Genomic DNA, 71523 nt, shown 5'->3' with positions numbered 1-71523 from the left:
GGTGCTGTCATGGCTCACTACAGCCTCAACCTCCCAGGCTCAAGCCATCCTCCCACCTCAGCCTCCCAAGTAGCTGAGACTACAGGCGTGCACCACCACGCCTGCCTAATTTTTGTATTTTGTGTAGAGATGGGGTTTTGCCATGTTTCCCAGGCTGATCTTAAACTCCTGGCCTCAAGCAATCCTCCTGCCTTGGCCTCCCAAAGTGCTGGGATTACAGGTGTGAGCCACCACACCTGGCCTGGAAACTCTTAAATGTTAAGTTTGTGCTGAAAATGAGATACTGTATGATTCTGAATGGAGAGTTCGAGGGAAGAGAAGGTGTGTGGCGATCTTGCTTGGATGCAGAGAAAAACTCATAGAAAATTTAAACCTGGGAGCCGCATGGCTTGCAGCAGGAGGGCAGAGCCCCAGGTGGTGGCAGAGTGGGAGCAAATGTGGCCTCCCACGTAGCCATAGCTTCCCTTTGGCTTCTTCTTTTGACTGGTCCTCCTTTTGGTGACGCTTCTCAGATCTTTTTCACATATATTTGCCTTGAAATAATGTTTTGCCAGTTTCAGTCTTTCAGGGAGAGTCATGCTGCAGGCATAAGGCTGTCCTTAAAAGGGTCCCCACATTTCTAAACCTGTCATTCCTATTTCTCCCCAGAGAGAGGCAGGAAGACCATTCATTGCAAAGAACTGCTGATTTGCTCACTGGCATTAGAGTGTGCTGCTGTGACTGGTCTTGGCTGAGAAGAGCAGTGAATTTTGTGAAGTGACAACCTACGGTTTGTAAGTCTAGAGCCAGGGAACACGAGTCTTAAAACAAAGAGGGAGGTGCGGGTGCAGACTGGGTTCTAAACCCCAGAGTTCATATTCTGCTTCTCTTCTCTTCATTTCCTAACTGCTCTGGGCACAATTTTAAACACTCCCGACACCTAATGTCTCTGCCTATAAAACAGTAGCAACATCAATGCCTACTCCAGAGAAAATTCCCAGCATGGTGTCTGGCATGGAGGGTTCAATAAAAGTGCATTGAATCTGAATCTAAGTCTTCCCTTCACAAGACTTTTTTTTTTTTTCCATCCATTAAAGAACTGGTCTCCAATGCTAAAAGAAAATACCTTCCAAGCTCCACTGGAAGCTGCTGGAATGTGAAGGACGCAGAGGTCATTCCCAGTTCTCAGTGAGGTCAAGCCCACCAGCCTGCAAGGGAGCAGCTGTGGCCATGTCCTCTGGAGCAATTGACCGGAGGTGAACATGAGCGGTGGTTTCCCCACTGTTGTGGGCTGTGGTGAGCTCTTAGCACATCCCTGTGCTGTGGGTGACTGCAGGCCACGCCTGCGAAACTTGGCTGATGCAGGGAGAGAGCTTGTATTAGTCCGTTTTCACACTGCTATAAAGATACTACCAATGGCCAGGTGCGGTGGCTCACGTCTGTAATCCCAGCACTTTGGGAGGCCAAGGCAGGCAGATCACTTGAGGTCAGGAGTTCAAGAACAGCCTGGCCAACATGGTGAATCCCTGCCTCTACTAAAAATACAAAAATTAGCCAGGTGTGGTGGCTAATGCTTGCAATCCCAGCTACTCAGGAGGCTGAGGCACGAGAATCTCTTGAACCTGGGAATCGGAGGTTGTAGTGAGAAGAGATTGCACTGCTGCACTCCAGCCTGGGTGACAGAGTGAGCCTCCATCTCAAAAAAAAAAAAAAAGAAAAAAAAAGATACTACCCGAGACCAGGTAATTTGTGAAAGAAAAAAGTTTAATTGATTCACAGTTCTGCATGGCTGGGGAGGCCTCAGGAAACTTACAATCATGGTGGAAGGTGAAGGGGAAGCAAGGACCTTCTTCACATGGTGGCAGGAGAGAGAGAGTGCAGGGGAAGCTGCCACTTAGAAACTATCAGCTCTCTCATGAGAACTCACTCACTATTACAAGAACAGCATGGGGGAAATCGTCCCCATGATCCAGTCACCTCCCACCGGATCCCTCCCTCGACATGTGGGGATTACGATTCGAGATGAGATTTGGGTGGGGACACAGCCAAACCATATCAGAGGTCACCTGGCAGCTGCCCCCAGGACACCTCCCAAGCTGCTGGGCCCACTCAGAAAGCCTAGCTAATGATCATGGAAGGTGTCGTGGTTAATACTGAGTGTCAACTTGATTGGATTGAAGGATGCAAACTATTGATCCTGGGTGTGTCTGTGAGGATGTTGCCAAAGGAGATTAATGTTTGAGTCAGTGGGCTGGGAAAGGCAGACCCACCCTCAATCTGGGAGGGCACCATCTAATAAGCTACCAGCACAGCTAGTATAAAAGCTGGCAGAAGAACGTGAAAAGAGTAGACTGGACTAGCCTCCTGGGCTACATCTTTCTCCCATGCTGGATGCTTCCTGCCCTTGAACATCAGACTTCAAGTTCTTGAGTTTGGGGACTTGGAATGGCTTCCTTGCTCCTCAGCTTGCAGACGGCCTATTGTGAGACCTTGTGATCATGTGAGTTAATACTACCTAATAAGCTCCTATATATATATATGTATATATGTATATGTGTGTGTGTGTATATATATACATATATATATAATAGTATACATATATATACTATTAGTCCTGTCCCGCTAGAGAACCCTGACTAATACAGAAGGAGAGCCTCCGGTTGGCAGATGAGCAAAGACAATTAAAATCAGGGCAAATGGCCAGTGCACCAGGCCTGTCTCCAGTGGGACCTGTGAGCCAGGCTGGTGACTCAGGAACCATGGGTACCACCCCTCTTTGGAGAGTAGAAGTTTCTACCCTTTCCTGGCTTTTGAGGGCTCCTTGTAGGGTGTGCTGTGGGACTGACTGAATGGCACCAAGTAAATCACAAAGAGGTTTGACATCAGACATCTCTGGTTTTGGCAGAAGTAGGAATAATTCTAGAAGGTACTGCATGTTGGACAAAAATACATACAGAAGATCATGAATTTCCAACTGAGACACTGATTCTTATATCAAGCCAAAATACCTGTGTTTTCAGAAAGACAAATACTTCATAATTCCACTTGCATGAGGTATCTAAAATTGTCAGATTCATAGAATCAAAATGTGCAGGGGTGTTTTCCAGGCCTGAGGGGAGGGAGAAACAGGCAGTCACTAATCAACAGGCACAGAGTTGTTTGTTTGAGACAGAGTCTCACTCTGTCTCCCAGGCTGGAGTGCAGTGGCGCAATCATAGCTCCCTGCAGCCTCCAACTCCTGGGCTCAAGAGATCCTCCTGCCTCAGCCTCCCAAGTAACTGGGACTACATGTGCATGCAATCACACCCAGCTAATTATTTTATTTAATTTTTTTGTAGAGACGTGGTCTTGCTATCTTACCGAGGCTGGTCTCGAACTCCTGGCCTCAGGCGATCCTCCTGCCTCAGCCTCCCAAAATGCTGGGATTACAGGCATGAGCAGCGCAAAGTTTTAGTTAAGCAAGATGAATAAGCTCTAGAGCTCTGTAGTAAAAAATCCTGTATTGTCCACTTAAAAAATGTGTTAAGAGGGTAGATCTCATGTTGAGTGTTCTTACCACAATAAAATAACATTAAAAATGCATCTGTTTTAAAGGATAGTTTCCCTGGAAAGGTGGTTCAAAGAGCGTAGGCAAATCTCATCTTACCAAGGAGCTGGTTACGCATGAGAGCAAATAAGAACTGCACATGAAACATGAGAATTAAAATTAGGTGGGTCTTTTTTTTCCCCAACCATCTTACTTTTTATAGTTATTTCGGAGAAATCTGCATTTTTCACTTGGAATGTGCCGTGCCTTTGTCGGCCAGCGATGTATACCAGTCTGCCTGGCTGTTTCCGCTGGCTTGTCAGGCTCACTAATTAGAGAGCTGCAGCGTGATTCACCTTGTTAATTAGAGGGACTTGCACACGGAGCCCTTCGGGCAGTGTATGAGAAAGCCTCGCACCAGTGCCCCGAGAACGATGCAGTCTGTGAAGTCATTCTTCTCATCTACCTTCTATTTTTCATTTGAAATGAATAAATCATCGAGATTTTCCTTGTGGAGTGAGAATGCAAGAATTCACATCTTTGTAAGATGTAAATTACATGTGATCAATAGGAAGCGATGACGCGCGCATTGTACTTACATGATTTCCTAATTTACTCCTTGTCAGTGTCTGAAAAAATGGCCTGAAATATTTGTCTCCTTTCCATGAATCAGTGCCCTTCATCTGGTAAAAGAGGGTGTTGAGTGAGAAACACAGCTGTTTTATTTTAGCTGCTGGAGCCTGGTCCAGTGGTGTGTTGTTTGCTTGCATGGAGAGAGGGGGAAGCTTCTGGAAGCCAGGCCTCTGGAACAATCTCCTTCTCCCCAGCTTCCCCCAGGGGCCTGTCTGCTCGAGAAGAGACAGGGCATAGCAGGTAACTTTGATTGAGGTATTCTTTTGTAATAGAGATCCCCACTTTTTGGAATGGAGGCTTTAGATGTTTTGTGTCTTTTTTAAAAAACATCTTAATTTTAAATAATAATATTTTGGCTGTATTAGACTACGGACCCAGTCACAGAAACAGCAGTGCCTCTGAACAGCATGTTACCTTCTTTCCTATCTGTATAGGATACTCTGGAAATAGTTTCATTGGCTTTCTCCCCAACTACTTGATTAAAATTAAGTGTTGCATTTGAATAAGTTTCAGCAGCTTTCTCTCCAAGTACTTGATTAAAATAAAGTGTTTTAGTGAAACAAGACTAGGAAGAGGCTCAAGATTTCTCATTGGTGAAAAGAAGGATGGTCCTTAAACGTGTGGTTTTCCCATTTAAAAAAAAAAAAAAAAAGCTGAGGGGCTCAGCCCGGTGGTCTGAGGGTCTCTGCTGAGGAGTCTGATTCAATAACCCTGTTATCAGACAGGGGAGTGAAAATTAACCTTTTTGCTCATTCATTGCAGTTTGCAGCAATTGTACATGCTCACTCACAGAGATTTTGGCAAAAGATTTGCAAATATTTCTTTAGAGAAAGGAAAAGATTTTATATCAATATCTTCTTTTCCTGGGAAGGGTGTGGATGGACCAGAGTAGCTGTTTTCTAGAATGTTCTTTCCACCATTCTGAGCATCTGATTTGGTGCCCACGAGCACAAATTGAGCGCAGGCTGCATGCAGAACACCACCCCAGCCTGGAGGGAAACCCAGGACACAGAGACCATTCCTGTCCTCAGGGCCTCATGGGCCCCGTGCAATGGAGAAGCAGCAAATCACTAGCATACGGTGGTGAGTGCTCCAAAGCCCTTAAGTCAGCAGAGGGGAGGCGAGTCAGGACAGAAGTCACAGAGGGAGGGACACTTGTGAGGGCTCCTGGGGAATGGGCAGAGCTTGCCAGGTGCAGAAGGCCTTGCAGGATGGGGGTACAGTCGGTGGGAATGCATGGTCCATTCGGGAGTGTGAGTAGCTTGGGAAGGCCAGAGAATGGGTGAGTGAGAGAAGAGATGGCTGCAAAGGCAGGGAGATAGGGTCAAGTCCCAAAGGGCTGCCATTCCAGCCTCCAAATGTGACCTGGTCGTGCTTCTGGGTGCAGAAGTACTTAGCATGTGCACTGTTGAGCTCTGGCTGGATGGGCAGAGGGGTCAACGTGTGGGCACCCCAGATGGACTTTTTGGCTCAGCAGGAACCCAGGCAGGTCTGTGGGACACCTTAGGAGGATGCAGGAGTGTGTGGGATTTCTTTGACACATTTGCCCTCTGCACAGTTCCAGCTCTGAGTGCAGGAACCAGCAGATATAGGGAGTAAAGAAGGGAGGCCACCAGGCACAGTGGTTTATACCTGTAATCCCAGCACTTTGGGAGGCTGAGGCAGGCGGATCACCTGAGGTCAGGAGTTGGAGACCAGCCTGGCCAATAAAAACCCCGTCTTTACTAAAAATACAAATATTAGCTGGCTGTGGTGGTGCATGCCTGTAGTCCCAGCTACTTGGGAGGCTGAGGTGGGAGGATCGCTTCAACCCTGGAGGCAGTAGTTGCAGTGAGCTGAGATTGCGCCACTGCACTACAGCCTGGGCGACAGAGCAAGACTTTGTCTAAAAAAAAAAAAAAAAAAAAACAGGAGGGTGATGATGGATAGATACTGACCCGCCAGGAATCTCACAGACAAAAGCAGCCACCTCTGTTAGAGCCTCAACCTGTCTGACCTCGAGAATTTTACCGAAGATCCAGGTTGTAAGCACAGACCCTCATGCAGCACTTCCAAACACCTAGTTCAGCTCCTCCGACATGATCTGGCACCTGCTCTTTGCTAGAGTTGGTGCAAATAACCAGGGATACAAAGGTGAAAAAGACACCATCTCCTGCCTGTAAGAAGCTTGCAAGAGCCAGGCAGAAGCAATGCATATTTGCAAAGGTAGATAACTCATTGTTAAGTGTGAAAGCGGCAGCCAGGAGCAGGGGGCATCGTGGAGAAACGTGGCACTGGCACTGAGTTTTACAGAATGAATAGGGGCTTATTAGACCAGAATGGAGGGCAAGGGTTCTCTGGACGAAGAGCAGCAAGTTCAAGAGCAAGGCCAGGTGAATGTGCATGGTGTGTTCAGGGACTCACTAAGGTTCTGACCCAGAGAATGAGCCTGGAGGGTGTGCGTTAGGGCCCAGGGCAATGAGGACTGCAGCATTTAGGGCCAAGTATAAACAGGTTTGGATTTGCATTTATAAAAGAGACTTCTGCTGACTGCAGCTGTACAACGCTAGGGGCGCTTTTCACATTATTTTCTAAGGCTTTGTGCAATGCCATGGTAGAGGCTATTTTACCAACCAGGCAAGATCTCACCAGGGCCTGAACCAGCACAGCCTGAGGGAAGATTCTGAGGTCTCTGAGTGGTGAGAGGTGAGGGCTATCCACGAGGAAGCTTCCAGCTCAGGAGACAGCATAATAGTGAATTAATACCCTTCTATTCTAGAGTCTAGCAGTTGCATCTTGTAGCTATGTGAGACTTCCTGCTTCACAGCTTACTGGTTTACAGCCATGGAAATGGAAAATCCAGCCACATTCCCACCCACTGTCCAAGTGGTGCTGAATACGATGATGAATTCATTACCACCAGAACACACTGCTTCTTCTAAAGTGGTTGTGAAATGGCAGTTGCAAACTGTGGCATCCCCATCAATTTCATATGGTGTGTCTCCCACCTTTTTTTTTTTCTTTTTTTAAAGCAAGTCCCTCTTTGTTATGGTGACTGGTCCAGCTTGTACCAGGCATGAGGGAGAGGCTGCCAGGGACACAGAGCCAGGCCCCTTTCTAACTCAGGGACCCCTGGGGCACCTCCATGGGAGTGAAACCACCTTCTCCTTTTCAGACAAGTCCTGTCTGTGGAGGGAGCTTTCCAGATCACACAGAGAGGCTCAATATGATGTCTAAATATTGACTTAGTGGATGCCAGCAGCCCTCAAATAATCTGCTTAGTCTCTTCTCCCTGGGAAAGGTCGAGAGAGGTCAAGGCTCTACTCTGTCTCCATGGTGGTCACAACCAGCATTAAGCTTTGCTGTTTTCAGTTAGAGAAGAAGCTTGGATATAATCTGTTGTCTTAGTCTGTTTATGTTGCTATAAACAAATATCTGAGTTTGGGTCATTTTTAAAGAAAAGAGAGCTGGGTGTGGTGGCTCACGCCTATAATCCCAGCACTTTTCCAGGCCAAGTCAGGAGGATCGCTTGAGGCCAGGAATTCCAGACCAGCCTGGGCAACATAGCAGGACCCCCATCTCTACAAAAGTAAAAACAAAATTAGCTGGGCATGGTGGTGCACACCCGTAGGCTCAGCTAGTTGGGAGGCTGAGGCAGGAGGATTGCTTGAGCCCAGGAGGTGGAAGCTACAATGAGCTATGATCCCGCTACTGTACTCTAGCTGGGGCAAAAGAGCAAGACACTGTCTCTTAAAAAAAAAAAAAAAAAAAAAAGAGGTTTATTTGACTCACGGTTCTGCAGCTTGTATAAGAAGCATGGTGCCAGCATTTGCTTCTGGTGAGGCCTTTAAGAAGCTTCCACCCATGGTGGAAGGGAAAGAGGAGCTGGTGTGCAGAGATCATAGGGCAAGAGAAGAAGGGAGAGAGAGGGGAAAGATGTTAGTATTTTTTGTTTGTTTGTTTGTTTTGAGGTTTCTTTGGGGGGATGGAGTCTCGCTCTGTTGCCCAGGCTGAAGTGCAGTGGTGTGATCTCGGCTCACTGCAATCTCTGCCTCCTGCGTTCAAGTGATTCTCCTGCCTTAGTCTCCCAAGTAGCTGGGATTACAGGCGCCTGCCACCATGCCCAGCTAATTTTTGTATTTTTAGTAGGCCGGGCTGGTCTTGAACTCCTGACCTCAAATGATCCCAGCTCTCTCAGGAACTAAGAAGAGTGAGAACTCGCTCACCACTCTGGGAGCGCATTCATCTATCCATGAGGGGTCTGCCCCCATGACCCAAACACCTCCCTCCAGGCCCCACCTCCAGCATTGGGGATCACATTTCAACATGAGGTTTGGAAGGTCAAATACCCAAAATGTAGCATCTCTAATCCTTCAAGATTCATTCAGCCATCACCTATGTATGCCAGGCAGCATGCCGGGCACTGACACGATCACTCACAGCCCCAGGGCACCTCAGAGAAGCACCTCCAGAAGGGTCATGTGGCTGGGGCCTCTTCCAGGGGATTGGTACTCAGCCTAAAACCTGTGTCTCGCTGCATTTAAAGAATGCCTCGATGCTAGGCTGTGTTTCTTTAGCAAGTAATTTGCTTCAGTAGCATGAGTTACAAGAAAGTGAAGAGGTGAAATGAAAAAAAAAAAAACCACAGTGAAATAAAAGCGGTATTAAAATAGCAGCTGATGGCTGGGCGCGGTGCCTCACGCCTATAATCCCAGCACTTTGGGAGGCCAAGGTGGGCGGATATCTTGAGCTCGGGAGTTCGAGACCGCCCTGGGCAACATGACAAAACCCTGTCTCTGCTAAAAATACAAAAATTAGCCAGGTGTGGTGGCGGGTGCCTGTAATCCCAGCTCTTCGGGAGGCTAAAGCACGAGAGTCGCTTCAATGTGGGAGGCTGAGGTTGCAGTGAGTTGAGATCGTGCCACTGCACACCAGCCTGGTCAACAGAGCGAGACTCTGTCTCAAAATAAATAAATAAATAAATAAATAAATAAATAAATAAATAAAGCAAGCAAGCAACTGAAAGCCTCTCAAGATTTACTCCTAGAAATGAGGCCCTCTCCGACACCCCCACCCCCATATCCGTCTCTGGACCTGGAGCTGTGCTTATGGCCCCGCCCCAGACGGTCCTCACACCACCAGCTGCCTCTGGGGTGGGAGGTATCTAAGCACCACACATTGGTGCTTTTGCCTCCCAAGTCCGCGCTGTGCCCCCTGCAGGGCAAAGGCTCGCCCCATCCCTCTGCTGCTCCCGGAGTCCAGCAGCTCCGTGGGCTGTTGGGAGGCTTCTGCTAACTGAATAACTGTTTCTCCAGACACTTAAATATTTCACCATTTGCTTGATTATAAAGGTACTGCATGTTAATGGCAGACAATGTGGAAAGTGCAAAGTTGTCAGACTCTTTCCAAAGCAACTGTTCCCGCTTGTTTTGGTCAAATTTGTGCCTCCAAATTCACCTATACCAGGCTCTGCTTCTATGCTAATTGATTTTATACTTTAATTGCTGGACTTCTGCTTCAGTCCTTTGTGATGGTTATTGTAAAATTAACTCTTTCAATGGAAGTTTTGGGGGATGGGGAGTCAGGAAGCATTCTAAATTTGATGGTATTCCTTTGCAGTCATAATGAATACCAGTGTTGTAAACTTCTAGCTGCTTGCTTCTCCTAAGGTGGTGATGTTCACCTCCTCTGCAATAGGTGGGTTGGGATGCCATGATGCCAGGTAGGTTCAAGGTATTGCACACAAGGCAGATAAGTGTCATTTACACTCATAAGAATGGTTAATGTTGGCTACCATGGTGTTGATAGACTTGGATAAGAGTTGGCTGGGTGCAGTGGCTCATGCCTGTAATCCCAGCACTTTGGGAGGCCAAGATAGGTGCATCACTTGAGGTCAGGAGTTTGAGACCAGCTGGCCAACATGGTGAAACCCTGCCTGTACTAAAAATACAAAAATTAGCCGGGCGTGCTGGTGCATGCCTGTAGTCCCAGCTACTCGGGGGAGCTGAGCCGGGAGAATCACTTGAACCTGGGATGCGGAGGTTGCAGTGAGCCGAGATTGTGCCACTGCACTCCAACCTGGGCAATAGAGCCGGACTCCATCTACAAAAAAAAAAAAGACTTGGATAAGAGTCTGTCAACCCAAGAGCCCAAGAGCAGTGGTGCTGCTGGACTCTATTCTTCATGGGGCTGTACAGCGGAGTGCAAACGGATGCAGATATCCAAACTACGGAAGGCTTGGTGGGCCTTCCAAGTGCTGGCAGCAAATCCTGACAGTCAGTGAATAGCGACTCTGCCCAAAAAGTGCAGGCAGACTCTCATCTTTCCTATTGGTCTTTTGCAAGAGTAGCCAACAGTTCTTAAGTCTAAGTTTAAGAATTCATTTTGGAAGAACTTTAACTCATGTTTTTGCTTCCAAATTTGGTAACTTTGTGGCTACACCCTGAAAATAAAATGTTTGGTGTTTTCCTAAGGGAGAGAACTATATTCATAATTCTGCAAATATCTGTACCAGGCTGTGGGGGCATAGATCCTTGCCCTGCAGGTGCTCCCGGTCTTGTGGGAGACAGAGACCCTGGGTAGGTGTCATCTCTTCGGGGTGATGTGAGCCAGGATGGGAGTCAGCCCATGAGAATACCTTGGTCAGTCTTCAGGAAGATGGCATCCACGCAGAGGACAAGGGAGAGTTAGGGCTCATTAGGCAAGGGGCATATTAGGGGGTAGAGGACAGGGCCAGGGGGTGTTTCTAGCAAGGGGTGAGAGCAGGCAGAGGCTGAGTGACGGAAGGGAGCCACACGCTCCTGCAGAGGTTGCAAAGGGGCAGATGGAAGACTGCTTTGTGTGGCCTGTGCTATGTCACATTTTCTTCTTTAGATGTCAGAATATAAATACAGACAGTTTTCACACTAAAACTAAAAGCAAACCAAACCTGGATTTCTGGGTTCTCTTAAAACTCCTGCATCTGCATTCCCACTTGATTGCAGTCAGCTGGAGCTGTGCCCCCCACCTTGCACATGCACGGGGCAGCAGAGCCTTCCTGGTCCCTCGAGGCACTGGGAGCTGTGGTGGGAGAGGCTGGTGCAGAGAGGGAGTGGGGCCTGGCTAGGCCGTGGGCTCCATGTCCTGCAGGCAGCAGAAAGCCAGACGAGGGCTTTGAGTGTGGAGCTACTGGAGCAGATTTGCCTTCAGAAAGATGTCTCTGATTATAGCTGGGATTTGATGGGGCCAAACAGGAGGTCGTTCATGATAGTTGGGGGCAGGGGAGTGACGGTGGGACATGTGGCGGCCGAATAATGCTTCCCAAAGATATCAGGTCCTAATCCTTGGAATCTATGAAGGTTACCTTATATAGAAAAAAAAAAGGAGGGCCAGGTGCAGTGGCTCATGCCTGTAATTCCAGCACTTTGGGAGGCCAAGGCAGGTAGATCACTTGAGGTCAGGAGTTCGAGACCAGCCTGGCCAACATGATGAAACCCCCTCTCTACTAAAAATACAAAAATTAGCTGGGTGTGGTGGTGCATGCCTGTAATCCCAGTTACTCAGGAGACTGAGGCAGAAGAATCGCTTGAACCCGGGAGACAGAAGTTACAGTGAGCCAAGATAGCACCACTGCACTCCAGCCTGGGTGACGGAGTGAGACTATTTCAAAAAATAAAAAAAAAAATTAAAAAAAAAGCCAGGTGCGGTGGCTCACGCCTGTAATCCCAGCACTTTGGGAGGCCAAAGTGGGCGGATCACGAGGTCAGGAGATCGAGACCAACCTGGCTAACACAGTGAAACCCCGTCTCTACTAAAAATACAAAAAAAATTAGCCGGGCGTGGTGGCGGGTGCCTGTAGTCCCAGCTATTCGGGAGGCTGAGGCAGGAGAATGGCATGAACCCGGGAGGCGGAGCTTGCAGTGAGCCGAGATCACACCACTGCACTCCAGCCTGGGCGAAAAAAAAAAAAAAAAGGGACTTTGTAGATGTGATGAAGTTGAGGCTCTTGAGATGAGGAGCATCTCCTGGATCATGCAGATGAGTGCTAAATGCAATCACCCATGTCCTTCTAAGGAGGCAGAGGGAGATTTGATGCGGACAGAAGAGGAGAAGGCGCTGTGACCATGAAAGCAAAGACAGGAGTGATGTGGCCACCAGCCAAGGAATATAGAACTGGAAAAGGCACGGAACAGATTCTCCTCCAGAGCCTGCCAACGTGTTGATTCCAGCCCACAGATACTGAATTTTTGGCCTCCAGAACTGTGAGAGAGTCCATTTCTGCTGTCTTAAGCCATTGAGTTGGTGGTAATTAGTTACAGCAGACACAGAAAATGAATTCAGACAGTGTCAGAAAGACTTAGGGGTGGAATCCACCAGACTGGGGACCAACTGGTTGTGCCTGGTGAAAGGAAGCATCCAGGGGGACATCACAGTGGGTGCCCTGGAAAGTGAGTCGGAGACTCAACTGCGGGTGTTGGAGGGGAGCCCAGAGAGAGAACACAGAGAGAGCAAGGCAGGGAAGAGACCCCTGTAAAGGTGGGCAATTGCGCTGGAGCCTGCAGCCCTGCAGGGGACTCCATGTGAAACACGCCTCCAAATTGTCTCTCGAAAGGACAAGAAGCGGGGGACACAAAATGCATCTGAGACCAGGCACGGTGACTCATGCCTGTCATCCCAGCATTTTGGGAGGTTGGGGCAGGAGGGTTGCTTGAGCTCAAGAGTTTGAGAACAGCCTGGGCAACATAGGGAGACCCCATCTCTATAAAAGCAAAAATTATCCAGGTGTGGTGGCATGTGCCTGTGGTCCCAGCTACTTGGGAGGCCAAGGTGGGAGGACTGCTTGGGCTTGGAAGGTTGAGGCTGCAGTGAGCTGTGATTGCACCACTACACTCCAGCCTGGGTGACAGAGCGAGACCCTGTCTCAAAGAAAAAGAAAAAAAAATTGCACCTGCTTCAGGCTCCTGAGTTTCTGGCTTGGGCAAGTACTTGGGGGAGAAACCCAGTGACAAGAGCAGGGGCCCAAGAGACAATGCTGAGTCAGCAATGGGTTGTATTTGCATCCCCTGGGGGGTCCGGGCAGGTTGACCCAGGACACAGCAGAAGCTTTGGGAGCCTTCAGAACGGGTAAGACAATAAGTGACATGGTTTGAATGTTTTGTCCTCTCTGAATCTCATGTTGAGACGTAATCCGCAATGTTGGAGGTGGGGCCTGGTGGAAGATGTTTGGGCCATGGCCATGGATCTGTCATGAATGGCTTGGTAATGAGTGAGTTCTCACTCTATTAGTTACCACGAAATCTGATGGTTAAAAAGACCCTAGCACCTTCTCTCTCTTGTGTTCCTTCTCTCACCAGTTGACACACAGCTCCCCTTCCCCTTCTGCCATGATTGGAAGCACCCTGAGGCCCCACTGGTAGCAGATGTCAGCACCATGCTTCTCGTACAGTCTGCAGAAGTGTGAGCCAGATAAACCTCTTTTCTTTAGAAATTACCCAGTCTCAGGTGTTCCTTTATAGCAACACAAAATGGACTAAGATAGTGAGGACAACTCCTTTGAGCAGAAGGATGGGGCAGAGGCCAAGGGGAGCCTTGGATAAAATGTGGACTTAAAAAAACCCCGACTAGGCTGGGTGGAGTGGCTCACGCCTGTAATCCCAGCACTTTGGGAGGCCGAGGCGGGAGGATCACAAGGTCAGGAGATCGAGACCATCCTGGCTAACACAGTGAAACCCGTCTCTACTAAAAATACAAAAAATTAGTTGGGTGTGGTGGCAGGTGCCTGTAGTCCCAGCTACTTGGGGGGCTGAGGCAGGAGAAGGGCGTGAACCTGGGAGGTGGAGCTTGCAGTGAGCCAAGATCGTGCCACTGCACTCCAGCCTGGGTGACAGAGCAAGACTCCGTCTCAAAAAAAAAAAACAACAACAAAAAAACAACTATTCCATCAGTCAGTCAACAAACATTGTTGAGCACCTAATCTGTCATAGTCCCTGAAGATACAGAGGTTATCAAAGGACAAAGCTGGCTGAGCGCAGTGGCTCACATCTGTAATCCCAGCGCTTTGGGAGGCTTTTGTGAGGGGGATAGTTTTCAAAGGGGGCAAGGGGAAAGGCAGGGAGGCTGGTGAAGAGACTCCCGCGGCTGTCCAAGCTGGGGATGCTGGGAGAGATTGGAGCAAAGGCAAGCATCACAGTATCACAGGGACCACCTGTCTGGATTTTTGGCTTAATCACTACAGGACTAAAATGATATGCAAGGCTAGGCATGGTGATGTGCACCTGTAGTCCTGGCATTTTGGGAGGCTGAGGCAGGAGGATCGCTTGAGGCTGGGAGTTCAAGCCCAGCCTGGGCAACACAGTGAGATCCCCATCTCTACAAAAGTAAAAACAAAATTAGCAAGGCCTACTGGCGAGCGCCTGTAGTCCAGCTACTTGGGAGGTTTAGCTGGGAGGATCACTTGAGCCCAGGAATTCAAGGCTGCAGTGAGCTGTGATTGCACTGCTGCACACCACTCTGGGCAACACAGCGAGACTCTGTCTCTAAAATAATAATAATAATAAAAGAGAGAAAGAGACACCTGAGAGAGAAAGAGGAAATGATCATTTCTAAGGTATATGTGCCTCAGTAGTAATGTAATGTGTTGTGGAAATAGAGTGGAAAATTGATAATTGCTTACCTCACAGGTAATGTGAGGTGAGCATTGTTAGCAGGTATTATACTTGTTTAAGGGGACTCTACCCATTACTGAACTGTTCTGATTCGGTTGTGGAGAAGGTATCTTTACTAGGGATACAATTTTCACAAAGTCCCCCATTGCTATGATAGAGTGTTCAGAGTGGGGGTGCTTCCCAGGGTGGGTGGAAACAGCCAGGACTGGGAGAAGGCCTGTTTCTGGGGACAGTGAGCCCCTGGGGCCCAGCGTCACCAGGTCCCTTTGGAGGACTGGTTTGAAGGAAGATTCAAGGTGGCTCCTGACGGGGGCTGCACAGAAGCTGTTCTGCTTGCTATGGCGGCTGGCTGGGACCCTTGGGTGAGTGTGCACAGCACTTTGGTAACCTTGGGTGAAGGTGGCTGTCGAGGGGCCCCAGGGCTGCAGCCCAGCCCTCCCCATGTACAGGAGGTCAGCCATCTGGGTCTGACACCTTCGAGGGGCCTCGAGATGCTGCTGAGAGAGGGAAGAACATGGGGAGGGCAGTGGGCCAATGTGAGGGCAAGGACGTCTGCCCGCGTCTGCCTCCCTGAGGGTGGGAAGCAGGATTGAGTGGGCAGGGTGTCAGAGCCGGGCTCTGGGAAGGAACCAGCTGGGGCCCAGCTGCCCAGAAAAGCTGGGAGTCTTGCCCAAGACCTTTGTGACCTCAGGAAAGCTTTAGGGCGAATGGACTGTTTATTCTCAGGAGTCGGGGTGGAGGGACGTGCAAACACTCAGCTCGGCACAGGTGACACGACTGGAGAGGCCACACCCACCACGGCTCCTTCCTCGCCTAACTCTGGAACGTGCTCAGCAGGTCTCCGCGGCTGCAGCAAGAGATGGACTCAGGGTCAAACTGAGAACAAGTCCTGGCTCAACCTTCGTGAGCCTCAGTTTCTCCCACTGTTAAGTGGGAACAGCCCTGCCCGTCCTGAATTTAATGAGAATTAAATGGAGGTAGGGACGGGGTGGGACAAATCTTGGAGACACCATGCTATGTGCAAGAGCCAGACACAGAAGGACAAAGACTGTGTGATTCCATTTGTAGGAGGTGCGGGACTGGGCAAATCACAGGGACAGGAGGCAGAATGGGGGTGCCTGGGGCTGGGGAGGGGGAACAGAGCATTATTGTTTAACTAGCACAGAGTTTCTGGTTAAGGAGATGAAGTTTTGAAGATAGATAGTGGTGATGGTTGCATAACATTGCGAATATACTTAGTGCCACCGGATTTTACACTTAAAAATGGTTGAAAGGGTAAATTTTGTCACAATTTTTTTAAAAAAGACCAGCTCCTTCTGGTAAACCCAAATTTGGGGTTCCTGAGTTGCTGTTGGCATGGATGACCCAGGATGGCAGGCCAGGATCCCAGCCACCACTCCAAGGCCACAAGATTTGGGAAGAGAAGGATGGTAGCTAATTGTAGACAATTTTTAAAAATTTATTTTTATGTTTTATTTATTTTATTTCCATAGGTTTTGGGGGAACAGGTGGTGTTTGGCTACATGAGTAAGTTCTTCAGTGGTGATTTGTGAGATATTGGTGCACCCATCACCTGAGCAGTATACACTGAACTTTATTTGTAGTGTTTTATCCCTCACCGCCTTCCCACTCTTTCCCCCTGAGTCCCTAAAGTCTATTGTGTTATTCTTATACATTTGCATCCTCATAGTTTAGCTCCCACTTAGAACATATGTTTGGTTTTCCATTCCTGAATTACTTCACTTAGAATAATAGCCTCTAATCCCATCCAGGTTGCTGTGAATGCCATTAATTCATTCCTTTTTATGACTGAGTAGTATTCCATTGTATATTTATACCACAGTTTATTTATCCACTCATTAATTGATGGGCATTTGGGTTCGTTCCACGTTTTTGCAATTGCGAATTGTGCTGCTATAAACATGTATGTGCAAATATCTTTTTTGTATGATCCTTCTTTTCCTCTGGGTAGATACCCAGTAGTAGGATTGCTGGATCAAACGGTAGTTCTACTTTTAGTTCTTTAAGGAATCTCCACGCTGTCTTCCACAGTGGTTGTACTAGTTGACATTCCCACCAGCAGTGCAGACGTGTTCCCTGTTCACCACATCCATGCCAACATCTATTGTTTTTTAATTTTTTTTTATTATGGCCATTCTTGCAGGAGTAAAGTGGTATTGCATTGTGGTTTCGATTTGAACTTCAGACAATTTTGAAAAGAACCAAAAAATAGGAAAGTGGAACCTCATCACTAGTAATCTTCATAGTTATCCATTCACTCATCCTCCACAAGGTTCCATATAATTTTATTCCTTTTTTTTGTTGTTGCGGTAGTTGTTTAGCCTTCTTTCATAAACATTTCTCGCAGCACTAGAAACTCTATATAAAGCCTTGCAATGGTGGTGTAATATCTACACAATTCGTAGGCCTTACTTCATCCAACCAGTCCCCAGTGGTGAATACTTACATTCTTTGCCATTGTTGAATGACATTGGGATCAACATCTCCATGCATACATCTCTGTCTACACCCTGTTTCCCTGGGATAGATTTGTAGAAGTAGAATTACTTCAGTATGAGCAGTTGCTGTGGTTCACGTCTGTAATCCCAGCACTTTGGGAGGCCAAGGCGGGTGGATTACTTGAGCCCAGGAGTTCAAGACCAGCCTGGGCAACACAGGAAGACCCCATCTCAATTATTTTTAAAAAATAAGAAAAAATTTAAAAAGAATGACATGAGTATATTACGCTCCTTTAGATGCTAGTTCCGTGGTGGCAGGTGATTCCCAGGTGGGCTGTCCTCTTTGTCACCCTTGCCTGGCTGGGGATTGCCTGGCCCAGCTCACGGTCTGGCACTGCTGGCTGGTGTTGGCTGGTTCCGTGTAGAGAAAAGGGGACCTTGATTTAATTGGCATCATTCCTGAGAGTGCTCTGTTGATCCCACTGGAGGCCATCATGGGGCTTCTGGGATGTCAAGGTGCTGGAAGCACCAGCTCAGAAGGTGGGGTGACCCCATGGAGTCAGGGTCAGAGATCCTCCCCACACAGAACCAGGGCCAGCCCTCTGGACTATGGCAGGCTCAGGAAGTAGACTCAGAAGGCTCGCCAGCCCCCGTGGGGAACATTTGCCATCCAGCAAGCATTGTTTTTGCCTAGAGCCTTGAAGGTTCCTAAGGATTCGAAGGGAGAGATTCTTCAGGGGCATGGAAGAGAGGCAGAGGCAGAGGTGGAGAGTGGGCACCCCTGCCTTCGCCTCTTCTAAAAGCACTGGACTGGCGTGGCCCTGCCTGGAACAAGGTGGGACCTCCAGGTCCCCTGGTCCCCACCTCCAGGTGGCTCTGGGCTTAGCTCTGCCACATGCCTCCAGGTGATCTTGGGCACACTTCTGAATCTTGCTGTTCCTCAGTTTCCCCATCAGTAATAGGGGGTTGGTAATACTCATTCCCGGGGGTGTGGTTAAGGTTAAGGTTATGAATGTCAAGTACCAGGGCCAGCCCCATGGGACTAAGCAGCAGAGGATGTGCCGGCCACTTGATCTTCTGCCACTCACAGAATGAGCAGATCCTCCTCTTCCCAGACTGATTTCCCCAGCAGGGTGGACATCGAGATGGTATTTGCAGTGCCTACACAGGGCTGATGCTCTCAAGAACTCTGGAAACCTATCCCTTAGCAAGAGGCTCCAAAAGAGCCACCCCAAGGCTCTTCCCTTATGCTCGTGGCCCCTGGAGCCCACCCAGCCCCAAATGCCAGCTCTCCAGAGTCCCCACCAAATTTGAGGCCTTTGCTTTCTTGAAGATCATTTTCAGCCAGCAGATCCTCCTCATAATATATTCGGCAGACATCTGATAATTGTGATAACCCCGATGAGTGGCGAGAGAAGCAAATTAGCTAAAAGATGATTGATTTTTTTATGCGCAATTTTGTCTTCAACCTTTCCTAGCAACGTACCATGCCAGAGTAATAATTTCTTCTTCCAGATATTTTCCAGTACTGAGATTGCACATCTATTTATGGTTGCCTGGAAGCCTCATAATTACAATACAGTCCAAGTGCCCATTTTCTTTCCCTGACTACAAATAGGGATCAATCGAATTTTAAATGACTGCTCCGCGGCTCGCTCTGGATCATGACCTTTGTAAATGATTAGAGCTCACCATCGTTGCTGTCTGCCCCGAAAAGTCGGGTGGGCAGAGCTTTCTAACTGGCATTTAATCTGGATGTAGGCCAAAGATATTCCAGGTGAAATCCGACAACGAGCTGCCGGGAGAGAAAGGGCTTGTGGACTTCTTCCCTGTCCCATGAACATTCCCTGCATGTCCCGCATGCCCCCTTTCTTTTGTCTGATTCCTGGGTCCTGTGGGTGTCTGTTTGCTTTGGAGCCCATTGACAGCGCTATACCTGCCCCTGCTGAATTGGTGCCCAGGGAGGGGAAGGCTGAATTCAGAAGCTCCCAGGAAGTTTTAGACCTGCACGCAAAAATTGTTATTAGCCAGAAAGAAGACTTCTTTGGTTTTGATTTGTTTGGAGTCATTGGATTTGATCTCAAATGAGAAGCTTTAGATTCTGAAGCCTGAGAAAACTGCAGGGTAATTCTTCCAGGAGAAGTTCCAGGAGATTCTTCCAGGAGAAGTTGGGACCGAGACTTGACATAAGCTTTCATTTAACTGCTCAAGTCATCCTCAGAGCTGGGTTTTCTGATTCAGGGTAGAGCCAGCTGCAGTGTGTCTGAGCCACTAGGACCCTGGTGTCACTTCAGGGCAGCTGCTGAACCCTGCTGCAGAGCTCCCCCAGAGAAGCACGGGAGTCCTCATTTCAGGGGTGAGGGGTAGGGAAGGCTGTTTCCCCTAGCCCCACTCAGAATCACACATGCACCACCTGACAGCAGTAGAAGGCCATGTAGTACTAAGAGCTGTAGAGTGCAGCACAGCATCCCGTGCTGTGACCATGGATCCTGCCTCAGTTTCTCCAACTGCAGCTCTTAGGAATTAGCTTGTTATCTTTGTCTGTGGTCAGGGTGTGATCATGCCATTCAAATACATCCTTGTCAGCCTTGTTTTTCCAGAGCCGTATTCTATACAACAGCAAAAATATTTCCTTCTGGGCAGTGGTCTTTGGGCTGTCTTCTACTAACACTCTCTTTGGGTTCTTTGAGAATACCTAAGTCCAGCCTTGGCACCCACTGTTTTTCTCTGTACCTCCCCTCTTCCCTTTCCAGCCAGGCCAGTCTCACTGGGACTGACCCTACTCGACGCTGGAGCACAAGCTGCTACCCACGCAGTGCCCCAGAACACCCTGCCATCACCCCTCCACCTTCCCTTGGCCACCTCTGTCCAACCCCACCTCTGTCCTGGTCTCAGCAGCAAAGGCACCTGCTCAAAACCCAGACAGCACTAACCTTGTCCCTGCTCCAGAGCTTCTGCCTATCCCCTTATAGACAGTCTCCCTGTGCTGTTCCCCAGGGAAATTATGTCTCCCTGCCAACCCACGAGAGTTCCCTGTGGCTCCTGGACACACCTGAAGTCCCAGGAATAGAGGAGGAAACCTGGCGAGGGATGAAGTGAGATAAGCCAGCAAGCTAAGCCTTATCCCATTTTGACCAGCTCTTTATCTGTTGAACATCTCTCTGTGGTGCTGCAGCTATTGGAATTCTTAGGAAAGCATCAGTTTTACCCAGAAATGAAAGCCATCATCAAGAGTTTAAGATCTAAAATCACACACACAGTCTCAAGCAGGGCACTGTCTTGGCATGCTGCTTGCAGTCTCTGGAAAGTGTGGGCAAAGGTTGCATTCTCCCCATGGGTCATAGGCTCATGCTTGCGAAGAGTCATAACAATGTGGAAAGGGAATTCAGAGGACAACTCTCTCTCTTTGCTACAGATGCAGAAACAAGAGCTGGCTCAGATGATGCACAGAGGAAGAACCAAACAGCATCGACAGCCTCCTTCCCTTGAAAGGCTGTGAACTGAACTCACTTGAGCTCTTTTTTCTGGGTGGAAAGATGAGTGCCTGTCTGGATGCACAATATCTTCTAGGTCCTGTGCCTAAACATCATCTCCTGTTTGGCAGCAGGAGATGCTGTGTTTAGAAACACAGCAAAAACTGGCTGGGCACGGTGGCCTACACCTGTAATCCCAATGCTTTGGGAGACCAAAGTGGGAGGATTACTTGAGCTCAGCAGTTCAAGACTGGCCTGGGCCACATGGTGAAACAAAAATATCAAAAAATTAACCAGAGGTGTGGAATGTCTATAGTTCCAGCTGCTCAGGAGATTGAGCAGGAGGATTGCTTGAGCCCAGGAGCTGGAGGCTGCAGTGAGCTATGATTGAGCCACTGCACTCTAACCTGGGCGACAAAGGAGCAAGACTCTATCTTAAAAACAAAAAACAAAAAACAACAAAACAACAACAACAACAACAAAAAACAAGCAGAAAAACCAAGTGCCACATGCTCACATGCCTCCTTTGTCCTCTCCTTTTATTGATAGAACAAGAGATTATATTTGTCACAGGTCGGGGCTGAAGTAGTAGACAGGCCTTTCCAGTTGTCATAATTGGGTTTTAATGTGTAAATTCTAGCAGGCTTCAGTTATTCAAGCACAGCCTATTTCACAATATTTCAGTTATGGTACATTGCAGGATTACAGTTTAAGGCAATTGATTTAACTCTCAAATTCCATTCAATCTGGAAGTGTGAGATATGTTTTGTGTGCTGTCAGATGGGCTCTAAAACATGTCCCTGGGGCCGGGCGCGGTGGCTCACGCCAGTAATCCCAGCACTTTGGGATGCCGAGGCAGGCGGATCACTTGAAGTCAGGAGTTTGAGACCAGCCTGGGCAACATGGTGAGACCCTGTCTCCACCAAAAAAAGAAAAAAAAATTAGCCAGGTGCGGTGAGGCATGCCTGTGGTCCCAGCTACTTGGGTGGCTGAGGTGGGAGTATTGCTTGAACGTGGGAGGTGGAGGTTGCAGTGAGGTAAGATGTTGCCACTGCACCCCAGTCTGTGTGACAGAGGGAGACCATGCCTCAATTAAAAACAAATGAAATGAAATGAAAATGAAATGAAATGAAATAAAATAAAATGTATTCCTGGGCTCAGCAGCAGATCTGAGCCTGGAGCCAGAATCCAAGGAGCTGCCATGGTTGTGGGGCCCCGTGACATCATTCCACATTAGTCCTGCGTTCAGTTTGGGATGGTAAGCCATTTAACTGTTGAAGGTGCCAATGTACCTTTGTTCGCAGAGCTACCTTTTGTTCACTCCCTGAAGAGCAACAACTTTGCTGATTTCAGTTTAGTTGATTTTCCCACTATTTACGTGTGTACATGTAAGTGTTTTCTAAGATGCTTACATTAGTGTCATGTTTTGCAGATGATGCATAGCAGTAGGATTTAAGTGAGAATCTTTAGTGCAAAATCTATTGCTCCTGGTAATAAAAGAAGTGCACTGTAGCGTAGTGAGTTCTGATAATTGATCCCACCACAGGCAAACTGTATCTCTTGAATTTCACCTGTCTTCACACATATAGTATGAGCAATTATTTTGATTAGAATAATGGCTTGTATTTTTAAAGTATATAATTTGCACTTAAAGTCACCATTGAATCTCTGTGCTAACATCACTTTTACAGAGTTTTGCCCATCCTAATGATATTCCCCGCACCACCCCCCAAAAAAAGACTCAAGAGAAAAAACAAGGGTCTGCTCATGGACAGAAAATGTTATCCTGGTCAGGTGCAGTGGCTAATGTCTGTAATTCCAGCACTTTGGGAGGCCGAGGCAGGTGGGTCACTTGAGGTCAGGAGTTTGAGAACCAGCCTGGCCGATATGGTGAAACCCCGTCTCTACTAAAAAAAAAAAAAAAAAAAAAAAAAAAAATTAGCCAGACGTGGTGGCGGCTGCCTGTAATCCAGCTACTTAGGAAGCTGAAGCATGAGAATCACTTGAACCTGGGAAGCAGAGGTCCCAGTGAACCAAGATCGTGCCACCACACTCCAGCCTGGGCGGCAGAGTGACACTGTGTCTCAAAAAAGAAAAGAAAAGGAAAGAAAATGTTATCCCCATTTCCAGCATCCTCCAGGACATTTGGTCAGGCATCTGATTAGGGGGTTGGTTCATTTTCTAAATTCTTTTCTGAGTCCTTATGTTAAGAAAGGTAAAGTCAGTGCCTAAGTGTCCCAAGATTCCAGAATAATTGTTTTCTGTAATTAAGTAAACACAGCACATAGGCTTATGCCTAGACCAACTGGCAGAGGCAAGACCAGCAAAGGAGATGCTTTTGTGAAGAAGAATTTAGCTGAAGTGAGCAGAGCAAACTCCTTCTTGCCATGCTGCAGGGACAGCTGGAAGGCAGCACCAGGGTGAAAGCGTTCTGTCATTAAATCAGTTTGGGAAGTACTCCAGGAGAGGGATGCGAGCTGTCCCTCCCATCCTAGCTCAGCCTGCATCCCCTTTCTCCTGGACTAACGCTACAGAGTCCCACCTGGTGCCCTGTACCTGGTGTCCTGCCATTCTCTCGTCCCCTGTAGCCCACTCTTCATACAAAGCCAGAGAGGACTTCCTAAAAGATGATTTGATGGCCAGGCACAGTGGCTCACACCTGTGTCCCAGCAACTTGGGAAGTTGAGGTGGGAGGATTGCTCAAGCTCAGGAGTTTGATTTTTTTTTTTTTTTTTTTTTTGAGACAAGAGCATCGCTCTGTCGCCCAGGCTGGAGTGCAGTGGCATGATCTTGGCTCACTGCAAGCTCCGCCTCCCAGGTTCACGCTATTCTCTTGCCTCAGCCTCCCGAGTAGCTGGGACGACAGTCGCCCACCACCACGCCCGGCTAATTTTTTATATTGTTAGTAGAGATGGGGTTTCATCGTGTTAGCCAGGATGGTCTCGATCTCCCGACCTTGTGATCCTTCTGCCTCGGCCTTCCAGAGTGCTGGGATTACAGGCATGAGCCACCACGCCCAGCCGAGCTCAGGAGTTTGAGACCAGCTTGGGCAACACAGCGAGACCCTGTCTCTTAAAATTTTTTAAAAAATTATCCGGGTGTGGTGGCGTGTGTCTGTAGGCCGGAGGCTGAGAAGGGAGGATCTGTTGAGCCCAAGAGTTGGAGGCTGCAGTGAGCTATGATTGCACCACTGCACTCCAGCCTGTGTGGCAAAGTGAGACCCTGTCTCTAAAAATATATAATAATAAAACAAAAAATAATTTTAAAAAGATGACTTGATCACATCACTCCCAATTTAAACCTGGTTAACGGTTTCCCACTGCACCCAGAGTAGGCTTGAGCTGTAGCCACAGCCCAAGGCCTTCCTCTCCTCGGCAGCTCTTAGATCCCCGCTCCTCCTCCTTCCCCAAGGCTGCAGCCACCCTGGCCTCTGCCAGTCCTTGGAACTCCTCAAGCCCTTTCTTGCCTCAGGGCCTTTGCATGGGCTGTGACTCTACCTGGAAACTTCTTCCCTCTCATCTTCACAGTTGGCTTCTCCTTGTCATTCAGATCACAGCTCCAAACCACCTTGTGTGAGGCACTTTTCCCATTTACCAACTCTGCCCCACCTCCACCCCCATGTCACTTTATATGCCACTATTAATAACATTTATTATTTTCTTTTTAGCATTCAGAAGGATCTCTGAAATGGTCTTGTTTATTTGTTATTGTATTGTCTCTCCTGCCTGAATGTAAGCTTCATGAGGACGGGTCGGTGTCTTAATCTGTCTCATTCACACTGAACCCCAGAACCATGCCCTGCTGGTGCAGTGGCTCATGCCTGTAATCCCAGCATTTTGGGAGGCTGAGACAGTAGAGTTGCTTGAGGCCAGGAGCTTGAGACTAGCCTGGGCAACATGGTGAAAGCTCATCTCTACAAAAGATGAAAAAAATTAGCCAGATGTGGTGATGTGCACCTGTAGTCCCAGCTATTCAGGAGGTTGAGTTGAGAGGATTGCTTGAGACCAGGAGTTTGAGGCTGCAGTGAGCTATGATTACACCACTGCATTCCAGCCTGGGTGACAGAGGGAGGCCCTGTCTCTAAATAAATAAAGATAAAAAAATTAATAGAACTGTGCCGCCCCTTGAAAGACTCTCTGCAAATGTTGGTTGAATAACAGAATGAACAGCAGATACATGCTACGCCTTTACCCCGTGCGGCCCCTGGCCCAGGTGGAAACCATGCCATTTGAGCAGGTTCGGTATTTGGATAACTGATTAGACCTGGAGGGCTCAGAGGCAGCCGGTGTTAGGAAAGCCCTACCTCACATCCTCATATCTGGGTATCTCAGGCTGGGTGTGTTTGTCAGGTGCACCTCCAGTCACCCGCTCCTGACTTATAGATGCCCTGCAAGAAACCACTTGCTCACCAATCTGCCGTTTGGCAGCAGGCAGGGTCCTTTTCGGGTGGTGGGGTCTTACAGGGCCCTTTGTCACTCCACCACTCTTCCTGTCTCTGGAATTTTGTTCCCCCTCTCTTTTCTGGCCTGACCTCTGCAGGAATGAACTCTCATTTCACCAAAATGACCCAAGAGGTTAGGACCAGATCATCCCTGAGAGGGGGCACTCACTGAGCAGAGCAGGCACAGGACCCTGGCAGGGCTGGGCTTAGCTGCTTCTCCTCATTGAGGAGCCTCTAGTTTTCCTGGGCTGCTGTATTGCAGAGCCTGGAAATGTCTTCTAGTTCCAGGCATTCCCTTCAGCCAATGTAGTCCATCAGCAGGGCTGATGGAGATCCAACTGTGGTCCCAGAGCCCCAGGATTCCCCACAATGAGGGGGCTGCAGTGATGGCAACCTCTTGGCCAATGCTGGAACCTTGACCTTGTCAGATAACGAGGCCTCAGAGAGGTTAGCCTGTCTCCCATGCTCCCCCTTGTACACCTGCACACCTGTATACCTGCACACTCGCACACCTGCACACTTGCACAATTGCATACCTGCATGCTCACACACCTGCACATTCACACAACTGCACACCTGCACACCTCAACTGCACACTTGCAAAATTGCACATCGGCACACCTGCACATTTACACACCTGCTTAACTGCACACTTGCACACTTGCACACCTGCACTCTTGCACACCTGCATACCTCCACAACTACACGCCTGCACATTTGCACAACTGCACACCTGCATACCCACACACCTGCACACCTGCCCACAACCTTGTGCCCAGCCTCCAAATTCCGTCCTCTAGCCTCCCGGGTGCCTTCCTATTCTGGGCTTCTGTAATCATCATTCAGTAATCCTGGGTGGCTGGTCTGGTTCCTTCTCTTTGTATCTTGCCTCTTGCACCAACTCCGAGGTTTCTAGTGGTTCTTCCCTCCTTCACCTCTGTGTCAGCCATCTCTTTAGCCTTCTTACCTGGGTCCCACACACGGCAGCAAAGAAAGTGTGGTGTGCATGGCTAAAGTCAGGCTATCCCTGAGTCTATAGAGGAGGATACATCAGCATAACAAATAGGTTCCTTTCTATTCACACTACTTAGGAATCATGGTTTTCTAAATGCTTTCACAAGGCTGTAAAATGGAAACTTGATATCACCAGTAAACCCATGAAGAAGCCTCTGTTCATCTCTATGGTGAGAGAGCCATTTCTTTAGCTTGTGGGGAATATTGTCAGCTAAAAGTATTGATCAGCCGAAGGCCCTGGCAGGAGGATGCAGAGGACATGAAATGTAAATGTCTTCATTTGCAAAAGGAGTTTCAGGACAGGCACCAGAGCTCAGGGAGGGGGTAATGACTTCAAAAACACCTGGGGTCACCTGCGGTATTTGTTGGTTTTCTCTCTGGACCTGAGCCTGTCTGAGAGATGAGCTCTGACATACACACCTGTAAATGGTGTCTGTGCCGGATCCTGGGGGTGATTCTGGTTAGAGATGAGAGCTGGGTCCAGAGTCTTGGGTGAGAATAAACCACCAGCAGGGGCTTCAGTTATGTGACTTTTGCAGGTCAAGCACATAAGACTCTCAGAAAACCCCTTCCTGAAGTTGACTTCACAGTAATAAATAACATGTGTGAGAGGGTGTGCAACAAGTGAAGAATTTGCATTTGAAGAACTGAAATAATAGAACACATGAAATAAATTCTAAAATAAGTATGGCTGGGTGCTGTGGTGCACACCTGCAGTCCCAGCTATTTGGAGGCTAAGACAAAAGGATTGCTGAAGTCCGGGAGTTCTGGGCTGTTGCGCGCTATGTTTGGCATCAATATAGGACCTCCCAGGAGCAGGGGGCCACCAGGTTGCCTAAGAAGGGGTGAACTGGCCCAGGTTGGAAAAGGAGCAGGTCAAAACTCCTGTGGTGATCAGAAGTGTGATTGCTCGGCCGGGCGCGGTGGCTCACTCCTGTAATCCCAGCACTTTGGGAGGCAGAGGCGTGCAGATCATGAGGTCAGGAGATCGAGACCATCCTGGCTAACACAGTGAAACCCCGTCTCTACTAAAACTACAAAAAATTAGCCGGGCTTGGTGGCAGGTGCCTGTAGTCCCATCTACTCAGGTGGCTGAGGCATGAGAATCGCTTGAACCCTGGAGGCCGAGGCTGCTGTGAGCCGAGATCGTGCTGCTGTACTCCAGCCTGGGCAACAGAGCGAGACTCCGTCTCAAAAAAAAGAAAGGAAAAAAAAAAAAAAGGAAGTGTGATTCCTTCTGAGAATAGACATGGCATTCCAGGCTGGGCAACATAGAGAGACCTCATCTCTAAAATGAATATAAAATAAAATAAAATAAAAATGTTTACCTTATTTAGAGATAATTGAGGATGGTTCAGTTTACTTTGTGGGTTTGAAATTAATTATAAATTTTAAAAAGAGAATCAAAGAAGTAAAAACAGTCAACAGTTTAAATGAAAACACAATAGTGATTTTTACTAGAAATTAGAACCTATACCTACCAACACCCACTTATTTCATTTTGCCCTCCCTTCTTGGCAATCCATGCTATGGAAAGCCAGTCTGTCATCCAACAATCATAATGATATGTTATCATCTTTATTCAAAACTCCTGAAACAATTGGGCTTATGTCTTGTCAAACAAAAATACAAGTATTTACTTCTGGTGGAGATATAGAACAGGTATGGGCTTTCAGTTCGCTCAATCTGAGAAAAGTAAACAGATACAGATGACTTTGACTTCGCTTCTACTCTCTAGCAGCCAGACACTTAATTTCCCTGGGATGCTATCCATAAACAGAAGATGCTTGTTGCCATGGATTTTTTGCTCTCAAGTTTTTTTTTTTCCTTGCCTTTTCTAAGACTTGAACAAAGCCAGTCTAGCCGAGAAATGAGCAAGTTATTTTTAGTTCTTTGAATGGTTTTTCATAAACTCTTTTCTTCCTTTGGCCTAAGGCCCACTGGACCATCAAAGGGATTTTAATACTAAGGTTGGAAAAGGAGAAGAGTCTTTGCAGGGCCACTTATCTCCAAGCCTGTCCCTTTCCAGCTAGAACCCTGGGTACCCCCAGAAAACAGAAAACCCTTGTGCCCATTTAGTGGGCTCTCTACAAGGCATCCATTGCTTTTCAGACATCCCAGCAGCCCTTTAGACTAAGCACATTTATTTATTTAAGTATTTATCTTGCGACAGGGTCTTGCTCTGTTACCCAGTCTAGAGTGCAGTAATGCAATCATAGCGCACTGTAGCCTCCACCTCCTGGGCTCAAGTGATCCTCTCACCTCAGCCTCCTGAGTAGCTGGGACTACAGGTGTGTGCAACCAGGCTTGGCTAATTTTTTGTTATTGTTTTATTTTAGTACAGATGGGGTCTCGCTTTGTTGCCCAGTCTGGTCTCGAACTCCTGGCCTCAAGCCATCCTCTTGCCTCAGCCTCACAAAACGTTGGAATTACAGGTATAAGCCACCATGCCTGGCCTAGACTTTGCACATTTAAACAGTGATCCCTGGATTCCCCTCCTCATTGGAGAGATGCCAGAAGCCCGGGAGTCCTCCCTGGCCCTCCTCCATTCATCCTTCCTCCTATCCCTCACCCAGACCTTTCAATTCTACTTCTCAGTACATTCCAAATGGAGGGTGTGTTTTCTCCTAAAAGGATTTGGGACTGACTTGGAGAAGAAAAGACCCAGCCCCAGCCCCAGGAGGGCTTTTCTCAAGGCTGACATCCACCAGGAAAACTCCCCTTGTGAAGCTCCAGCCTCCATTGCCAGACTTGGCAGCATCCCTTTCCCAGCTCCCAGCTCTGAGCAAAGCAGTCATGCAGTGATAGTGATGTCATCTGTATGGATGCCCCACCTCCACCTTGGGGTCAATCCTTTTCTTGGAATCAGATGCAAAGACACAATACAGCAGCAGAAAAAAAATTAACCAAAAAGAAGTAATAATTCCAAATTCTCACTCACCGTTTATTTTCTTCTCAGCTCCCCATCTATGACCTGAGCAGCAGAATGGATTTTCCTTCTTGCTTGTGGGGCCAGATCTATTCACTTGCCCTTCCTTGTAAGGGTGGAAATGGCTCTGATGATGGAGACCCATAGCTCCCAAGCAGGAATATGTCCGTCCCTATCTCTCCCCTTGATAAGATCAGATCCCTGTGTGGCTGGAAAGGAATCAGGAAAGATGAGGGGAAGCAGTGTATCCTTAGGGGAGAAATCCCTGGTATCTCCTTGTAAAAGAGAAGCTTGCCATCTTCCCAGCAGAATTGGATCTCGCCTGCCATGCTTGTGTTTTCAACCCCAGCCTTCCATTATTATTTATTATTTTCACTTCAAGTATTCCAAATGTTGATAGTCTGGTTCCACCCTTGAGGTTTGCAATTAAAAAAACCTAAATGTAAGAGGCAAGACAGTAAAACTAGAAGATAACGAAAAAGAAAATCAGGTGCCTTGAGTTTGGCAATGACCTTTTAGATACAACACCAAAAATGTGATCTTTTAAAGAAAGAATTCCAAAAAAAAAAAAAAAAAAAAAAGAAATGCTGGGTGTGGTGGCTCATGCCTGTAATCCCAGCACTTTGGGAGGCCAAGGCAGATCACTTGAGGTCAGCAGTTCAAGACCAGCCTGGCCAAAATGATGAAACCCCATCTCTGCTAAAGATACAAAAATTAGCTGGGCATGGTGTCTCACACCTGTAATCCCAGCTAGTCAGAAGGCTGAGGGAGGAGAATTGCTTGAACGTGGGAGGTGGAGGTTGTAGTGAGCCGAGATCGCACCACTGCACTCCAGCCTGGGCAACAGAGTAAGACTCTGTCTAAAAAAATTAAAAAATACAAACACACACACACATACACACACACACACCCCAAAAAACCTCTTAAAAATAACAATAAGAAAACAACCCAATTTAAAAATGGATAAAAGACCTTAACAGACATCTTGTTAAAATAAAGCAAAAGAAGATATCAAAAAGATGCTCAACCTCATGTCATCAGAGAATTGCACATCTAAACAGCAGTGCACTACACTACACATCCATTAGGATGGCTAAACACAAGACACGAACAACACCAAATGCTGATGAGAATGGGGAGCAATGGAACTCTCATTCATTTCCGGTGGGAATGCAAACTAAATATACTCTCACCACAGGATTCAGCAATTTGCTCCTTGTAATTTATCCAAATGAGTTGGAAACTTACATCCACACAAAAACTTGCCCATGAATGTTTATAGTAGCTTCATTCATAATTGGGAGAACTCAGATACAACCAAGGTATCCTTCAATAGGTTGAATGGTTAAACAAACTGAGGTATAACCACACAATGGAATATTATATAGCAATAAAAAGAAATGAACTATCGAGCCATGAAAAGACATGGAGGAATCTTAAGTGCCTATTTCTAAGTGAAAGAAGTTGATATGGTTTGGCTGTGTCCCCACTCAAATCTCATCTTGAATTGTAGTTCCCATAATCCCCACATGTCATGGGAGGGACCAGGTGGAGATAATTGAGTCATGGAGGCAGTTTTCCCCATCCTCTTCTCGTGATAGTGAATGAGTTCTCACGAGATCTGATGGTTTTATAAATGGGAGTTCCCCTGAACATGCTCTCTTGCCTGGCGCCATGTAAGATGTGACTTTGCCTCTCCTTTGCCTTTCACCATGATTGTGAGGCCTCCCCAGCCATGTGGAATTGTGAGTCCATTAAACCCCTTTCCTTTATAAATTACCCAGTCTCAGGTATGTCTTTATTAGCAGTGTGAGAAGGGACTAATACAGAAGCCAACTTGAAAATGTACATATTGTATGATTCCAACTGCATGACATTTTGGGAAAAGCAAAACTATGGAGACAGTAAAAAGATCAATGTTTCAGTTGTTCACAGGAAGAGAGAGTGAGGGAGAAACGAAGGGGGCTGGTTAGAGCAGTGAAACTATTCTGTATGATACTATAATGGTGGATACATGTGAAAACCCATAGAATGTACAACACAGAGTCAACCCTAATGTAAACTATGGATTTTTGTTAATATCAATGTATCAATATGAGCTGTGAATTCTAACAAATGAAGTAAACAATGTACCAATATTGGCTCATGAATTCCAACAAATGTAGCCACTGTTGCAGTATGTTAGTAGTAGGGGAAACTGCGAGGGTGAGGGAGTATATGAGAACTGTATGTATTTTCCACTTAATTTATCTACAAGCCCAAAACTGCTCTAAAAAATAAAGCCCGTTTTTTAAAAAAATTGGCCAGGTGTGGTGGTTCACACTTGTGATCCCAGCACTTTGGGAGGCCAAGGAGAGAGGATCGCTTGAGCCTAGGAGTTCAAGACCAGCCTGGGCAACGTAGCAAGACTCCATCTCTAGAAAAAACTTAAAAATTAGCTGGATGTGGTAGTGTGCACCAGTAGTCCCGGCTACTTGGGAGGCTGAGGTGGGAGGATCGCTTGGGCCTAGGAGGTCGAGGCTGCTGTGAGCCATGATTGTGCTACTGCACTCCAGCCTGGGCAACAGAGCAAAACCTCATCTCTACAAAAATAAATAAATAAATAATATAAACTTTCTATCAATCCATCCATCTGGGAGTACATTTGACTAGTCTAAAAACCTAAATAGAAGATAAGGCCACCTTTCCGTAGTGTGTAGTAGTAGCAGAAATAGCAGTCATAGTGATAGTAGTAGTGGCAGCGTATAGCCTGTGCCTGGCAGTGGGCAGGTTGTCTGCCCTCCCAATCTCAGCCCCCCTATAAAAAGAGGGTGACATTGGCCATGGTTGACTCCTAAGAATACTGCTGTGAGAGTAATGTGGCTCCTCTGTAAGAACTGGAAACCACCACAAGCTTCCTACTAAAGCCAAGAGGTGGCCTTCCACTTCTCTAACTGGGCACACATGGAGGTTTTTGGTTTGCCGAGCTTTTCTCCATTAGCTCATCAGCTTTTGAAGAAGGCCAGAGGTCGGGAGCCATTTCTTTATTCTTTTGCTATTTTTATCTGGAGCTTCTTCCAGTGGCAATCCATAGGACTCAAGCCATGCTGAGACCAGGTAGGAGCTCAGGTCTGAGACAGAAACAGATGTTGTGTCTGCCTTACTCTGGATTTCCTCAAAGAAAACACTGGTTGGTTACTAACTCCATTTTATTTTATTTTATTTTATTTTATTTTATTTGGGGACGGAGTTTCACTCTTCTTGCCCAGGCTGGAGTGCAACGGCGTGATCTTGGCTCACTGCCATCTCTGCCTCCCGGGTTCAAGCAGTTCTCCTGCCTCAGCCCCCTGAGTAGCTGGGATTACAGGTGCCCACCACCATGACTGGCTAATTTTTTGTATTTTTAGTAGAGATGGGGTTTCACCATGTTGGTCAGGTTGGTCGTGAATTCCTGACCTCAAGTGATCCACCCACCTCGGGCTCCCAAAGTGCTAGGTATTATAGGCATGAGCCACTGTGCCCAGCCTTTATTTTTTTAAATAATAATAATTATTATTATTTTGTAGAGACAGGGTCTCACTATGTTGCCCTGGATGGTCTTGAACTCCTGGGCTCCAGCAATGCTCCTGCCTTGGCCTCCCAAAGTGCTGAGATTACAGGCATGAGCCACCACACCCGGTCTATTTTATTTTTTTTAATACAGAGATGATTTTCTTACATAGAAAACCAATGACACTGCTGCCTTGCTGCGTCTCTAGAGGTAGAGTTTAAAAGATGAAATTTTCAGAGATGATTGTGCAAAGCAACAAATACGTGCCAAAATATTAGGAAAAAATACATGAGGGCAGCAATCTTAAAGTCTACTTCTGAAGCACCCAGAAAACATTTTTTACAGGCATCACACAAAGCTGGAGGGATTTCTTGAGTGAGGCTGCGTCTTAGCCATGACTGCATCTCCACATTCAGGGATGGAGGAGCAGATTATACTTGTGCCTTAGTCAAGTACATCAGGGAGGAAGGACAGCTTCAGGACCAGGGGCAGCAGCAACAGCAGTGTCTCACTGACTAGCAGAGCTTCCCAAGTGCATTTCACCCCTCCGCACAAGGGGCTAATCCTAGCACTTTGAGAGGCCGAGGTGGGTGGATCACTTGAGCTCCAGGAGACCAGCCTGGACAACATGGCAAATCCCTATCTCTATAAAAAATACAAAAATTAGTCAGGCATGGTAGTATGTGCCTGTGGTTCCAGTTACTTGGGGGACTCAGGCAGGAGGAGCACTTGAGCCAAGGAGGACAAGATTGCAGTGAGCTGAGACTGCACTACTGCATTCCAGCCTGGGCAACAGAGTGAGACCCTGCCTCAAAAAAAAAAAAAAAAAGAATCCTGCATGAAAAATTTGTCTATTTCCCATTTAGTTACTTATTCAATAATTTACTTATATTAGTATGGACTCATGGCTATCTATAATACACTTTGAGTTATAATCTAACACTATGTCATTTACTTGGTTTATGAAATTGTTTCATCTTTGCCTTTGGAAGTTCTTTCAGTTTGTTCCCATGTCTCTTTGATATAACTGCCATCTAGCAAGACCCTCTACTAGCGTCCCAAATGTGTAGCACGGTGACCGGAGGAACTGATGGGCCTAAAGGATGATGATTTCTCTACTAGAATACCAAATCTTTTCAAATGCTAAAGATAATCTTAAATCAATGCTTTCATTTAGGATACTTGTAGACCAACAGAAAATTTTGCCTTAAGTCTTCACTTATCTTCATAGTTACATAGGTCAGCACTATTTTCACCCTACCTTTTTCAGTAAAGTTATTTCATACCCTTGTAATACAGGTAGATTATTTTGTTACCATCTACATTCTTCCTGGGATCCTCCAACCTCCTAAATGATTTTTTAAAATTTGCATAATTAAGGGTTCCTCTTTGTGCCGTAAAGGTCTACAGATTTGATAATGCAATGTAATGTATCCACCATTACAGTATTACCCAGAATAGTTTCACCACCCTAAAAAACCACCTGTGCTTCACATATTCAAGTCTCCTCCTTCCTAGAACCCCTGGCAACTGCTTACTGTCTCTAAAGTTTTGCCTTTTGCAAAATGTCATACAAATGAAATCCTATAGCATATAGCCTTTTTGGATTGGTTTCTTTCACTTAGCAATATGCATATAACAGTCATCCATATTTTTTGCATGGCTCACTTTTTTTTTAATCACTAAGTAGTATCCCACTGAATGGACGGACCACTGTTTCTTTATCCTTTCGCTTATTGAAGAACATCTTAGTTGTTTATGATTTTGGGTGATCATGAATACATCTACCCTAAATATTCACATGCAGACGTTTGTGCAGACGTATGTTTTGAAATCAGTTGGGTAAATGCTGAGCAGCCTGTGTTAGTCCATTCTTGTGTTGCTGTAAAGAAATACCTGAGGCTGGGTAATGTATAAAGAAAGAGGTTTAATTGGCTCGTGGTTCTGCAGGCTCTAGGAGAAGCATGGTGCTGGTATCTGCTCCTGGTGAGGGCCTCGGGAAGCTTACAATCATGGTGGAAGCAAAGGGGGAGCTGGTGTGTCACATGGTAAGAGCAGTAGCAAGACAGAGAGGGAGGAGATGCCACATTCTTTTAAACAACCAGATCTCACATGAACTCAGAGTGAGAACTCACTCATTACTGCAAGCATGGCACCAAGCCATTCATGATGGATCTGTCCCCATGACCCAAACACCTCCCATCAGGCCCCACCTCTAACATTGAGGATTATATTTGAACATGAGACTTGGAGGGGATAAACATCCAAGCCATATCAGAGCATGATTGCTAGATCATATGGTAAAACTGTGCTTAGCTTTGTAAGAAACTGCCAATCTGTCTTCCAAAATAGCTGTATCATTTTGGAATCCCACCAGCAATGTATGAGTTCCCATTGCTCTGCACCCTCTCACCAGCCATTGGTATTGTCAGTTTTTTGGATTTTAGCCATTCTAATATGTGTGCAGTAGTATCGCATTATTGCTTTGATTTGCATTTCCCTAATGACAAATGACATTGAACATCCTTTCATATGCTTATTTGCCATCTGTGTATCTTCTAAGGATAGTTTTTAGATAATTTTAAAGATAATTTTTATTTTTAAATAATTTTAAACCTACATAAAAGTTGCAAGTACATATAGTACAAAGACCCCCTTATTCTTGAAAAGTATGAGAATAAGTTGTTGGCTTTTTTCTGGTTTTTTTTTTTTTTGAGACCGAATCTCACTCTGTCACCCAGGCTGAAGTGCAGTGGCACTATCTCAGCTCACTACAACCTCCACCTGCCAGGTTCAAGTGATTCTCCTGCCTCAGCCTCCTGAGTAGCTGGGATTACAGGCGCCCACCACCACGCCCAACTAATTTTTGTATTTTTAGTAGAGATGGGGTTTCACCATGTTGGCCAGGCTGGTCTCGAACTCCTGACCTCAGGTGATCCACCCACCTAGGCCTCCCAAAGGGCTGGGATTACAGGTGAGCCACTGCGCCCGGCCCACTTTCTAATATTTGAATGTGTATTTCTTACAAACAAGGAGATTATACTAAATAACCACAATACGTGACTAAAATTAGAAAATTAACATTGATACATAACTAGCATCTCCTTAGACCTCATTCCAATGTAATTAGTTGTTTCAAGAGCAGAAGGATTGAGTCTAGGAAAACGTGATGCATTGAATTGTCACATCTCTTAGTTTTCAGTCTGAACTGTTTTCAGTCTCTCCTTGACCTTGGTACTTTTGAAGATTACCAGCCAGTTATTTTGTAGATTACCAGCCAGTTTTTGTAGTTATTTTGTAGTTATTTTGAAGATTACCGGCCAGTTTGTTTGTCCCTCGTTTGGTTTGACTGATGTCTCCTCGTGTTTAGATTCAGGTTATGTATTTTGGGCAGGAATATCCGAGAGGTGAGGCTCTGCTCTTCTTACCAGATGGCACACATTTCCAATTTCTCCTGTTACTGATGATGTTAACTTGATGAAGACATATCTGTACCTGCCAAGCCTCTTTACTACCAAATCACTCTTTTTAGCTTTGTAATTAATAAACATTTTGTGAGGAGGTGCCTTTGAGACTAAATATCTTGTTCCTCATCAAGCCTCTACCCACTAGTTTAAGCCTACATTGATGATTCTTGGATTAATTAGTTATTGCTGTGGAGGTAACGAGATGATGATTTTCTCACCCCATGATTCCTTATACACTTGGCATTCTACTGCAGGGAAGCATTCTGCTGTTTCTCCCCACAATTATTTATTTATAGGAGTATGGACTCATGGATTTGTATTTTTCTTAGTGGTTTATAATTGCCCCAGATGTGGTCAGTGGGAGCTGCTCTGTGTCCTTTTGACATGCCTCCATCATCCTATAAGCACTTTCTTAATCTTCTACAAGAAGATGTTTAAAGCTCATCTTTACTATCCCTGCTCGGCTCTTTTAGTGGAGACTGATATTTAGAAAACAAGATCTGGTCTGGGTATGGTGGCTCATGTCTATTGTATTAGTTCGTTCTCATGCTGCTAATAAAGACATATCCAAGACTGGGTAATTTATAAAGGAAAGAGGTTTAACTGACTCACAGTTCTGCATGGCTGGGGAGACCTCAAGAAACTTACAATCATGGCGGAAGGCACCTCCCTACAGGGCGGCAGGAGACAGAATGAGTGCCCAGCCAAGGGGGAAGCCCCTTATAAAAACATCAGAACACGTGAGAACTAATTCACTATTACAGAAACAGGATGGGGGAAACTGCCCCCATGATTCAATTATCTCTGCCTCGTCCCTCCCATGACACTTGGGGATTATGGGAGCTAAAATTCAAAATGAGATTTGGGTGGGGGCACAACCAAACTATACCACCTATCATCCCAGTGCTTTGGTAGGCTGAGATGGGAGGATCACTTGAGCCCCTGGAGGTCAAGGCTGCAGTGAGCTAAGATGGTGCCAACACACTCCAGTCTGGGTGACAAAGGAAGACTCTGTCTCTTAAAAAAGGAAAGAATGAAAGAAAACAAGATTTGGACACTAGATGAGCTCATGGCTTTTGGGGAGTCACTGCTTCCAGGGGCTCTCAGTGAACAGAAGTAGGAAATACATGAGTGTATGTTTGTGTATAATATTTATGCAAATATGCATAATGCATACATTTATATATGTACATTCACATTTCTATCTACATTTATTTTTACATCTATTTATATGTACATTGAAAACCATGAATCTACACTGATAACTCCAATTTTCATCTAATCCTAAAAGATTCTGTGTTAATTTGCTAGGGCTGCCATAACAAAATGCCACAGACTGCATGGCTTAAACAACAGACATTTCTCTTCTCACAGTTCCAGAGGCTGGAAGTCCAAGATCAAGGTACCAGCAGGGTTGGTTTATCCTGAAGCCTCTCTCCTTGGCTGGCATATGGCCACTCTCTTGCTACCTCTTCACGTGGTTGTCCCTGTGTATATGCATGCCTCTGGGGTCTCTCTGTTTGTCCTCACCTTCTCTTCTTATAAGCATATCAGTCAAATTGAATTAAGGCCTGCCTAATTATTTCATTTCAATCTAATCACCCCTTTCAATGCTCTATCTCCAAATACCCTCACATTCTGAGATACTTGGGGTCAAGACATCAACATGAATTTTGGGAGGATAGAATTCAGCCCATAATGGTTTCATTTTAGGGTTTTCCTCCCTTTCTATATTTGAAACTCCCCTTTTTAACTGTGAGAAACCCAGCTCTCATTACACCCATATATTTATGTATTAGATTGAAGTCCTCTGTATGCAACCAATTGCTGCCCCTGTTCCCACACAGATACCCTCCTCATCCATGTCGTCCAAATGACCACCAGGATTGCTAAAGAGTAGAAAGAAGGATGGGCGCTGTGGCTCATGCCTGTAATCCCAGCACTTTGGGAGGCCGATGACAGTAGATCACCTGAGGTCAGGAGTTCAAGACCAGCCTGGCCAACATGGTGAAACCCCGTCTCCACTAAAAATACAAAAATTAGCCGGGTGTGGTGGCACGTGCCTGTAATCCCAGCTATGCAGGAGGCTGAGGCAGGAGAACCACTTGAACCTGGGAGGCGGAGGTTGCAGTGAGCTAAGATCACACCAATGTGCTCCAGCCTGGGTGACAGAGCAAGACTCTGTCTCAAATAAATAAATAAATAAATAAATAAATGTAGAAAGGAGAGCTTTATTGATGGTATCAGTTTGCAAACCGGGAAGAGACCATCTCTGGCATGTGCAGAAGGTGTCCTCTCTTTAATGAGGGAAGGGGCAGGTTGGGTTTTATGCCTCACAGGGTCTGTATCACACAATAGAGTCCTATGTATTCAGCAAGCTGGAGGAAAAAACGATATATATTTCTGAGGGGAGCTGAGTTCATGTGCAATAGATGGATTTCTCTCATTTTTTTTTTTTCACTCTGTCACCCCGGCTAGAGTGCAGTGGCACGAACATGTCTCACATGGAGCCTCGGCCTCCTGGGCTCAAATGTTCCTCCCACCTCAGCCTCCTGAGTAGCTGGGACTACATGCACATGCCACCACACCCGGCTAATACTTTGTTTTATTTGTTTGTTTGGTAGAGATAGGATCTTACTATGTTGCCCAGGCTGGTCTTGAATTCCTAGGCTCAAGCAATCCACCCACCTCAGCCTCCCAAAGTGCTGGGATTACATGTGTGAGCCACTGTACTCGGTTATGAGTGGATTTCTCTACGGGCCTTTCAGCACCTATTGGACAAAGAAACATGTTCTAATAACTTCTTCTCAATGTTTTCTTTAAAATTCCTCTGCCAAACTCTTCCATTCACTGAAGGAAAATAGTTTATGATGCATTTGAAAGAAAACATGATTCAATTTGCCTTTTATTGTTGGATGTTTCTATGGAACTATGAGGGCCCAATGAGGAAAGAAAAATGTTCTTCTAACACACTGTAAACTTTCACTTAGAAAAGTATTTATGGGCTGGGCGTGGTAGCTCACGCCTGTAATCCCAGTACTTTGGGAGGCTGAGGTGGGCGGATCACCTGAGGTCAGGAGTTCAAGACCAGCCTGGCCAACATGGCAAAACCCTATCTCTACTAAAGAATACAAAAATTATCCGGGCATGGTGGTGGGCGCCTGTAATCCCAGCTACTCAGGAGGCTGATGCAGGGAGAATTGCTTGAATCTGGGACGCGGAGGTTGCAGTGAGCTGACATCGCACCACTGCACTCCAGCCTGGGCGACAGAGTGAGACTTGGTCTCAAAAAAAAAAAAAAAAAAAAAAGAAGAAAAGTATGTATGTATGTATATGATGTAGTATGTGGTATGTGTATGTAACATATATCCCATGTTCACTTTGAAATGGGGTTTTAGGATTAAAACGAGATGGAATTTAGCCCCTTACATCAAAAAGTGAACTATAAGATGCCGAGACAGTTTGTGCACAGCCTCTATCAGCTGCTGAGACTGGCCTAAGGTGAAGTTGCTTATCAGAAGAGAATGTTTGTAAGGCTGGTCCTCTGTCCAATCAGAGTTGTAGTGATCTGATCTGTAAATCAGCTGATAATTTGCCCGATAGCTCCTATCGTTAAGGAGCGTAGCAAGAGTGTGGTTTTTCTTGTAATGGTAGGAATTTAGAAATTTGCCGTGTCAGCCAGGCCCTGAACCCTCGACCCATAGGTAACTTTTGTTTCCTTAACCTTAGGGTCCGTCTTAGTTGATAAAGGGGCATCAACTTTGGTCTCTCGGGTCATATCCCCTTTGGGATCAAACAACCCGCACAGCACCACCTCCCACCCCTACTCCACTCCGTGCAGTCACCGCCTCATCCAACTGAGACTACTTTTTCACACTGGACTCCCCGCTCTTCCTGCTTTTGTTGCAATGCCCTGTGCTGGGCTGGGGCAGCTACCCAGCCCCGCCCCTGCCACCTCCCAGTGCATCCTCCTCATCTCACTGGGCTCCAGAATCCCACACCAGATTTCACCAATTTCCTTTACCCTGCTGGGCTCCGGTGTTCCGTGCCAGGCTGCCGGCACTGGCACTGCCCACCTCCACCCTGCAACAGTGCCTGTTTTCCTTGGCTCCACCTAATGGCTTTTAGACAGGAGAGAAGAAGAACCGAGCCGAGGCCAAGGGCATGACGGGGTCAACTGGGGATTTTTGTTGCAGGTAACAGAAGCCAGCGCTGGCTAACATTAGCAAATCAGAATAATCATTATTGTTATTGAAAGGACATGGGACAACACAAAAGCTAGACAGTCAGCCTTGGGTAGATTAGGAACCAAGGTGATCTGAGGATGTGGGGGTGCAAGCAGGATTTGGGGGTACTGCCATTAGAATGGCTCAGCACAAAGCATTGTACACCCCAGGTCCCTCCACTCAAAACTCGAGACTCCTAGCAGGAGCTGGGCATTGAGCTGAACCCTTTGCCAGGCAGTGGGCACTGGGGTTGACTTCCCACGAGCCACATGCAATAGGAAAGAGGTGGGTCCCAGAGGGAAAAGTGGGACCTCGTTGCCCATCGAAGGCCAGGCATGCGTGGCGGACAGCAGACGGCTGGGGACTTGTATTTGTTTCTGAGGGCTGTCATAACACAGAATGAGTTGCTTAAAACACAGAAATGTGGCCACGTGTGGTGTCTCACACATGTAACCCCAGCACTTTGGGAGACTGAGGCAGGAGGATCGCTTGAACCCAGGAGTTCGAGACCAGGCTGGGCAACATGGCGAAACCCTGTCTCTTCAAAAATAAAAATAAAAAATTAGCCGTGCTTGGTGGCCTGCGCCTGTAGTCCCAGCTACTTGGGAGGCTGAGGTGGGAGGATCATTTGAGCCTGGGAGGTGGAGGTGCAGTGAGCCGAGATCATGCCACTGCACCCCAGCCTGGGCGACAGAGCAAAACCCTGTTTCAAAACAAAAAACAGAAATGTATTGTTTCCATTCTGGAGACCAGAAATCAGAAGTCAAGGTGTCAGCACAATAGGCGGTTCCTTCTGAGGGCTGAGGAAAGTTCTTTTCTATGCCTCTGTCCTGTTTCTTGCAGTCTGAGGCCCTCCTTGGCTTGAAGAGGGTGTTCTCCAAATATCTTCATAGAATCTTCCCTCTATGCATGTCTGTCTCTGTGTCCTCTTTTCATAAGGTCACAGTGCACATGACCTCATTTTACATCTGCAACCACCTTGATATGGTTTGGATCTGTTTCCCTCCAAATCTCACGTTAAATTGTAGTCCCCAGTGTTGGAGGTGGGGCCAGGTGGGAAGTGATTGGATCATGGGCGTGGAGTTCTCACCAATAGTTTAGCACCCTCCCCCTTGGTACTGTACAGTGAGTTCTCAAGACATCTGTTTATGTAAAAGTGCGTAGCACCTCCCGCCTCATTCTCTCTTCCTCCTGCTCCTGCCGTGGAAGATGTGCCTGCTTCTCCTTTGCCTTCTGCCATGATTGTAAGTTTCCCAAGGCCTTCCCAGCCATGCTTCCTGTTCAGCCTTCAGAACTGTGAGCCAATTAAACCTCTTTTCTTTATAAATTACCTAGTCTCGGGTATTTCTTTATAGCAGTGCAAGAACAGACTCAGACACACCTTATTTCCAAATGAGGTTATATTCTGAGACAGTAGGGGTGAGGACTAAAACATGAATTTGCGGGACACACAACTCATAACGGTCCTCTTGGGACATCCAATCCAGTGTCTCCTGGGAAAGACTAAATCCCATAGAGTACCTTCTCTCATCCCTGTGTATCTTGCTCAGTCTGGAAGAAACCTCACATGGACAAATTGGAAAACTCAACTGATTATCTTCCTGTTGAAAAGAAATCCACTGCTTTGGGAATCTCACCTAAATTGATGGCTATCAGTGATTCCAGCAGCAGAAAAACACCCCGTTTTCCTGCTGAGGAATACGTGGTCACCTCAGGGCCATCACACATCCCCATGTGATGTCCACCTGTGCATAGGTGACAGATTTCTAGATATCTGTAGTTGTCATTGTGATCACTAAGATCCAAGGTCATTTTCAGGTGTTCACAAGTTCTTTTTACTACTTTTATTTGCTAAATCAACATGCTAGAAATGCAACAGCTATGTAGAAGTCAGCAATATTTTGTCCATTAAAAAGGAATCATCTTACTCAAAAAGGAACGAGAACTTCAAGATTTACTGTAAGATTACAGTAATCAAGACAGTGTGGGACCAGCAATAGGAGGAATAAATAGATCAACGAACAGCATAGAGAACCCAGAAACACATATTTATGAATACAGCCATTTGATTTTTTTTATTAAAAAAAAAAAGATGGGGTCTTACTATGTTGCCCACGCTGGTCTTGAACTCCTGGGCTCAAGGGATCCTCCCACCTCGGCCTCTCAAAGTACTGGGATTTACAGGCATGAGCCACTGCGCCTGGCCAGCCATCTGATTTTTGACAAACATAATGCAATCCAACAGGGAAAGGAAACTCATGAACAAATTGTACTGGACCAACTGGATTTCCATTTGGAAAAAAAAAAAAAAATCTCAAGCTGGGCATTTTGGCTTACATTTGTAATCCCAGCACTTTGGGAGGCCGAGTGGAAGGATCGCTTGAGACCAGGAGTTCAAGACCAGCCTAGGCAACATACAGATGCCCCTATCTCTACAAAAGATAAAAAAAAATTTAGCTGGGCATGGTGGCATGTGCCCGTGGTCCCACCTACTCAGGAGGCTGAGGTGGGAGGATCACTTGAGCCAAAGAGTGTCTCTCTAAAAAAAAAAAAAGATCAATAAATAAAGTCCAAAAAATGGGCCAAAGATTTGAAAAGATACTTCACCAAGGAAGATATGAGTGGTGTATAAGAACATGAAAAACTATTCAATATCTTTAGTTATCTGGGAAATGCAAATTAAAACCACAATGAGATACTGCTACCCACCAACCAGAATGATTAAAATGTAAATGGCCCTCAGCTCCATTTGCGGGTGAGAACGAGGGCAGTCGAAACTCTCACACATTTTTGGTGAATTTTGGGGAAGTGTAATGATGTCTATAAAGTACTCTGAAATGCATCAAAACATGGACAGTGGGGCAGATTGTATTTTCCAAAAATGACTACAACAACATCTCCGTTCCCACGTGTTCTGCTAAATGTAATCGTGACACTCCCCTTTCTAGACATAGAGTCTAATTCCCCTCTCCTTGAATCTAGATGGGCGTGTGACTGCCATCAGTGTTGAGTGGAACAGTCACTCAACTGCCAGCAGAGTTACATGGAAGTGATACTGTGTACCTTATAAGCATGCGCCAGAAAAGTTCCTGACACTTCCGTTTTACTCACTGGAACACTTGTGATTGGAGCCCTGAACCATCCGGTAAGAAGTCTGACTATCTTGAGGCACCATGAAGTCATGATGCCAACTTCATTGATAAGCCACATGAAATTCCTCCATTTGCTTGTCTTAATTTTCAAGTTGTCCTAGCCCAGCCTCCAGCTATTTCTAGATTTCCAAGCAGAGTCCTGAGCTACCATTTGTTTTCTCTTAGCTCTGTATCGTAGAGGAAGAGAAAGAAATATTCAGCTTCAGGCAGAATTTAGAAGTCGGGACCAGGTGGATTCAAAAACTATTTCTCAGCTGGGCACAGTATCTCACATATGTCATCCCAGCGTTTTGGGAGGCCAAGGCGGGTGGATTGCTTGAGCCCAGGCATTTGAGACCAGTTTGAGCAACATAGCTACAAAAAATAAAAAATAAAAATAAAAATTTAAAAAATGTTCTTTACAATACATTTTTTAAAAAGTTAGGCATGGTGACGTGCACTTGTAGTCCCAGCTACTTGGGAGGCTGAGGCAGGAGGATCGCTTAAGCACAGAAGGTTGAGGCTGCAACGAACTACGATTGCACCACTGCACTCCAGCCTGGGTGACATAGTGGGACCCTGTCTCAAAAAACAAAACAAAACAAAAAACTGTTTCTCATTCCACGTTTCTCCCAGTGGAAGATTCAAAAAGGGCAAAGATCAGACCCAGGGCACTGTTAGGAAAGCAGCTCAGGGTAAGGGTGAACCAAGTGCCCCACTGTAAAGTTCTTCTTTAAGATATGAGAAAATTTTATGGTGGTGCCTTGTAGACCCTTTCAACCAGACAAAAAGCCTCTTAAGGAAACTAACAGCATACTTTGTAGATCCTCTGTGTTAAACAATAGGACTTCTAAGAATCTTTTTTTTTTTTTTTTTTTTTGAGACTAAGTTTTGCTCTGTCTCCCAGGCTGGAGTGCATAGCCTGGGATCTCAGTTCACTGCAACCTCTGCCTCCCAGGTTCAAGCAATTCTCCTGCCTCAGCCTCCTGAGTAACTGGGATTACAGGCATCTGCCCCGATGCCCAGCTAATTCTTTGTATTTTCAGTAGAGACAGGGTTTCACCATGTTGGCCGGGTTGGTCTCAAACTCCTGACCTCAGGTGATCCACCCACCTCAGCCTCCCAAAGTGCTGGGATTACAAGCGTGAGCCACTGCGCCCAACCAACTTCTAGGAATCTTAAGGGCATTGTCCCACAGCAATTTCATGGGGAACCCAAAAGAGAGAAAGGCTTATTTTAGTTTTTGGGTTTTTTTTGAGACAGAGTCTCGCTCTGTTGCCCAGGCTGGAGTGCAGTGGCGTGATCTCAGCTCATTGCAAACTCTGCCTCCTAGGTTCAAGTGATTCTCCTGCTTCAGCCTCCCAAGTAGCTGCGATTACAGGCGCACACCACCACACCCAGCTAATTTTTGTATTTTTAGTGCAGACGTGGTTTCTCCTTGTTGCTCAACCTCAGGTAATCCACCCACCTCGGCCTCCTGGTGTGCTGGGATTACAAGTGTGAGCTACCTCGCCCGGACAAGAAAGGTTTATTTTGAAGTGGTTTATTGGCTCACATCTGTAGTCCCAGCACTTTGGGAGGTCAAGGTGGGAAGGTTGCTTGAGGCCAGATGTTCAAAACCAGCCCGGGCAACATAGCGAGACCCCTGTCTCTGCAAAATAAAAACCAAATTAGATGGGTGTGGTGGTGCATGTGTGCAGTCCCAGCTATTCAGGAGGCTGAGGTGGGAGGATCACTGGAGCAGAAGTTGCAGGCTCAAATGAGCTATGATGGCACCACTGCACTCCAATCTGGACAACAGAGCAAGACCCTATCTCTAAAAAACAAAAGCCAACAACAACAATAAAAAGGAATCTTGGACTCTGAGCCTGATGATTTCATGGAATGAGAATTTGTGCATATTGCACAAGCATTATTGTGACCAAAGGGGTAAATGTGGCATCTCCAAAGATGGCCACAACAGTTCCTGTGCCACAGATCTACAAAATGAGCCTCCCACATCACCAGCAAGAGGTGGAACCTAATTCTCCCCTATTTGAATCTATGGCTGCTTTGACCAACAGGAAGCAATGCTATGTAACTTGCAAGGCTGGGTTATAAAGGCACTGCAACTTCTGCCTTGTTTGCCAGAACACACTCTCGGAGCTCTGAGCCGCCCTGGGAGAAGTTCAGCTACCTTGAGGCTACCATGCTGGGAGGAAGTCTGAGCTTCATGATGAGATCACACGCAGGCACGATGCTGGCAACCCCCAGACATGTGCGTGAAGATGCCTCAGGACGATTCCAGCCTGCAGGCATCAAGTCCTCCGAGCTGAGACCCCAGACGTCCTAGAGCAGCAACAAGCCAATCTGTCTGAATTTCTAACTCATGAAATCCATGAGCATGACAAAAATGGCTGTTTTTTTCAAGTCACGAAGTTTTGAGGAATTTGTTACATAACAGTAGTAACCAGAACAGATGGATTGATATATGGATAGAGGGAAAGAAAGCTAGATGGACAGATATGTGATAGAGCAAATAGAGTAAAAATGTTAATGCAGAAGCTAGGTGGAACATGCGTGGGTGTTCACTGTATGATTCTTTCAACTCTTCCGCATGTTTAAAAATATTTTACAATAAAAATTGGTAGGAAGGAAGGATGGAAACCAAAACTAGCTAGCATTTATTATGTATTACCACGTGCTGGGTCCTGTCAGGCACTTTTACATTCACTATTGCATTTCATCTTCTCAACAACCCCACAGGTTGGTGCCATTTTCTTCATTTTACAGATGAAGAAACTGAAGCACAGAGAGGTTAAGTCACTAACATAACGAAACAGTGGTAGTAAAGGGTCAAGATGAGATTCCAATTCGGGTATGTGTGATTCTGTAACCTATGCTGTTAACTCTTTCAAGTCTAATCTAAAGCACCCAGCATCCCTGTCCACCCTCCATCCATTTCTTTGATAGAAAGTTAAAACAACAGGCTGGGAGTGGTGGCTCACACCTATAATCCCAACACTTTGGGAAGCCGAGGCAAGAGGATGGCTTGATCCCAGGAGTTGGAGACCAGCCTGGGCAAAATAGTGAGACCTCCCTTCTCGGCTTCTAAAGTACCTGGGACTACAGATGTGTGCTACCACGCCCAGTGCACCTCTCGTCCCAGGTACTTGGGAGGCCGAGAAGGGAGGATTGTTTGAGTCCAGGAGTTGGAGGCTACAGTGAGCAATGATCGTGCCACCTCACTCCAGCCTGGGTGACAGAGTAAGATCCTGTCTCAAAACAATAACAACAACAACAACAACAAATGGCTTCTAATGACTCCTTAATTTTTACACTTCTCCAGTATTAGATTGTATTTTCATAGGAGGAAAAATAAAGTTCTGATTTAAGGTGTCTTCCTTCTGGGATGGGGCTGTCTCCTTCCCAGCATTCTTGGCAGCTGGTGCTAAAGAAAATCTCCCAAGTGCTAGGAAAATCTTTCCTCAGTGTGGGGCTTCAAAAGTGGCAAAAAGTCATGTTCATAGTCTCCTTTTGTTCTCACTGCAGTCCGGAGATGGGGCAGGCTCTTTTCAGGAATGAGAACACTGCGAGGCTCACAGACTTAAAAAATGGACCAAGGTCACACAGGATTAAGGGGCAGGACGGTCTCGAACTCACGTCTGTTGGTGCTAGTCCAGCGCGCTCTGCTCGCGGTTCTCTTAACTGGTCTTCAGGCTGCTTTCCATCTAAATCACGCCTGGAGATTAAAGCTGCACTTGCTCTCCAGTGCCCGCGGTTTCTGCGGGTGTCTTCCAGCCATTGTACTTCTAGATCAGCATTCCTCTGATGACTCAATCCCGCAGAGCTTCCGAGCCCATCATGGGCTCAGGCTTTGCGTTTTCGCCGGGGGCCGGGAAGGTGCCTGAGTGTCGCATCCATGTTTCACCGTGGCCCTGGGAAGGCCGTGCGCGGAGACCTGGGGTGCCCATCTTCCCAGCAGCTATGGGCTTCTAGTCTGCGTCTTGGAGGCCCAGAGAGGACGCGGCGCCTGTCCCGTGCGGTCGGCAGGGCTGCGGCCCAGAACAAGCTGGGGCGGCCTCCCTCCTGCTCTGGCCCCCAACAGGGCGGAGCTGGAGCCCCCGCGCGCGCCGGGTCCCCCGAGGGCCCAGCCGCTCACCCTGGGCCCCGGGCGTTTTTGCAGCTCCCAGCCCCGCGCGTACGCAGCAGCTCGGATCTGGGCGGGCCAGGCCAGACCCTTCCTTAGAGACTTGGGGCAAGGGCTGGGGCCCGCCGCCACCCCATCTGGAGGCTGAAACGGCGGCCCACAGAGGTGGTGGCACTGGGCCGAGGCCGTGCAGCATGGGGGTGGCAGGGCCGCGACCCAACTGCCTCCACCCCGGGGCCCACGCCCGCGATGGGGAGCTGGAGCGCGCCGTCTGGCTTCCCCGAGGGCTTTTCCCACAGAGCCGCGGCCCAAGGTTCTTGCCTCCGCCTGGGGTCTTCTGAGCACCCAGCTCTAGAAAGCTCTGCTGGGCGACCTGGAGGCAGGGGGAGGCAGCTGCACCGCGGCTGCTGATGGCCAGAGCCCGAGGGTCGGGTTTCTTGGCAACGGGTCCCAGACACAGATCGCGCCCCTCTTCCCTATTCTCTCCCCTGTCCCCTCCCCCACCGAGGCTCGGCGGAGTCACTGCCCGGGACCGCAGGGCGAGCTCAGGTGTGGCCTAGGGGGCGCGTCCTGTGGGCGGGGAAGGCGTGGGCGGGGGTGACCCGGGGCTGCCCCAGCTGCAGGCCAGCGATTCCCGGACCCTGGCGGGCCGCGCAGGGCGGGGGGGGAGGGTGGTGGGGTGGGGGAGCGGGGAGTGCCCGAGGCGGGGGCGACAAGTCTGTTTCCGCCCGGCCGCCGCCTGCTCCAGCTGAAACGAGTCTTTCCGGTGGGACAACCCAGCCCGGCCCGCCCCGCCCCGCCCGGCCTCCCGGAACCGGCCCGGAGACGCGCAAGACCCCGCCCAGGCCGAAGGCGAGCTCCGGGGCCAGGCAGACCGTGGAGTAGCTGCCGAGGCGGGCGAGCCCGAGTCCCGGGTTCCAGCCCGGGCTGCCAGCCTCCTGGCGCTTTTCGCCCCCGACCCCCTCTCCGATCCGGTGGGTCCCCAGGGACACCCTGGCAGGCGATGCTGGAAAAGCTTCTTGGGTGATTCTGAGAATCACGGTCCAGCCCTACTTCACTACACTTGGGGAAACTGAGGCACTGTCCCAAGGCCGCACCGCGAGTTAGCAAACTGCAAAGCCTGCGAGGAGGGCCTGGCAGACGCCGTGATTTTCCCAGGCCTGAGTCCTGGGAGATCTAGGTTAGGCCAGAGGGGCCGGGGATTCAGGAAGTCCTGGGCGCCTGCTGCCCCGACAGCTCCGCGGGGTGGGCCCAGTCGGGGCGCCGCGAAGGTCAGCAGCCTCGCGAAAATCAACAGGAAGACGCCTTTCTTTCCTCAATCCGGGAGTGGAGATTCCGTTTAACTTCTGCAGTCAGCAGGACAGGAAGCGCTCTCTGTCTCAGGCTGGCGCTAGCAGGGACCCGAGGGAGTGTTCATGGGAGCCAGGTATTGGAAGCGAGGCATCCTTCATTTCCTCCGCAGTGAGGTCTCTGATCGCCCGAGTCTGGTTTTTCAAAATCACATCATGTGAAGACCCCAAGGGGAGGTACCCGGGAGGATTCCTTTATATGCTCAACCTTGACTCAGACTTGCAATCGGCATTTGATCAAGAAACGTGGTCAGTTCTCCAAACGCAAAATCAATCGCTGATTTTACTTTTTTACTTGGCATTTCCTTGGGATATTCTCGATCCTGGGAAGGAAAGATGATGAACTATTGTCTTCAATTCTGTCCCGCTGAGCATCCTTCCTGGATTCAGGATTTCCTGGAGCCAGACCTTAGTAGCTTCAGGTTTATGGCTTTCTGAAAATATAATTTTGATGAATTTTAATCTATTGCTCAAGTTAGAAAATCCCTTAATTACAGGAGAAAACATTTTCAAAGAGAAAGGCCAGACCTTTAGAGCAGGCCCTGGAGCCGTGCTGCTTTGAGAAAATCTCTGGGTAGGCAGGGCCTCTGCTTCAGCTGACTGGCCGGGAGAGAACCAGGCAAGAATGTGTTTCCCACAGCTGTCGGGCCCACCTCTGCCAGTCAGTTCTTGGCTAGAAAATAAATAGTGACTCATGCCTGTAACCCCAGCACTCTGGGAGGCCGAGGTGGGCGGATGACCTGAGGTCAGGTGTTCAAGACCAGCATGGCCAACATGGTGAAACCCTGTCTCTACTAAAAATACAAAAAATTAGCTGGGCTTAGTGGCACGTGCCTGTAATCCCAGCTACATAGGAGGCTGAGGCAGGAGAATCGCTTGAACGCTGGAGGCAGATGTTGTAGTGAGCCGACATCACACCATTGCACTCCAGCCTGGGCTACAGCAGCAAAACTCTATCTCAAAAAAAAAAAAAAAAAGGTTTGCTTAAAGTCGCTCAACCTCCTGCAGAGGACTGTAAGGAGAGAAAGCATTGTCTTGGTTACAATTGTGTTAAAATTGGGCTTTGGTGGCCACACGGTATCTGAGATGGGTATTTCTCCTAAAGTATTTCCAGCTATTAAGTGAGGAAGAATCAATAGACAGAATATCACTATTTTGCATCCCTGATGAATGAATGGATGTAGGCACGATTAGCAGTGGCTGCTGACATCAGAAAAAGAGATCACTCCATTTCCCCACATTATATGCCTTGAAATAAAAAAACTCAGCATCAACTATGAGGTGGTCTAGACATCTCTTGGGGCCCCACTGAACCCCCATGAATGATCAGATTCAGGTTTGATATATGGAGCTCTGAGGGGTCCCAAAAGGTGTCTAGACCACTGAGATCAACCACAGTGGTCCCCCCTACCCACCGTCTTGCTTTGATTTCAGTTACCCAAGTCAACCGCAGTCTAAAAATAGTAAATGGAAAATTACAGAAAAAAAATTTGTAAGTTTTAAATTTCGTGCCATTCTGAATAGCACAATGAAATCTCCTGCTGGCCCGCTCTGTCCCACTGATAGGGGAGTTAAGAAGAAATGATTTAGGCAGATAGTGAGGGTAAGGAAGTCCTTGGTAAGGTTTTCCTTTTAATGGAAAGCAGCCCCCAAATCATTTTCTTTTCTAACAAAGAGCAGCCTGTAAAATCGAGCTGCAGACATAGACAAGCAAGCTAGAAGCTTGCACGGGTGAATGCCAGCAGCTGTGCCAATAGGAAAAGGCTACCTGGGACTAGGCATGTTCAAAAAGGCGGCTCAATCTTCCCTTCTCTTTGCCAGACATGTGTACACCAAGGAGCAGGCAACATAACCCCGGCCAAGCAAAGACCCCATTTACATAATAAGATTAGGGTGGGGTGGGCTGGGCGAGGTGGCTCAAGCCTATAATCCCAGCACTTTGGGAAGCTGAGGGCCGGGGGAGGAGGTGTCGCCTGCATTCAGGAGTTCAAGACAAGCTTGGCCAACGTGGTGAAACCCCGTCTCTATTAAAAATACAAAAATTAGCCAGGCCTAGTGGTGGTCGCCTGTAATCCCAGCTACCTGGGAGGCTGAGGCCGGAGAATTGCTTGAACCTGGGAGGTTGCAGTGAGCCAAGACTGCGCCACTGCGCTCCAGCCTGGGCAACACAGCAAGACTCTGTCTAAAATAAAAAAAAAGATTAGGGTGGGGTAGCCGGCTTCCCTGCGAGTTATGTAAACATCACACCTAGTCCAACCAATCTTTGGGCCCGATGTAAATCGGACACCGCCTCCTCAAGCTTATCTATGAAATCCAGTGCACTCCTCCAGGGCTGCCGGCCGGCCCCCCGCCCCGCCCCGCCCCTCCCCGCCCCGCCCCTTCCCCCCCGCCCCGTCTCTTGTGGGAGAGAGTGCTATTCTCTTTTCTCTTTCTTTTGCCTATTAAACCTCCGCTGTTAACCTCATTTCACATACATCTGGATCCTTGATTTCCTTGGTATGAGGCAATGAACCTCAAGTATTTACCCCAGACAACGAAGCCACTCCACCACCCTGATGCGATCATCCCCTTGTGTATCTACACTGTCCATACCACCTGCCCATTAGTCACTCAATACCCGTCTGGGTTACTACATCCACATTCACGTAACTCTTATTACAGTGCATTGTTGTAATTGTTCTATTTTATTATTAGTTATTGCTGTTAATCTCTTGCTGTGCCTAGTTACTGTTGTTAATCTTTTACTGTGCCTAGTTTATAAATTAAACTTTATCATTCATATATATATATATATATATGAAGAAACATACTCTACAGTATGTAGGGTTTGCTATTGTCCATGATTTCAGGCAGCCACTGGGGGTCTTGGAATATATCCTGGAGGATGGGGGGGGACTCCTGTACTAATTTACATGAAATGAAAACTGCAGGGGAACATGTTAAACAGCACTATGGGGACATAATCAAAACAATCCAGCTCTTGTAAAACCGCAGGATAAACGACCCAGTTCTTCAATAATGAATTGCAAGGAAAATAATCACATTTAGATTCTGAATCAAACAAATGATAAAAAGAAAAAAAAACTAACGTTTTTAGGACACTTGTGAATTTCAATACTGATGGGATATTTGATATTTTAAAAGTCTTCTTAAATTTTTTAGAAACGGTAATATTATGGTGGTATTTTTAAAATTATCTTCTGAAAATACAGGATAAAATATTTAGAGGGAATGATAGGATATCTGGGATTTGTGTGTAAGTAGTTTTAGATGGGGCAAGGGAAGTGTGTGAAGATATAGATGGGAAAATGATGGGGCATTAGTAATGTGTACATGGTGGGTCATTCTGTTATTCTCTATATTTCATATCATGTTTAAATTGTTTTTTCAGAGTGTTCTGAAACTTTTGAACTGCTATTGGAGTCTGGCTGAATTGCCTGGGCTGGGGCTCAGGACAATGGAGACTCAGTGCACTTTGCAGATACCCCTTCTCATGTGTCCCTTCAGCAAATGATATTGAGGACCTTTTGTTTTCTTGAGCTCCTGAAATGATGGAGCTCACACTTGAGATTAGAAAATAATGAAGAAGGCCAGGCGCTATGGCTCACGCTTGTAATCCCAGCACTTTGGGAGGTTGAAGAGGGTGGATCACCTGAGGTCAGGAGTTCAAGACCAGCCTGGCCAACATGATGAAACCCCATCTCTACTAAAAAACACAAAAATTAGCTGGGCATGGTAGCAGATGCCTGTAATCCCAGCTACTAGGGAGGCTGAGGCAGGAGAATCACTTGAACTGGGGAGGTGGAGGTTGCAGTGAGCCGAGATCGTGCCATTGCACTCCAGCCTGGGCGACAGAGTAAGACTCCCTCTAAAACAAAAAAAGAAGAAAAATAAAGAAAATAAATGAATGAAGGATAGAGCCACCAAATGGAAGCAGGGAAGCCTTTGCCGAAGAATGAGTGTTTGATATGAGGACTGGCAGGTGAAAAGGAGTTTTCGGCATGGTGTCTGTTCATCTGTAACATAAGGTGGTTAACGTTAGACTCTATCTACAAGGAGGATCCGTTTAGTCCTAACAGATTCTGTGATTATAGCCTAGCTAAAACCATTTTTTTTCTTCTGTGTGTCTCTCCAAGGAGTTGAGAGGACCAGCCCCCACACCATGTACTTCCTGTCATTGTCCCTTATTTTATTAACTGAAGCAATCTGATTTGAGTGGCTGGTCTTGAATCTCCCACTTGTGTTCAGAGGCCCAAACATTATCATACAATCAGTCCATGGCCTTTTTAGAGGATAGTCTCTAGGGCTCACAGATTCGTTTCTGCTCATTCAGTTCCCAAAGCAGTTCACTAAGCAGCCTTACCTATACTTTCGCTGGTGGCTATGCACAGCCTTGGTAATAAAACCTACTTGTGCTTCAAAACGTGAGTGCCTGCAGTAGATGCCCTCAGCCTTCCCAGCTGTTCTTGTCCAGCATGCAGCCTGGCCTTCAGGTTAACTAGTTCATCCTGATACTCTGCCAGAATGGGTCGAACTTTGTGCTTTGAAGGCCCTTTTCCCCATGTGGCATGAACAACCTGCCAAGATCAAGCTTGCAACAGCTGTAGTTATTTGACAAGTGGCTGGCTGTATCACCTCTCCACTCTGCTGTGCAAAATTATTTGTGTGTGTGTTCTGTTTATTCTTTTCTTCTTCTCAGGGATTTTTTTTTTTTTTTTTTTTTGAGACAGAGTCCCCCTCTGTCACCCAGGTTGGAGCGCAGTGGCACGATCTTGGCTCACTGCAACCTTCACTTCCCGGTTCAAGTGATTCTGTTGCCTCAGCTTCCCAAGTAGCTGGGATTAGAGGCATGCGCCACCATGGCTGGCTAATTTTTTTGTATTTTTAGTAGAGACAGGGTTTTGCCATGTTGGCCAGGCTGGTCTCAAAGTCCTGACCTCAGGTGATCTGCTCGTCTCGGCCTCCCAAAGTGCTGGGATTATAGGCGTGAACCACCACACCCGGCCCATCTTCTCGGTTTTTATGGATGTTTGTACTTTAAAAGGACAATTTCTGAAACTTTTGGATAAGTAAGATGAGAATCTTTAAATGTGATTGCTATATGTTTATTGAATGGGTTTACCTGAGGCATAAACAGAGAGGCAAACACAGTGTCTTCTTAGGGACCTAACAAGCATACTACAAGATGACCCAGAGCCTGACAGAAGGCTGAGAAGGCTAGAAGCATCCCTAATTCTTGCTGCTATAAAACAAACGTATACTTCACTAAGAGAAAAAGTACCGGAAAGTTAACTGGGATGTATTGTATGTTTCCAGTGACTGCTCAAACGCTTCTTATACTAATTTAGTTAGAACAATTTATCTTAACAGAGAACTATAATTTTCCACTCTTTCCAACCAGTTTAACCAACTTATACTTTTTAAACCCACCCAGATGGAATTTATGAATTCAAAGCCAATACCCTAAACCTTAATTTTTATGCTAACCATCATTATAGGTGAGGAATTATGCTAAAGGAACAGTTGAGATCTCTTCTTCTGGCTCTGGAACGCCAGTCTGGATCAAATGAAACTTCCCACCTTAAACAACTGGAACAGTTAGATAATTTTAAAAATCTGTTTTAAAATATCAGAGACTGGCCAGGCATGGTGGCTCATGCTTGTAATCCCAACACTTTGGGAGGCCAAGTGGGGTGGATCATTTGAGTCCAGGAGTTTGAGACCAGCCTGGGCAACATGCTGAAACCCCATCTCTACTAAAAATACAAAAATTAGCTAGACCTGGTGACATGTACCTGTAGTTCCAGCTACTTGGGAGGCTTAAGCAGGAGAATCGCTTGAATCCAGGAGGCAGAGGTTGCAGTGAGCCAAGATAGTGCCACTACACCCTAGCCTGGGCGACAGAATGAGACCTGGCCATGAAAAAAATAAATAAATAAAATCAGAGAGCTATCCAGACAGTGAGGACTTGAGAGGGGAAGATCCTAGAGAAAGGGAAACCTAGAAAGATGAGCCTAACATTTGGCACTGTTCTTCCCCTCCAGGCATTTGCTTCTAGGAGCAGTGATTTAAAGGCTAAGAAGCTGGGCAAAGCTTTGGCAGTCTCAGAAAGGCTCTGGTAATACCCTAGGCTTTTGGTTACAGCCTCTGATCAACTCTCAAAAAAGATTCAGCTTTTATTCAAATCAGATTAAGATGCTCTGCCTCTATACTAACTGCTTGACAAAAGCAAAATAAACTCTCTGGAGAAAGATACCATCATCTACAGCATCACATTGGTTCTACAATTTTTCATACAAAACATGCAGCATTTGTTCAAAATATATGAGGCATATCAGAAGACAAGACCAAATGACTCAAAACCAAGAGAATAAATAGAAAACAGGCTTGGCATGGTGGCTTACACCTATAATCCCAATACTTTGAGAGGTGAGGTAGGAGGATCACTAGAGGCCAGGAGTTCGAGACCAGCCTGGGCAACATAGTGAGACCCCCACCTCTACAGAAAGTTAAAAAAAAATCAGTGTGTGGTGGTGCACATCTGTAGTCTGGGTGTGCTACTTGGGAAGCTGAGGTGGGAGGATCACTTGGGCCTGGGAGATGGAGGCTGCAGTGAACTGTCATTGCACCACTGCACTCCAGCCTAGGCAACAAAGTGAGACCTTGAAAAAAAAAAAAGAAAGAAAAAGAAAGAAAGAAAAGGGAAAGAAAGGAAGAAAGAAAGGAAGGAAGAAAGAAAGAAAGAAGGAAAGAGAGAGAAAGAAAGAAAGAAAGAGAAAGAAAGAAAGAAAATAGCAACTGACCTACAGGAAACCTAGTTATTGGAGGTATCAGACACAAACTTTAGAATAACCTCTGATTGATAATTCAAGGAGACAAAAGACAAAGTGGAGAATTTCAATTGAGAATGGAAATATATAAAAAAGAATCAATGGATGTTCTATAACCAAAAAATATAACTGAAATTAAGGACACATTAGATGAATTTAAAGCATCTTAGACACAGATGAAGAGATAATTAGTGATTTGAAAGATACATCAGAAGAAACTATTTGGACTGAAAACAGAGACAAATAGATGGAAAATACAGAAATGGTATATCACATATTGAACATAATACTATCATAAGTATAATTGAAGTCCCAGAAGAAGAGGAAAAGGAGAGAGATAATAAAACAGAAGCAATATTTGAATAGATAATGGCCAGGAATTCCCCAAAATTGATGAAAGACATGAATCACAGATCCAAGAAGCCCTGCAGTATTGTAGTATTATGAATACAGAGAAAATCACTCATAGGCACATTACAGTAAAACTATTGAAAACAAAATAATAAGAGAGAGATAATCTTAAATGCATCCAACTAAAATGACAGATTACCCTTACTGGAACTACAATAAGACTGACAGCTAACTTTTCAACAGGAACCATGGAAGCCAGAAGCCAGTGGAATGACATTTTAGTGTTGAAAAGCCAATCTAGAATTCTATAACCAGTAAAAATACTTATTAAGAATGCAAGTCAAATGAGGATATTTTTAAATGGACAAAAATGAGAGCACTTGTCATTAGTAACTGTGCACTAAAAGAAATACTAAAGGAAATATTTCAGGCAGAAAGAAAATGACAGATGGAACTTTAGAAAGGCAGGAAGGAATGGAATGTAATATGCAGCAGAGAGGGTAAATAAATGGATAAATCTTAATGAAGATTGACAAAAATAATGTTTTTTCCGGTTTTATTTTTAACCAAATATACAATTTTTCTTCCTTTTTTTTTTTTTGAGGTGAAGTCTTGGTCTGTCACTCAGGCTGGAGTGCAGTGGGACTACAGGTGTGCCCACCAAATCCGGCTGGAGTAGCTGGGACTATAGGCACACCCATCACATCTGGGTAATTTTTGTATTTTTAGTAGAGACAGGGTTTTACCATGTTGGCCAGGCTGGTTTCCAACTCCTGACATCAAGTGATCCACCCACCTTGGCCTCCCAAAGTGCTGGGATTACAGGTGTAAGCCACCGTGCCTAGCCTGTACATAAGAATTAAAATGCATTACAATAGAAAAAAAAGTGAGAGGGAGTAAATAGAGGGTTATAAGCCATGTTAAGGTCCTTGCATTGTTGACTAAATGGTAAAAATTACTCATTAATTTTAGATTTTAATAAGTTAAGGATGCATCTCATGATCTTAGTTTTCTTGGGATGCATTAACAAAATACCACAGACTGGGTGGCTTAAACAACAGAAATTTACTTTTCACAATTCTAGAGGCTGGGAAGTCCAAGATGTGAATCCCAGCAAGATCAGATTCTGGGGAGGGCTCTTGTTCTGACTTGCAGATGTCCACCTCCTTGCTGTGTCCTCATGTGGCAGAGAGAGGGGAGATGAAGGTCGGGACAGAGCGTGCTCTCTGGAGCCCCTTCTTATAAGGACGTTAATCCTATTGGACCAGGGCCCTATCCTTGTGACCTCATTTAACTTTAATGACATCCATAAAGGCCTTATCTCCAAATACAGTCACACTGGGGATTAGGCCTTCACATATGAATTTTGGGGGAATGCAGTCCAGTCCATAGCATAACTATAGCATAACTAGTAAAGGAATGGTAAAAAAAAAAAAATATATATATATATATATTATATATATATAATATATATAAATATATATATATTATATATATATAATATATATAAATATATATATATTATATATATATAATCACTATATATATAATCACTATATATATATATATATAATCACTAACAAGCTAAAAAAGGGGGAAATGACATTTAAAAAATTTTTCTTTCTTTCTCTTTCTTTCTTTCCTTCCTTCCTTCCTTTTTTTTATGATGGAGTTTTCACTCTTGTCACCCAGGCTGGAGTGTAATGGCACAATCTCAGCTCACTGCAATCTCCACCTCCCAGGATCAAGCAATTCTCCTGCCTGAGCCTCCCAAGTAGCTGGGATTACAGGCATGCAACGCCACTCTTGGCTAATTTTTTTTTTTTTTTGTATTTAGTAGAGACAAGGTTTCACCATGTTGGTCAGGCTGGTCTCAAACTCCTGACCTCGGGTGATCCACCCACCTTGGGCTCCCAAAGTGCTGGGATTACAGGCATGAGCCACTGTGCCTGGCCAAAAAATGTTTTTCTTCACCTCCTTTTTCTTCACCTTATTTGCAAAAAAAGGCAAATAGAACAAAAGGAACATAAAATAAGTGAGACAAATAGAAAAAGAAGTAGAAACACTGTAGATTTAAATTCAAATATATAAGTAATTAGATGAAATGTAAATAGACTAAATACTGCCATCAAACTACAAAAATTGTCATACTGCATAAATAACCAAAATCCAACTAGATGTTGAGACACACCTTAAGCATAAGAAGAAGAAAAGTAGAAAGCACAAAGATGGCCCGGGCGCGGTGGCTCACGCCTGTAATCCCAGCACTTTGGGAGACTGAGGCGGGCCGATTACTCGAGGTCAGGAGTTTGAGACCAGCCTGACCAACATGGTGAAACCCCGTCTCTACTAAAAATACAAAACTTAGCCGGGCATGGTGGCACATGCCTGTAATTCCAGCTGCTTGGGAGGCTGAGACAGGAGACTCGCTTGAACCCGAGAAGTGGAGGTTGCAGTGAGCCGAGATCGCACCACAGCACTCCAGCATGGGCAATAAATAGAGTGAGACTGTCTCTCAAAAAAAAAAAAAAAGTACAAAGATCGAAAAAGATCTGCCATGCCAACAATGACAAAAGAAATATTTGAGTGGCAGAAGGATGGATCTTTCTAATGTGACCACATGAATTGGCCACTATCAGTGGTGGTTAGTAGAAACGTGTTCTTCTGACTTGCATTAAATCATATCAACTAGGTCCTGGATACTTGTGAAGCCACTCATTTTCATATATCAGCTCAAAGACAGGGTCACACTCTTCTTGTCCACTGAGCCATCTATACTAACAGAAGCTGGTGGAGTTCACAGCTCCAGAGAGAGGCAGACATGCACAGAGAGGACCCCAAATCAATGAGCATGCACTGTCCCCAAGACCCAGGAACCTGACCACTGAGCGACTTGCTCTTCCTGGAGAGTCTGTTTGCTCCTTCCTGTTGGCCTTCCTCAAATATGTATTGGGCACCTACTCTGTGCCAGGTGTTGTTTGAGGCACAGTGGGTTCTATGCTGAAGAAGACAAAACCATGGAGCTCACCTTCTGGTGCTGGTGACATTTCAGCCAGCTCTAAGAATGTGAAAAGGTATCTGCAGAGGAATAGAAAACAGCCAGGCATTTCTGGCAAGGGAGCTGCAGATGCAGAAGAGCAGAGTTTATGCACAGCATTGCAGTGGGGCACCGGGAGTGGATGCAGAAGGGCAGGGTGTGTGCACGGCATTGCAGTGGGGAGACGGGAGTGGATGCAAAAGGGCAGGGGCATGTGCACGGCATTGCAGTGGGGGTGCCAGGAGTGGATGCAGAAGGGCAGGGTGTGTGCATCGCATTGCAGTGGGGAGCCTGTGGTGGATGCAGACGGGCAGGGCGTGTGCACAGCATTGCAGTGGGGGTGCCAGGAGTGGATGCAGAAGGGCAGGGCATGTGCATCGCTTTGCAGTGGGGCACCGGGAGTGGATGCAAAAGGGCAGAGCGTGTGCATGGCATTGCAGTGGGGGTGCCAGGAGTGGATGCAGAAGGGCAGGGGCGTGTGCACGGCATTGCAGTGGGGAGACAGGAGTGGATGCAGAAGGGCAGGGCATGTGCATTGCATTGCAGTGGGGAGACGGGAGTGGATGCAGAAGGGCAGAGCGTGTGCACGGCATTGCAGTGGGGCGCTGGGAGTGGATGCAGAGGTAAGGACAGTTCGTTGGGCCTGGTTCAGGAATCGGCCAGGGAGTGACAATCTGTGACACCAGAATCTGTTGTCTGGGAGATCAGGGGTGCCCCCTGCCAAGGCTTCTCTTCCTCTTCAGCAGGTAGCCTTTCCCTTGAACACCTCTGTGTCCCCTCTCAGCTGAGGAAGCTGCCTGTGTGAGAACCTCAGTGTGGTATCCCTTTTCCAGACACCTTTCCCTAGGAGTTGGCTGTACCTGGACCATGTCACCTGTGGGTATTTGGAGAGGATCCACCTTTAGTTTCATACCCCATTTAGCTTGAATCATGAATCAAATAACATTCGGGAATAAGACTCTCTTTGCTTAGCATTGAGGAATGAACTTGCACTACTGCCTCTCCCCTCTCAGGGAAGGAGTCTTTGAGAGGCTGTGGACAGCCTCATTTTCTTCCTGATTAAAAAAATTACTGCAGAGGCTGGGGGCCGTGGCTCACACCTATAATCCCAGCACTTTGGGGGCTAAGGTGAGAGGATCATTTGAGCCCAGGAGTTCAACATCAGCCTGGGCAACACAGCAAGATATCATATCTATTTAAAAAAAGAAAAAAGAGGCTGGGCACGGTGGCTCATGCCTGTAATCCCAGCACTTTGAGAGGCCAAGGTGGGCGGATCACCTGAGGTCAGGAGTTCGAGACCAGCCTGGCCAACATGGTGAAACCCCATTTCTACTAAAAATATAAAAATTATCTGGGTGCAGTGACGGGTGCCTGTAATCCCAGCTACTCGGGAGGCTGAGGCATGAGAATCGCTTGAACCCGGGAGGCAGAGGTTGCAGTGAGCCAAGATCGCACCACTGCACTCCAGCCTGGGTGACAAAGGGAGACTCCATTAAAAAAAGAAAAAAAAGAAAAGAAAAGAAAAGAAAAGAAAACTTCCTGAGGAAGGCCAGCAAACCCCTGAGAGCAAAACCATCATCATACCTTACCTTAGTCAAAAGAGACCTTTTTGTCCAGAGAAATGTTTTTTTGTTGTTGTTGCCTTGAAGTTATGATGTTTGACTCAGAAGAGAAATCTTAGCCATGAATCTCACTAATGGAGTAATCTTTAGCACACTGGGAGAGAAAGCAGATAATTCTGCAGAGATTGTAAAATAGATGCCTTCATCATTAAAATTTTCAGATGATAAACCCCTTGCTCATAGATGAAAAATATGATTTTCATGTAATTATAAAGTAGTAGTACCCCTACAACTGGATGGCTGAAACTCTATTTTCCTTTGAAAAACTGCTTAACAGTTGAAAATGAGAGGGGACTCTGCTAAACAGTTTACAAGTTTACAACTCTGGGAATCTTTATAACATCAAGAGTTAGGCGTCATTCTTATCTCCATCTGCAGATTCATTTAATAAGCTACTGTAACTGTTACCATTCTCTTCCAGGCCCTTATTTAAAGCACTTGACCTAGTAACATCTTGTTCTTCACAGCCACATTACAAGGTAGGATTCATTCCCTCATATTTTAGATGAAGAAATTGAAGCTTTGAAGAAAACAGTTCACTTGCCTGAGATCTTAGGTAGTAGCAGGAACTATTCTACTTAGCTTGTTTTTTTTCCCCTGACTTTAGGCCCATATTCTTTCCAAAATACTAATTCATCTTAAAAAAAAAAAAAAGTGAGTGGGGAAGATTTTTCTTCCTAGTTATTGATCTTTGTGAAATACTTACAAAATTAAGAGCTAACAGGCCACATGCGGTGGCTCACGCCTGTAATCCCATGACTTTGGGAGGCTGAGGAAGGAGGATCACTTGAGGCCAGGAGTTCAAGACCAGCCTGGGCAATGTGATGTGACCCCAATCTCTACAAGAAGCTAAAAATTAGCCAGGTATGGTGGCACACACCTGTAGTCCCAGCTACTCGGGAGGCTGAGGCAGAAAAATGGCTTGAGCCCAGGAGTTCAAGGCTACAGTGAGGTATGATTATACCACTGCACTCCAGCCTGGGTGATGACAGAGTGATACTCCGTCTCAAAAAAAAAAAAAAAAAAAGAAAAAGAAAAAGAAAAGAAAAAGAAAGAAAGAAAGAAAAAAGAGGGAAGGGGAAAGGGAATGCACCTTTAGAGAGCTATTATTATTATTATTATTATTATTTAGACAGAGTCTCGCTCTGTCCCCCAGGCTGGAGTGCAGTGGCACCATCTCGGCTCACTGCAACCTCCACCCCCTGGGTTCAAACAATTCTCCTGCCTCAGCCTCCTGAGTAGCTGGGACTACAGGCACCAGCCACCACACCTGGCTAATTTTTGTATTTTTAGTAGAGATGGGGTTTCATTACGTTGGACAGGCTGGTCTCAAACTCCTGAGCTCAAGTGATCCACCCATCTCTGCCTCCCAAAATGCTGGGATTACAGGCATGAGCCACCACATCCAGCCAAGCCCCTATTATTTTTGATTTCATTGATCTCTATAATCACCCAATTCGGGAGTGTTGATACACTAGAGATTAGAAATTAAGCCACCAGGAGGTGAAGTAACTTGCCCTGAGATCCCAGCTTACACATTGAGGAGGTGACCTACAGATGCCATGTCTTTTGACTCTTGGCCTACTGCTCTTCCCAGCATACTAGGCAGCTGAGAGGTGGGCTTCCTAGAGATCTTCTTCCCCACTTGTGGAGCTCCTGGGCTTGGGGGTGGCATTTGGGGAGACCAGGGGAACACATTTCAGGCTCTGTGTCTGCTCTCCTGATGGGTAGAGATGGCCTAGGTAGGGTTCAAAGCTGGAGCCTGCCCCACCCCTTGCTCACCCTGTGGCCCCCTGCCTGCAGACTCGGCACCAGCCTTTCATCTCCTGGCGGGTGATAGGATGAGCAGGGGAAGGTGGCAGAAGGCCTTGGTCCTTGTGGGGGATCCTCTGGCCATTACGATCCTGGCTTTCCCTTGACAGTTTCTGGAAGGTTCACATACTCATTAGGAACTGGTGTCTATGTAAAATGGCTTCTTTGGCTGGAGCAAGGTATTCTCCTGATCCACTTGGCCAACAATGTGACTCCACAGCTACACAGGGAGAAGAGAGAAGAGAAGACGGCTCATTGGTGTCTTAGTTGGCTTGGGCTGCCATAATAAAATACCAAAGCCTGGGTGGCTTAAATCACAGAAGTTCTAGAGGCTGGGAAGTTCAAGATCAGAATGCAGCACAGTCAGATTCGGGTGAGGGCTCCCTCCCGGGCATGCAGACAGCTGCCTTCTTCCTTTATCCTCACATGGCAGAGAGCTCTCTGGTATTTCCTCTTCTAAGGGCACTAATCCCATCATGAGGCCCCACTCTCATGACCTCATCCAAACCTAATTACCTCCCAAAATCTCTGTCTCCAAATGCCATCATGTTGGGGGTTGGGGGGGTCTTCAATGTATGAATTTTAGGGGAACACAATTCAGTACATAGCAGTTGGGTTTTTGCCTTTGGGCAAATCCTTTAATCTCTTACCAGTGTAATGGGCATCTTATAATTTTTTTTTTTTTTTTGAGAAAGGATGTTGCTCTGTCACCTAGGCTGCAGTGTAGTGTTGTGATCTCAGCTCACAGCAACCTCTGTCTCCCAGGTTCAAGCGATTCTTCTGTCTCAGCATCCAGAGTAGCTGTGATTACAAGCATGCACCACCACACTCAGCTAATTTTTGTATCTTTAGTAGATGTGGGGTTTCACCATGTTGGCCAGGCTGGTCTTGAACTCCTGACCTCAAGTGATCCACCTGCCTCAGCCTTCTAAAGTGCTGGGATTGCAGGTATGAGCCAACACGCCTGGCCATATATTATGACTTTAAAGGGGTAGTGAGTAGGAGCCCCTGCCCCGCTGTCTGCTTTTTGTCCTGTCTTTTTCAGAAGCCTTTTGGCAGAGTCACATCTGGGCACCAGGAGAGTGCTAACCTCCCCTACTGAGAAAAATGGCCCTCCAGTGGGCTTCATGCTGTTTCCCCAGGGAGCTCAGTGGGGTAGGGGGTGGGGAGGGAAGATTCCCCTCCAAGGAACTTGGACTAGGCACCTGGAATCCAAAGAAGGTGGCTACTGCCCCCACTTGAAGGTGAAGCCATTGATTAAGTGGCCTGTGTATCTTTTATAGCCTTCCAAATTTGCTTCTTTTTAAACCTCTAAAGTTTGAACCATGTAGGTTCAGCTGCTAAAGAGATTTTACAGACGCCATTGCCCCATTTTCTGTTGGGTATATGTACCTCAGCCTCCCTGCCCCAGCCACCTCCCTCCTATCCTCAGGAGACTTCAGGTACTAACTAGAACTTTCTTTCTGGGACCCAGCCACCAGTGTCTGGCAGGACCTCACCCTGTGTGCTCTAGGTGAAGTCAGGGCTCCGAATGGAGGTTTAGACGCCTCAGCCCTGCTCTGACTCTGCTTCTGCACCCCGGGATCTGCACCATGGACACCAGCCCAAGCCCCAGGACTTCCCATGGGCTGAAGATTTCTTGTGCTGGACTTACGACCATTTCCAAACAGCCTGGACTCAGACTTTTCCCTTGACTGAACTCTGGTCTTGACTTCTGATTGGCAATGTCCCCTCTCCCATTTACCTGTGTCCAGGAACCACTGCCGGACTCCCCATGGCTTCCCTGCCTTCCCTCTGCACACACATTGCCCACTTACACCCCAGAACACGAGCAACTGTCCTAGGCCTTCTTGGAACCTGTGTTCTCCCTTCCTGCCCTGTGGGACAGGCCTCTCTGATCGCACCTGCCAGGTGGCTTAGAAGGAGGCCAAGTCAAGCCTGGAGGAAGGGCCGCTTGGGTGGGGCACTGCAGCAGAGCTGGTGGTGTGGATGGCCCTGTTGTGGCCTAGAAATGGGGTTTTGCAAAATCGCTCAGTAAAAATACATGTTCTCGACTAGGTGCGGAGGCTTGTGCCTGTAATCCCAGAACTTCGGGAGGCCAAGGCAGGTGGATCACCTGAGGTCAGGAGTTTGAGACCAGCCTGGCCAACATGATCAGGCCTGGCCAAACCCTGTCTCTACTTAAAATACAAAAATTAGCTGGGCGTGGTGGTGCACACCTGTAATCCCAGCTGCTTGGGAGGCCGAGGCAGGAGAATTGCTTGAACTCAGGAGGCGGAGGTTGCAGTAAGCTGAGATCACACGACTGCACTCCAGCCTGGGTGACAACAGAGTGAGACTTGGTCTCAAAAAAAAAAAAGGCGGGCGGGGTGGGGGAACATGGCGCAGTGGCTCACGCCTGTAATCCCAGCACTTTGGGAGGCTGAGGCGGGTGGCTCACGAGGTCAGGAGATCAAGACCATCCTGGCTAATACAGTGAAACCCCATCTCTATCAAAAATACAAAAAAAAAATTAGCCGGGCATGGTGGCACATGCTTGTAGTCCCAGCTACCTGGGAGGCTGAGGCAGGAGAATCGCTTGAACCCAGGAGGTGGAGGTTGCAGTGAGCCGAGATGGTGCCATTGCGCTCCAGCCTGGCAACAGAGTGAGACTCCGCCTCAAAAAAAAACAAAAACAAAAGACAAACCAAAAAACAGAAAAACAACCCTCCCACCCTCCGCCAAGAACCAAAAAAACACAAGAATACATGTTCTCCCAGGGGCTGAAGCTTCACGGGGGGACGGGGGTCAAGGATGGGTTCAGTCCCAGATGATGTGTTCACACACAGCCAAGTAATGAAACCAACCCTGCCCTTTTGACTGTTCACCCCAGACAAAGTGTCACCACAGCAGCTGTGTGAAGCTGGCCCATGTCAGAAGGCACTCCGGGCAACATAAAGGGCTTTGTGTGTGTTTCCTTATTTTTCTCTCATAACCACCCTGTGGGACACATAGTGATGTCTCTCTGAAAACCCAGACTCAGAGAGGTTGAGTAACTTGGCCATAGTCACACAGTACATCCATGACGGAGTAGGATTCAAAGCCGGACCTGCTGAGGCCAAGGCTCATGGGGCACTTGGGCTAGGGGGTACCCCTTCTGTGGTCCCCCCATGCTGTGTAGGCTCAGAGTAGGGGCAGAGAACCCACATTTTAAAAGCAATCTCATCTTCTTCTTCTTTGAAAAAAATACATCATCTGCCACTCTGCAGATGGGACTGGGTTTCACAAGTTTGTGGACCTTGACAAATGCAGGATGCACAGGACCAAAGGCCACTGTAGCCATACCCCGTCAGGCTAATGAACCAGCAGAGCTGAGGGTGCTGGTTCTTGCCTGGCCTCAGTGCCTGGAGTTGACCCTCCCTGACACCATGTTGAAGCTCCGCAGAGATGTCTGTGAGGGCTGTGCCCACACACGGGTCTAGGTAGCTGGCCAGAAAACCTTCCCCTTTGCCAAAGTAATCATGTATCTCACGGGATGCATGTGCTTGAAATAGCTCCTTCTGAGACCTGGTGCCTCCTCCTGAAGGGACAATGCCCAGTTTTAGTGACGTCTGGTATGTCCAGACAGCTCAAGGCCCCAAGGAGGGCCTCCCAGTCAGGCCTCTCCAGGGACAGAGCAGAAATCTCCACTCTGCAGCCTCTGACCTGGCTCACCCCTCTCTCCCTTGACTGCCCAGAAAGGACCCCAAATCCCAGGCCCTCTGATTGCAGGCAGCCACATCTCACCAGCCACTGCGCCCAGCTTCTCGGCCAACCCTGAGCTGGGCGAGGGGCCAGGCTCCCTGACAGCGGCCGGCCTGTTGAGGCGACGGCCAGGGGATGGCGGCCACGGCTGATTGAAGTCCCTGTTTCCCTGGTACAAAGGCAGCATAATTAATCAGGCAGTAATGAATTCAGGTGGCACCGGCTTGTCACCTCGAGAGATAGGTTATCTGGGAGGGCTGGAATTCAAAAGAGGGAATCAGGTCACCATTAGGATTTTTCAACATTAAATGTTAAAATTAAGTGAGAATTTATTGGAATTTGACCAAAATTTGATCTGTTCACCTGCAGGAATCCCTCCCCCAACTCTCTCTCTCTCTCTCTCCTCTTGGGGCAGGAGCACCCAGGGTGCGTGGGCCTCTGGCCTTCACCAAGGTTTTCTCAGCTGGTGGGGGTTGGGGGACACTCTGTGTGTGCTCCTGTTACCCAGCATCCTCTGAGGTGGGAGCTGTGAGGAGGGGGGAATGGGAAGGTTCCCCTCACTGAGAAGCCCAGCTCCCTAGTACTCTGCCTCCAGAGGCTCAGGGGATGAACCAGGGCACCGACCTGGTAGGGAGAGCATGGGTGTTGCCTAAGGGTACAGGGCCCTGAGGCCAGGCCCTGCCCACACTCACCCACACGCTCCTCAGCGTCCGGGAGCAACCCGGCTCAGCTCAGCCAGGGTCATGGGCACTGCAGACAGGCTGATCTGAATTCAAATCCCAGTCTTCCCAAGGCCCCACTGGGAGGTTTGGGGCAACTCTTGGAACCAGGTGTTGGCATCTGTCAGCATCGTGGGGTTAAAGGAAGTGGCAATTGTGCTTGTTTAGGACTTGCGTAAAGCAGGCACTCACTGTGGAGGCTCCTGCAGGTGGAGTCCCTCAGAGCATCACATGTCAGGCCAAGGCCAGTGAGGAGGCCAGCCCGTTTGCGGCTGCAGAGCTCTGTGCGTTCACAGGGTAGCCTGCAGCTGCTGCAGCCTACACCCATCTCCAAAGTGAATTAGGTGGTTTGAGATCCCACATGTCCCCAGCACCTGTGTGTGCCTAAGCAGGGAAGCAGCAATGGTTTGAAAAGAGAAACGAGACATACAATAGGTGCATGAAAAAGTACACATCACTAACCACCAGGCAGTGCAAATCAAAACCACAATGAGGTATCTCCTCACACCTGTTAGGATGGATATTATTATTATTATTTGAGATGGAGTCCCACTCTGTCGCCCAGGCTGGAGTACAGTGGCATGATCTCGGCTCACTGCAACCTCCGCCTCCCGGTTCAAGTGATTCTCCTGCCTCAGCCTCCCAAGTAGCTGGGTTTACAGACATGCGCCACCACAACAGGCGAGTTTTTGTATTTTTAGTAGAGACGGGGTTTCACCAAGTTGGCCAGGCTGGTCTTGAACATCTGACCTCAGGTGATCCATCCACTTCAGACTCCCAAAGTGCTGCGATTACAGGCATGAGTCACTGCACCTGGCTCGGATCGCTATTATTTAAATAAATAAATTTAAAAAAGGCAATAAGTGCTGGCAAGGATGTGGAGAAAAGAACACTGGTGCACTGTTGGTGGGAATGTAAATTGGTGCAGCCATCATGGAAACCAGTGTGAAGGTTACTGGAACAAATAAAAACAGAACTACTATATGATCCAGCAATGCTGAGTATCTCAAAAAGATACTTACACTCTCATGTCCATTGCAGCACAATTCACAATAGCCAAGATATGGAAACAACCTAACTGTCCATTGATGGATGAATGAATAAAGAAAATGTGGTGTATACACGATGGAATACAATTCAGCCTTAAAAAAGGAGATCCTGGCCGGGTGCGGAGGCTCATGCCTATAATCCCAGCACTTTGGGAGGCCAAGGCGGGCGGATCATGAGGTCAAGAGATCGAGACCATCCTGGCCAACATGGGAAACCCCGTCTCTATTAAAAATACAAAAATTAGCTCGGTGTGGTGGCGTGCGCCTGTAGTCCCAGCTACTTGGGAGGCTGAGGCAGGAGAATCACTTGAACCCAGGAGGTGGAGGTTGCAATGAGCTGAGATCACACCACTGCACTCCAGCCTGGCGTCAGAGCAAGACTCCGTCTCAAAAGCAATAGTCCCAGCTACTTGGGAAGCTGAGGATGGAGGATTGATTGAGCCCAGGAGGTTGAGGCTGCAATGAGCTGTGATTGTGCCACTGCACTCCAGCCTGGGTGACAAAAAAAGACCCTGGCTCTAAATAAATAAATAAATAAATAAAGGGAATGGGAGAATCTTTGGGAGGTGATGGATATATTTATGGCTTTGATAGTGGTGATGGTTTCATGGCTGTGTATAGTATCCCATCAAGTTGTATGCATCAGTATGTACAGCTTTTTATATGTCAATCATAGATCCATAAAGTGTTTTTTTTTTTTTAAAGACAAACTACTCAATTTTTTTTTTAGGGGCAAAGAATATGAACAGGCAATTCACAGAAGAGGTATGAAAAAGGACTTGTAAAATGTATTACCAAAAAAAAAAGTTTGACCCTACCAAATCTTAAGGGAAATACAAATTAAGCAACACTTGTCACCCATCACAAGGGCAGCAATTTAAAAGTCCGATAGGTACTAGCAGGCCTGTAAGGGCGCTGCTCCCAGAGGATGCTGGTGCCCCGTGTATCAGTACAGCTGCACTTTGGATGCCCTCAGAGCTAGAAATGTGCATACCGTGAAACCCAGCAATTTCCCTTCTGTGTTATCTACCCTCGAGAAATGTATATGTGCACAAAGAAAGCGTCTCTGAAGCAGCATTGGAAATAGCAGAAGCCTAAATGCCCATCAATATCAAAATGCCTCAGTAGATAGAAGCAGTTCACAGCATGGGGCTTTATACAAAAAATTTTTTTAAGTGACTTGGATCTGTGTGTATGCAAATAGATCTTTAAGAGGTATTGTTGAGTGAAAAAAAAATGCGTAGAACAGTATATATGTAAAAAAAGTAACCAAACTCATCAATAACATTTCGCATGCCTCGGCCGGGCACAGTGGCTCACGCCTGTAATCTGAGCACTTTGGGTGGCCGAGGTGGGCAGATCTCTTGAGGCCAGGAGTTCAAGACCAGCCTGGCCAACATGATGAAATCCCGTCTCTACTAAAAATACAAAAATTAGCTGGGCATGGTGGCGGGTGCCTGTCGTCCTAGCTAGTCAGGAGTCGGAGGCGGGAGAATCGCTTGAACCTGGGAGGTGGAGCTTGCAGTGAGCCGAGATCGTACCACTGCACCCCAGCCTGGGAGACAGAGCGAGACTCCGTCTCAAAAATAAAAATAAAAATAAAAAAATTCACATGCCATAGTTTTAATGAAGTCCAATGTATGTTGCAAAAACAGGAAACATTTCTGAAAAAAAAATTCCAAAGTCAGTGCTTCAGTGCTTACCTGTTGGGGAGCTGAAGTGGGTAGCCATGGATTTTTAGAGGTCCAAGGAGACTTTAGCGTCTCTGTAATGTTACAGGGTTTTTTGGAGGCAAACGGGTTAAAGTTCTCCATGTAAAATATAGGTTAGTTTTTGAAAGAGGGTTGGCTGGGTAAAGAGACTGCATCTAGGGGCTCTGGGCGTAATGCAAAGTGAAAAGCTGTGAGAATGGCTGGGAAGGAATGTTAGCGAAAGGTACTTTAAACAAACACCCTCTGGGCTTGCCCAGAGGGGAAACGGAGGAGAGTGAAAAACCCAGGAAGCCTGGAGGAGCAGGCGGGGAAGGGGAAAAGCCAAATTTGGGCCAGGCATTGGAGATTGCTTTGTCCTTGGTGTGCCTGACTTTTCGGCAGGCTGGGAACACGCGGAAATGCATTTCCTGGTGCTTAAGTTTCCAGCTGGGACAACAGAGGTTCTTCCCACAACCCCTCCTCCTCCCTTTAGCTAAGATCTGTTTACCCTAGTGCTCAGACAGGAAGTCTTTATTATTTTTGCATAGGGACCTAGAATGAAAAATCAGTGGTCCTGCCGCTGACTCCACTGAAGGCACCATCCGGAGGAAGTGGAGTGTGGTCCTGGGCATGCCTGCTCTGCCCAGGGCTGTGCAGCAGGGCAGGAGGTCTGTACCTTCCCACGGAAGCTGCGGGTCCTCAGGCTTACAGGGTTGATCTGCGATTGCAGCCGCCTGGCCAAGCCTCAGCCCTGGGCTCAGCATCCCTGCCCAGAGTTAGGCCTGTGCAAGATAACAGAGTGAAAGCAAACCTGTCTCCAAGGCTCCATGGCATGTGGGCTCTGGAGTCTGATCTGACTTCACATCCCGGCTCAGCCCTGAGGCCAGCATGTGTATCTTTGTGCAGCCTCAAATTTGCCATTGCAGTTGCTGGAGACTAAGCAAAATAATGTATATTGTAGAGCTCTCAGCTCCATGCATGGCATTCAGTAAGCAATGGTGCTAGTTAGTGATAATGATGCCAATAAAATACATCTCCTCTTGTCTTTTCAAGACCTTTATCAGAACAGCAAACCAGCTGGGTGTGGTGACTCACATCTGTAATCCCAGTGCTTTGGGAGGTCAAGGTGGGAGGATCGCTTGAGGCCAGGAGTTCCAGACCTGCCTGGGCAACATAGCGGAATCCTGTCTCAACAAAAAATTAAAAAAATTAGCAAGAGGTAGTGATGTGCACCTGTAGTCCTAACAGCTTAGGAGGCTGAAGTGGGAGGTTCTCTTGAGCCCAGGAGTTGGAGGCTGCAGTGAGCTGTGATTATACCACTATACTCCAGCCTGGGTGACACAGTGAGACCTCATCTCTTTGAGAGAGACAGAGAGAGAGAAGCAAACCATTTTATAATATGAATGTGGCTTCGAATAAACAAAATAATTTACCTTTAGCGTGATGTACGAGAAAAGCTCTAATTTAATTCAGTAACTCTCCCATCCTGGGTTTGTTGAAGTTTTATTGTTAATCTGTTTCCTAAATCTTTGTAAAGGTTTAGGAGGGAGACTTCAATGAACTTGGCTTGCCAATGGCCAGTAAAGAAGTTGTTTCTAGGGAGGCAGAGGCAGGAGGATAGCTTGAGCCCAGGAGTTTGAGACCTACCTGGGCAATATAGCAAGACCCTCTTCTCAAAAAATAAATAAATAAATAAATAGGCCGGGCGCGCTGGCTCACTCCTGTAATCCCAGCACTTTGGGAGGCCGAGGCAGGCGGATCACGAGATCACGAGGTCAGAAG

At 46.9% G+C, this 71523-nt stretch overlaps 1 long non-coding RNA gene and 1 pseudogene across 1 annotated transcript, besides 2 other annotated features; one reads left to right on the top strand and one right to left on the bottom strand.

Annotated features, from left to right (window-relative positions):
• Positions 26578-27097: an enhancer, noted in NCBI's record as "H3K27ac-H3K4me1 hESC enhancer chr19:34418271-34418790 (GRCh37/hg19 assembly coordinates)". NCBI's record gives its function as "activates a minimal SCP1, AML or CMV promoter by ChIP-STARR-seq in primed H9 embryonic stem cells {active_cell/tissue: H9 hESC(primed)}" and the evidence as "EXISTENCE:reporter gene assay evidence [ECO:0000049][PMID:30033119]".
• On the top strand, positions 26838-27099 carry RN7SL150P (RNA, 7SL, cytoplasmic 150, pseudogene; annotated as a pseudogene).
• Positions 40074-40591: an enhancer, noted in NCBI's record as "H3K4me1 hESC enhancer chr19:34404777-34405294 (GRCh37/hg19 assembly coordinates)". NCBI's record gives its function as "activates a minimal SCP1, AML or CMV promoter by ChIP-STARR-seq in naive H9 embryonic stem cells {active_cell/tissue: H9 hESC(naive)}" and the evidence as "EXISTENCE:reporter gene assay evidence [ECO:0000049][PMID:30033119]".
• On the bottom strand, positions 46070-49564 carry SUNO1 (S-phase upregulated non-coding 1). Its single transcript, NR_186328.1, has 2 exons — positions 49436-49564; positions 46070-49341 (listed from the first exon to the last, which is right to left on the bottom strand). It is a non-coding gene; the product is annotated as an S-phase upregulated non-coding 1 (long non-coding RNA).
• Positions 49565-71523: the final 21959 nt, after the last annotated feature.

Source organism: Homo sapiens, chromosome 19, assembly GCF_000001405.40.
Source record: "Homo sapiens chromosome 19, GRCh38.p14 Primary Assembly".
Lineage (NCBI taxonomy): Eukaryota > Metazoa > Chordata > Mammalia > Primates > Hominidae > Homo > Homo sapiens.
Note: the sequence above shows the minus strand (reverse complement) of the source record. Positions and strands in the feature narration are given on the sequence as shown.